At 53.3% G+C, this 70,445-nt stretch overlaps 3 protein-coding genes across 5 annotated transcripts; all 3 read right to left on the bottom strand.

The window, feature by feature from the left end:
* Positions 1-7,793: 7,793 nt before the first annotated feature.
* On the bottom strand, positions 7,794-17,399 carry C5AR1 (complement C5a receptor 1). The gene is made up of 2 exons (XM_056136821.1): positions 17,341-17,399; positions 7,794-10,562 (listed from the first exon to the last, which is right to left on the bottom strand). Exons 1-2 carry the CDS (start codon positions 17,341-17,343, stop codon positions 9,507-9,509), a joined length of 1,059 nt encoding a protein of 352 aa, XP_055992796.1. The 5' UTR covers positions 17,344-17,399; the 3' UTR covers positions 7,794-9,506.
* A 26,470-nt stretch (positions 17,400-43,869) lies between these two features.
* INAFM1 (InaF motif containing 1) lies at positions 43,870-44,719 on the bottom strand. Its single transcript, XM_056136668.1, has one exon. The coding sequence runs from the start codon at positions 44,575-44,577 to the stop codon at positions 44,185-44,187; it is 393 nt and encodes a 130-aa protein (XP_055992643.1). The 5' UTR covers positions 44,578-44,719; the 3' UTR covers positions 43,870-44,184.
* Positions 44,720-45,334: 615 nt separating this feature from the next.
* Positions 45,335-56,011, bottom strand: CCDC9 (coiled-coil domain containing 9). Of its 3 annotated transcripts, XM_056136666.1 has the most exons (15): positions 55,896-56,011; positions 54,562-54,636; positions 54,298-54,402; positions 52,394-52,495; positions 52,067-52,315; positions 50,098-50,181; positions 49,808-49,981; positions 49,467-49,648; positions 48,206-48,252; positions 47,994-48,126; positions 47,619-47,709; positions 47,103-47,538; positions 46,681-46,773; positions 45,949-45,998; positions 45,335-45,531 (listed from the first exon to the last, which is right to left on the bottom strand). In XM_056136666.1, the coding sequence occupies exons 2-15, from the start codon at positions 54,562-54,564 to the stop codon at positions 45,514-45,516; spliced, it is 1,767 nt and encodes a 588-aa protein (XP_055992641.1). In that variant the 5' UTR covers positions 54,565-54,636; positions 55,896-56,011; the 3' UTR covers positions 45,335-45,513. The 3 variants fall into 3 exon arrangements, with proteins under 3 accessions (XP_055992641.1, XP_055992640.1, XP_055992642.1); XM_056136665.1 differs by lacking the exon at positions 45,335-45,531 and having other exon boundaries at positions 45,540-45,998; XM_056136667.1 differs by lacking the exons at positions 45,335-45,531; positions 45,949-45,998; positions 46,681-46,773 and having other exon boundaries at positions 46,964-47,538.
* Between the last annotated feature and the right edge of the window lie 14,434 nt (positions 56,012-70,445).

Raw genomic sequence — 70,445 nt, forward strand, 5'->3', positions numbered from 1 at the left:
GATCCTCTGCCTGCTTCCCCCAGTCTCTGGCGACCCAGGGGTCACATCCATAAGCCACTTCCTACATCATAAGACACTTCCTGCCCATTTTCTATGATTACCACACTGTTTGATGGAGTTCAGACAGTAGGCAACAGATCATTTTTTTTTTTCCCTCCCGTTGATCATCGATTTGCTCGAGCGGGCCCAGTAACGTCTCCATTGGAGACTTTGTTGTTACTGTGTTTGGCATATCGAATACATCACGGGTGGCTTGCCAGGCTCTGCCGTGGGGGCGAGATACTCTCGGTAGCTTGCCGGGCTCTCCGAGAGGGGCGCAGGAATCGAACTCGGGTCAGCCATGTTGGCTACGTGCAAGGCAAACGCCCTACCGCCATGCTATCGCTCCAGCCCATATATATATATATATATATATATATATATATATATATATATATGTATATGGAGCGATAGCACAGCGGGTAGGGCGTTCGCCTTACAAGCGGCCAACATGGCCGACCCGAGTTCGATTCCTCCGCCCCTCTCGGAGAGCCCAGCAAACTACCGAGAGTATTCGATATGCCAGACACAGTAACAACAAAGTCTCCAATGGAGACGTTACTGGGCCCGCTTGAGCAAATCGACGATCAACGGGAGGGCTATATATATATATATATATATGCCTCGGAGAGCCCGGCAAGCTACTGAGAGTATCCTGCCTGCACGGGCAGACCCTGGCAAACTCCCTGTGGTGGATTCGATATGCCAAAACCAGTAACTATAAAAGGTGTCATTCCCCTTACCCTGAAAGAGCCTCCAATTGTTGGGAAAGACAAGTAAGGAGAGGCTGTGAAAATCTCAGGGCTGGGACGAATAGAAATGTTACTGGCGTCCGCTCAAGCAAATATACAACAGGATGACAGTGATACAGTGACAGTGGGGGGATAGGGTGCTTGTCACTTCCCAGATGGACTCAGGATGCCCAGGGGCCATTCCCAGCGGTTCTCAGCCAACCCGGCTCCCGAGGAGGCAGTGCAGCTTGGGCCCTGCAGTGCTGGAGATCCTCCCAGGGCCTCCAGAGCTGCCCCCAGCAATGCTCAGGGCACTACATGGAGCTGGGAATCAACCCAGGATCCGGTGCCTCAGACCACCCTTTCCCTCACTGTCCCAGTTCCATTATGCTTCTTAACCAACTGTGGACATTTAATGGTAACTGTTAGCAGCATTGGTTTTGTTTGTTTGTTTGGTTGGTTGGTTTGATTTTGGTTTTGGTTGTTTTTTGTTTTTATCAAGCATATTTCCTCTCAGAGAGTTTATTCATGACACTACTTCATTTCCCTCCTAAAACAGATTGTTCCATCAGTCTAACGCAACCCAGGATTTCTGTCTTCATAATAAAAGATGAAGCTTAGAACTGGATCACTTGTCCCTTTCTTTTTACTGCCTCCTAGTTCAAAATGCTTGCATCTCTTAGTGGCCAGCATTCTCTTAGGTCTGTGGTTGGGCTGGACACATTCAAGTCTCAGCACAATCTTCTTTGTTGTTTTAGCCTTTTTGCTGGAAAATAGGCTTAGTCTGACCTCCGTAACCACTCTGCTTCCTGTCATAATGACACTTTCCCTGGGCATACAGAGAATTCTTGCCCTTCTTGTACTGTGACTTTGTGGGATGTTTGCCACATTTCTTACAAAAAGTCCAGCGGATTTTCGGTACGTCCACCATGCTTGTGGCAGCAGTATCCGCGAGGAAAGGCAGAACTTGGCCAGCATTGTTATTTTTTGGTTACTCATTTGGACAATAATCACTGTATCACTGTCATCCTGTTGTTCATCAATTTCCTTGAGCAGGCACCAGTAACATCTCCTTCGTCCTAGCCTTGAGATTTTAGAAAGTGACATATTCAAGGCTCTTTCAGGGTCAAGAGAATGAGACCCATCATTGTTACTGGTTTTTGGCATATTAAATACTCCATGGGGAGTTTGCCAGACTCTGCCGTGCGGGCAGGATACTTCTCGGTAGTCTGCCAGATTCTCCAGAGTAAGAACCAGATAATAAAATGAGTATCTTATTATCTAGTTGGGTTTTATAGTCTCTGGGTCTTGGCCGTTGATGGGATTACACAGTGCCGGGGGCAGTTGGTGGGTGTAACGCCTACATGCTGGAAGATGGGGGATCTGGGTGGAGGAGGCCCTGTTCTGATCGGAGCAGGCTTGGAGCAGCCCCCGGTCCCGCACACCTGGGTTCCTCTGCCGGTTCCTTCATGCGTGAGGCTCGTCCAAACATGTGGAGAATGGTCTTAAGCCTGGCTGTGGCTGGAACCGGAGGTCTTCAGCTGCCGGGGCTCTGCTTGGGGTAAAGGTAAAGGTAAAGGCCCTCCCGTTGATCATCGATTTGCTCGAGCGGGCCCAGTAACGTCTCCATTGGAGACTTTGTTGTTACTGTGTCTGGCATATCGAATACTCTCGGTAGCTTGCCGGGCTCTCCGAGAGGGGCGGAGGAATCGAACGCGGGTCGGCCATGTTGGCTGCGTGCAAGGCAGACGCCCTACCCGCTGTGCTATGGCTCCAGCTTGGGGTGGAGAGGGAAACTCAACCCACCCTCATCCAAGGAGCCTCAGTGAGGACAGCCAGGAGCAGAGGCAGGAGACTCTGCGCTGTTCTCTTCCGGGAACTGGGTTTTATAGTCTCTGGGTCTTGGCCATTGATGGGATTACACAACTCAGAGGGACCCTTTAGGATGCCAGGGGTTGAACCCGGGTCAGTTGCATGCAAGGCAAGTTTCTGACCCACTGTACCATCTCCTGGAATAGTACACGGCATCTCTTTCCCCCCAATCGACTCCCCAACTCTGAAAGGTACTGGTTCAGGGGGCCAGTCACATTTCCTTTCCTTCCTATCCTTTCTCCTCACTGTCTCCTGCAGGGGGTTCCCAACTGGTTGGAGTCTCCCTGGAAGCAGCATCAGGGTCCACAGCTAGGATCCAGAGGTCTGGAAGTTGCTGCCATTGGCCCAGACCCCAGGGGCTGCAGCCTTCACGGCCACCTCCCCAGCCTTGGGGAGAGACCCCGGCAGTCCTGGTGTGTTCCCCAGGGAACATTTCTCCTGCATCTCTCTCATGACTCACACCCCTGATTCCTGTGGGGCAGGGGCTGGGTCATGCACGGGCTTTGCCGCCAGTTTCCTGAAGTACAGCCTGTATGTGGGGGTTGTGACGAGGACTGGCTCTCTCCAGGGCCATGTGAGGCCCTCCTAGCCAAATATCGCTACCTGAAACGCAACCCCCACCCCTACATATGAACACACCTCCCACCCCCTCTACACTGGGGGCCCCTCCGTGGGCAAACACCAGCAGAACTCAAAGCTCCTCAGTTTTCCATCTTGAACTTGGGAAAATGGGAGCCTAGAAAATGATTCAACTGACTGAGTGTGGGTCTTCATGCTGGAGTCCCAGGTTCAATCCTTAGCACTGTAAAATCCTCTGAGCACTGCCGGGAAGTCAGCTCTGAGCACCAAGTCATAAGCAGCTCTAGTGCCACTGGGTGTGGGCCCAATCCAGAAAAAGAGAGAGAAGGAAGGAAGAGAAAAGAAAGAGGAAGGAGGGAAAGAAAAAAATGAAGGGAAAGAGGGTGGGAGGGAGAGAGAAAGACAGAAAAGAGAGAGAAAAAGGTAGAAATAAAGGAAGAATGTGGGGAGGGAGGATAAAATGAGAAGATGTGGGCCAGAGTGATAGTACAGCAAATAGGTTTGGTCTCAGGTATCCCGTAGGATCCTCTGAACCCACCAGGCATGATCCCTGATTTCAAGGCCAGGAGTAAGCCCTGAGCACTGTCAGGTGTGACCCCCAAATAAAAATGAACCAAATAAAATTAAGTAAAATTAAAAAAATTGAAATGCAGAGACAAGGTGGGGCTAGAGACATCTTTACAGCGCCCCTGGGATCTGCCGAGTGAAGGACATGAAACATAGAATGAGAACAGTCTAGAGGGGCCAGAGTGACAGCACAGCGGGGAAGGCAACGACCTTGCACACGGCTGACCTGAGTTGGATCCCTGGTGTCCCATAGGGTCCCTCGAGCCTGCTGGAGTTACTCCTGGCATAGCTGAGTGTGGCTCAAAGAGATGAGAGAAAGATGTGAGAGGAGAAAGGGAGAGAGAACGAGCCATCTAGAAGTTTTTTTTTGTTGGATTTTGTGGAGTTGTAGAGACAAACAGTAGATCCGGAGTTCTAGGAACTGGGCATAGAGGACAGGAACAGAAAATAGGTCGTTAGTAGTTGTGGTCCCCACTTTCCTGGGGCTGTGTGTGATAAAATTGTTCTAGAACTACAGAATGCTGAGGATCTGCGCATGTTGCTCTTTGGTGAATGGATTAAACTGTCTCAAACTTTCTGATCTTTTTTACAGGGAAAGAGGAACAGACTGGCAGTGCTAGGGCCTACTCTTGGCTCTGCATTCAGAAATTAGTCCTTGGGCTGGAGAGATAGTACGGCAGAGAGGGTGCTGTCCTTGCAAGCAGCTGACCCAGGTTCCATCCTGGCATTCAATATGATCACCAACCTGGGAGTGATAACTGAATGCAAAGCCAGGAGTAACCCCTGAGCATCATTGGGTGTGATTCCCCCCCCCCGCCGCCCCCCCCCCCCCACATATACACAAAATGTCATGCAGACTAATACCAGCTAGCAGGACCTGCCAGGGGACAGCTAGTTTGGGACATGACCTAACCATGGAACACATTCGGGATGTCTTTGGATTTGTCTTGTTTCGTTTTGTGTTTGTATTTTGGGCCACACCTGGTGATAATTAAGGGCTACTCCTAAGTCTACTCCCAGGGATCATTCCTGGTGGCACTCAGGGAACCACATGGTCTGCCTGGGATCGAAGCAGGGTTGCTCGTATGCAAGTGTCCTTCTGGCTGGCCACTCTCTCCAGTCTTGGGCGGGTCACAGTTTGGCTTTGCACCTTTGGTGAGCTGGGGATGTCCTCCGAATGAGCGCAAGTTCTTGAGTTGGTCTCTTTTTTTTTTCTTTTTGGGTCATACCCGGCGATGCACAGGGTTTACTCCTGGCTCTGCACTCAGGAATTACTCCTGATGGTGCTCTGGGGACCATATGGGATGCCGGGAATCAAACCCGGGTCGGCCGCATACAAGGCAAATGCCATACCCGCTGTGCTATCACTCCAGCCCCTTGAGTTGGTCTTTGCTGAAGAATTTCTGCTTCTGTCCTCACCCGCCAGCTGCCTACAGATGTCCCAATTCCCACCAGATATTCTAGAAAAGAGATAACCTCACCTTTGTTCGGAGCCCAGCAGCGGGGTCCGCCTAAGGACTAAAACAGTGTTTCCCCACTTCTCAGGGTCAGAGTGTAGGATTGCATGTCAGGAGCAGTGAGCGGGTGCTGGACACTGGGCGTGGAGGAACACAGCCAACTCAGCCACCCCGTGGTCACCCACTTCCCTTCCCCACCACTTCCTCTCTGGGACATGGTGACCAGGCAGATTCCCCAAATTTGACTATTGCCTGACCCTACCGCCCACTTCCCTCCTGGGCAGGGCAGCTTGAACACCACCAGGTGGATGTCACCTCTGAGAAGTCACCCAGGCCCCCTTGCTAGCCTCTGAGAGGTTTTCTAGACCTCAAGAATTTTGTGGGGTGAAATCCATGTTTCTCCTACCTCAGGGAGCAGGAGAGAGTTTCAAACTCACTTCCCAGGCCAGGAAGGCAAGAGACTGGCTGGCTGAGCACAGGAAAGGAGGATGGGCAAGAGCAGAGGGTGGAGGGAAAAGTCAAAGGGGACTTCCTGGAGGAGGCTTCACCCTGAAGGAAAGTAGATTAGAGCCAAGGATGGTCTCGCAGAAGAAGCTCCCAAGAGGTGCTCAGGGGCTTGGGGGCACCGTCTCCAGTGAATCTCGACCAACCAAGCTAGAAGTTCAATACAAGGGCCTATGTAATGATGCTGTTCAGGCCCAATAAGATTGCCAGCACTCAGGGCCCCCCAGGGCTGCACTCAGGAAAGCTCAGGGACCTCGTGGAGCCAGGGTCAGCCACAGAAGATATGAACCTTCACCCCTCTACTGTTTCTCTGACCCAAAGATGGGTTTTTTGATTGTTTATTTTGGTCACACCCATCGATGCTCAGGAGTTCCTCCTGTCTCTGTATTCAGGGATCACTCCTGGCAGGGCTCAGAGGACCCTATGGGATACTAAGGATGGAACCCAGGTCGGCCATGTGCAAGGCAAACACCTTCCCTGTTGTACTATCACTCCAGTCCCAAGATGGTCTTTTACAAAAGGTCTGTAGCACTGTAGCACTGTCCTCCCGTCGTTCATCGATTTGCTCGAGGGGGCACCAGTAACATCTCCATTGTGAGATTTGTTGTTACTATTTTTGGCATATCGAATACAACACAGGGAGCTTGCCAGGCTCTGCCGTGCAGGCGGGATACTCACGGTAGCTTGCCGGGCTCTCCGAGAGGGATGGAGGAATCGAACCCGGGTCGGTTGCATGCAAGGCAAATGCCCTACCCACTGTGCGATCACTCCTAAAATTAATTAAAAACTGGCTGGATGGGGCTGGAGAGATAGCACAGTGGGTGGGGCGTTTGCTTAGCACACGGCCAACCCGGGTTCTATTCCCAGCATCCCATATGGCCATATGATCCCTTGAGCACTGCCAGGAGTAGCTCCTGAGTTCAGAGCCAGGAGTAACCCCTGTGCATCGCCAGGTGTGACCCAAAAAGAAAAAAAAACTGGCTGGAGCCATAGTACAGCAGGAGAGGGAGTTTGTCTTGTACAGGGTCGACCCAGGTTCTATCCCCAGTATCCCATATGGTCCCCCACAAACGGCCAGGAGTAATTCCTGAGCACAGAGCCCAGAGTTAGCCCTGAGCACCTCCAGGTGTGGCACAAAAACAAAACTAATCAAAAAAATATATAAAATACATGTGGTTCATTAAAATAAGTAATCTATCAATCTTACTGTTGCAAATATCACTAGAACAGTGTCACATTACACCAGTACATATATTGCTTTTATTTCATGTTTCTCTTTCATTTATTAATGATGGGGGTGACGCCAGCAGTGTTTGGTGGCTCAGAGCTGGGAGCCCTCCTGGGAATTATTGGGGAATCCTAAGGTGTCAGGAATTACTGGGGTTTGCACATGAAAAACTATTGCTCCAGAACTTTGAGCTGCCCCCCTGACCCCTCTTTAATTTTTTTGCAGCATCCATACCTGGTGGTGCTTTGGGATTACCCAACCTACACCCAGAGTTGCTCTGAGGGTCATGCGGTGGAGGGGACGAGAGCAGGATCTCTCACATGCTCCACGCTCGCTCCCTCACGCTGGGTCACATCCGTGCTTCTCTTGAGATCTTTTGACTCTCTTTCCTTCTTTTTCTTTGCTTGTTTTGCTTTTGGGGCCACATCCAGCAGTGCTCAGGGCTGTTTCCTCGCTCTGTGCTCAGGGATCACTCCTGGCGGGGCTCAGCTTCTAGGGATGAGATCTGGAGGGGCTTCGTGCAAATGCCTTAAGCCCTGCGCTGTCTCTCCAGCCCCGGTTTCATTTTGGAACGTGGCTCCTAATGAATGTCCACTACATCAGCTTCTAAATGGTTCCAGTTTTGCTGGTTCTCACCTGGCTTCCAGAGCCCCACACCCCAACTCAGCCTCTCTACCCCAGCTAAAATGTGCCCACACAGACACACGGCCTGGCATGGCGCAGAAATGTTTGGAAGTCGAGATCACATTTCCATCTTGATGAGATTTTATTTCCAGGACCCAACACGTGCACTGCATTGATTTCCTTAATTTTACAAAGTCAAAAGGTGAACCCACCATGCTCCCCATCGCCTCCCCCCATTCCTTTTCCATCTGCACCCTGCAAATCTCCCCCACCCTGAACATTCTAGAAAAAACAAGATTGCATGAATGGGTGAGGGAGCAGGCTGGGAAGGCGGAGGGGGGTGCAGGGAGGGAGGGAGTGCCATGGGCCGTCTGATGGTGACAGGCAGGGTTGCCCTATCTCTCTGCTCACTGATACCAACATCCAGAGCCCAGAGCTCAATGTCATTTCACAACAGGGACCCAGAGGGACAGTCCAGCGGGGAGGACACTTGCTTTGCATGCAATCAACTTGAGTCTAATCCCCGGGACCATATGGTCCCTCAAGCACCACCAGGAGTAATTCCTTAGTATAGAACCAGGAGTAAGTCCTGAGTATTACTGGGTGTGACCCCAAAACCCAAAAACAGCCACAACAAAAAGAGGTGGTCATGAAGGGGACTCGGGGTGGGCACAGGGATGCCATAAAAGATATTCTTACTTGTTTGTTTATAAACTTCAAAGAGGGGCTGGAGTGATAGCACAGCGGGTAGGGCGTTTGCCTTGCACATAGCTGACCAGGGTTTGATTCCCAGCATCCCATATGGTTCCCTGAGCACTGCCAGGAGTAATTCCTGAGTGAAGAGCCAGGAGTAACCCCTGAGTGTGACCCAAAAACCAAAAAAAAATTTTTTTTTCAAAGAAATTGGGAGGACAGTGATAGTACAGTGGGTAGGGCATTTGCCTTGCAGGCAACCAACCTGGGTTCAATCCCTCATGACATATAGCCCTGGAGTCCTACCAGGAATGATTCCTGAGCACAGAGCTCTGAGAACTGCTAGGTGTGGCAAAATATATATGCTGGAGTGATAGCACAGTGGGTAGGGCATTTGCCTTGCACAAAGCTGACCAGGCCAACCTGAGTTCAAGTCCTCCAACCCTCTCGGAGAGCCCAGCAAGCTGCCGAGAGTATCTCGCCCACACAGCAAAGCCTGGCAAGCTACCGTGACATATTTGATATGCCAAACACAGTTACAACAAGTCTCACAATGGAGATGTTTCTGGGCCTGCTTGAGCAAATTGATGAACAATGGGAGGACAGTGCTATATATACATATATACATATATATTTAATGAAGAAAGTTTTTAATGCAGAAAGTTTAAGTGCCCCATACCCCTTTCCCTGTAGGATTCAGCATGCCCCCTTCAGCCTAATTTCCTAAAGGATGGAACACAGGTCCAATTCCCCTCCCTCCCAACTCTTCTTGAGCACTGCACCGGGAGTTGCCCCTGAGTACCACTAGGTTCCCCCCCCCCAAAGAAAAACAAAAATGAAAAAGAAAGAAGCTGTCTCGTGCTGGAGGATCTGAGATATGCACCTCCTCATCTTCCTGAACCAAACTATTTTGAACAAAAAGAAGCCAGGGGCTGAAGCAATCATTCAGCAGCAAGGGCATTGGCCTTGCATGCAGCTGACCTGGACTCAATCCCCGGCATCCTATAGGGTCCCCTGAGCACCACCAGGGGTAATCCCTGAGTACAGAGCCAGGGGTAACCCCTGAGCATCTCTGGGCGTGGCCCCCAAACAAGAAACAAAACAAAACAAAAAAAAAAGGAAGAAGAAAAAGAAGAAGTCAGTGGCCAAACTGTCCCAGGCAGAAGCTGAGCATGAGGAGAGGTGAACTCTGGGGGCTGGGGAGCGGGGGACTCACACTGCCTGGCTCTTCTGGGCCAGGGTATCCATTGTGGAGAGCGAGTGGGTCTTGCTTTCCCTGCCCCCAGACTCATCTGTCAGCAGCTGGTGGAGCCGGGAGGGCAGGGACTTCAAGACCCGCGTGTGGAGGCCCCGGGCAGCCACCACATAGATGATGGGGTTGATGCAACAGTTGATATAAGCCACGGCCACACATAGGCCATCTACAGCCTTGGCGGCATTGTAGGGGGTTGAATCCTTGGGGTACAAGACCAGAATCATGCCCGACACCTGGTAAGGTAGCCAGAGAATAAAAAAGCTGGCGACCACGGCCACCACCACTTTGAGGGTCTTGGTGGAGCGCGTAGCCGGGCGGCTCCAGGTCCGGTACAGAAGGAAGGAATAACAGATGCTCAGCGTGGCCAGTGGCCCCAGGAAGCCCAAGACCAGCCGCATGAGGGTCACGTAATATGCCACCGTGTCACGCCCTTTGCCATAGTCCACCCCGCAGGAGGCCTTGTCGGAGAAGGAGTCCTTGTACAAGGAGCGGAACATGAAGGAGGGGACAGAGAGTCCCAGTGCCAGCCCCCAGGCCACGGCACAGGCCATCCACGCCAGCCAGGCCACTCGGTAATTCTGGCACCAGATGGGGTAGAAGACAATGAGGAAGCGGTCCGCGCTGATGGTCGCCAGGAGCAGGATGCTGGCGTAGAGGTTGAAGAGGATGAGAGAGGGCAGGACACGGCAGAGCAGGTCACTGAAGGGCCAGTGGCCATGCATGGCGGTGGACGTGACCAGGATGGGTAGCGCCAGGCAGGAGAGAAGGTCAGCCACCGCCAGATTGAGGAACCAGATGGCGTTGATGGCGCGCCTGGCCTCTGAGCTGGTCACCCACAGCACCAGCGCGTTGCCTGGGATGCCCACCAGGAAAACCACAGTGAAGACCACCAGAGCCAGCACTTCAGGAACCTTCAGCCTGGGCAGGGGGCGCGGGCCATCCACCGGCTCATCCAAGTCTAAGTTGTCGTAGTGTGAGTAGTCTGGCATCAGCGAGTTGTTGTGTGTGAGGTTCTGGGGGTGATCAGAAAGATACAGAGAATGAGGCTGCAGGTCAAAGTTGGGGTCTGGACAGGCCCAGAACTTCAGGGCACTGTGGCCCATGGAAACTCCGGGGTTCTCCCAAGAAATGAGAATGCTGAAGGGCAGAGGCAGCAGGGGCATCATGCCACTCAAAATTATTGAACACGGAACTGGAGCAATAGCACAGTGGGTAGGACATTTGCCTTGCATGTGGGCGACTCAGGTTCAATTCCCAGCTTACCATATGGTCCCCCGAGCTCCACCAGGAGTAATTCCTGTGCGTCACTGGGTGTGACCCAAAAAACAAAACAACAACAACAAAAAAGTTATTGAACACCCCAGATCCAAGTGCTGGAGAGATAGTACAGTGGGAAGGGTGCTGGCCTTGTACATGACTGACCAGGTTGATCCTCAGACACCTCAGAGAGTCCTTCCAGCCTGCCAGGAGTGATCCCTGAGTGCAGATCCAGGAGTAAACCCTGAGCACCGCTGGGTGTGGAGCAAATATCATAAAAAGAAAATCTAAGACTTTCTGTGGGAGGAATGAACGGAAGAGACAGAGTCGGGGTTCAGGAACAAAGGGTGGGGGTTGGACAACAGTAAAGTGGGTAAGGCGTTTGCCTTGCACATGGCAGACCTGGGTTCAATCCCCAGCACCCAATATGGTCCCCTGAGCACTGCCACCAGCACTTCCTGAGCCGATTCTTCTCTGTGACAGGAAATAGGCCCATAAACCAACCCTCATGGGAAGGAATTTTGGGGGTGTTCCACATCCAGCTCAAGACCTACTCCTAGCTTTTCAGTCAGGGATCACTCCTGCTAGGCTCAGCGGGACCCTATGGGGTGTCAGGGATTGAACACAAGTCAGCCATGTGCAAGGCAAATGCCCTCCTCGCTGTGCTATCGCTCTAGCCCCAAGAAATTTCTTTTATTAAAGCAATTTTTGTTGTTTTGTTTTGCCCCACATCTGGTGATGCCCAGAGGTCACTCCTGCCTCTGGGGTCATCTCCAGAGGGCTCAGGGAATCATATGGGGTGCCAGGGATAGAGCCCAGGTTGGCCGCATGCAAGGTAAACGCCCTCCCCACTGGACTATCGTTCTGGCCCCTAAGCAGGAGAAATTTCAAACCAGAAAGTTAAAGTGATTGAAATGTTTCCTTTGGTCAACACCACCCCTACCTGTTCCCCACTCCCCGTCCCCAGCACCCCACCCTCCACTTTCTCTGGGACCTTCCCCTGCTCCAGTTACTCAATGGTTAATGCCAGGCACAGCAGGAGACCCCAGACTTGAAGATTCTGCCTGTATCTTTGGCATCCTTGTCTGTTCTGTTCCTGTCCTTGACAGGGTGATTCAGAACTGGGCAAAAGGGAAATGCCTCAGCTTCCCTTTGCTAAAACTCAGCATTCTTTTACTTCCCTAATCAGCTGACCTGGAGCCCTTCCTGCCATGAGCTCACTGAGCCCTGTCCCTTGACTGACATCACCCAGCAGAACAGAACACAGAATTCAACACTGTGGTTTCTAGATCTGGCATAGCTTTGATGATAGAAAGGACCACAGATGCAGCCAGATGGGACTGGCTAAATTCACTGTGGGGCTTATTGATGGGGAACATTATGCAACCATGAAAAGGAAGAAGGAAGTTGTAGTGTACTGATGTGGAAAGAGTTTTGAAGTCAGAGCCAGAGTGCTAGTACAGTGGTTACGGCACTGGCCTTACATGCAGCCAACCCAGGTTTGGTCCCTGGAACCCCCATGGCCCCAAAGTCCAGGCAGGAGGAGGTCTCTGACATTGGTGATGGGATTGATGTTGGAAAATTGTACTCATGGAATTTGATCATGAATGATTGTAAATTTTAGTGCTAATTGATAACTTTGTAAGTTACAGTACCTTAATAAAAAATGTTTTTTAAAAAAGAGTTTTGAGGTCTAGTGAAATACAAGGAGACATTACTGGTGCCCGGTCGAGCAAATCAATGAACAACGGGAGGACAGTGCTACATTGTAGTGAGTGAAATACAAAAGGCAAGGACGGGAAGGATGACACCTGTGAAGGTGGAAACCCCCCCGCCCCTGCATTAACTGTGCCTGTGTGCCTGTGCACACAGACCCCTGTTTACACACACAGACCAAGTGACCTGCTTACACACAAAGACCATGTGGTTCAGTGGCAAGGCCACCTCGCCTTGTATGTCTGAGACCTGGGGTTCCATTCCTGTCTCTCCAACCCCATCAATCTCATCTCTTCAATCCCCTGGGAGGACACCAACCCCTGCCTCCACCCCACCCTGCAACCATCACAATAAAAAAGGATTTGTAGTTCTACAATCCTAGTATTCTGGAATGAACCCCTGCACTATCCTGTTGGATACTGGGGATAGAACCTGGGTTGACCATGTGCACGACAAATGCCCTCCCTGCTATGCTATTATTGCTCAGGTCCCCAAATTAAGGAACTTTTCTGGGGGGATGGGGGTAAAGCCACACCCAGCTGTGCTCAGGCTTACTCCTGGCTTTGCATTCAGGGATCACTACTTCTAGATTCAGAAGGACCGTATGGGATGCCAGGGATTGAACCCAGGTCAGCCATGTATAAAGCAAACCCCTCTCTGCTGCGCTAGCACTTGGCTCATTTGAACTTCTTACATTCTATTCTTTTCAACATGACAAACAACCTGGCACCTGAGTTGCGCAGGAGGAAGAGAGTGGTGTGGAACGGATTCAAGAGCGTCAAAGAAATAGCGAAGAGGACAAAAACCTCTGGCTCCAGGCACATCTCTTCGACTTCACTGTTCTTCCTGCATTAACATATGCCTCAGAGACCTGGGCCCTACGAAAACAGGATGAGAACACTATTTGGGTCTCCCAAAGAGGAATCGGAAGAGCTATGCTTGGAGTATCACGCTTCACTCAAGTGAGAGGAGGAATCCAGAGTTCCGACCTCCATCGACGATCAAGAAGCAGGGATGCTGTCTTGTTTGCCAAGTCATCGAAAATCAGATGGACTGGACACGTAATGTGATTTGGAGACAACCACTGGACTAGAGCCGTTACCGACTGGATCCCACGGGATGTCAAAAGATCACGTGGCCGCCCACCTATGAGATGGTCAGACTTCTTCGTCAAGACCCTGAACAAGGGCTGGAGTGATAGCACAGCGGGTAGGGCATTTGCTTTGCACACAGCTGACCTGGGTTTGATTCCCTGAGCACCACCAGGAGTAATTCCTGAGTGCAGACCCAGGAGTAACCCCTGAGCATCGCCAGGTATGACCCAAAAAGAAAAAAAAAAAAGACCCTGAATGAACAGTTTGAGGCTCTTTTGTTCCTGGAGCGAGCAGACGCCACTGGGCTACACTAGCAGGCGACAGGGATGAATGGAGACGTTACTGGCGCCCGCTTGAGCAAATCTATGAGTAATGGGATGTGATCAAGTGATTCTTTTAATTTGGGGCAGAGGGAGGTCCCAAGCGGTGCTCAGATGATGTGGGGCCCCATCTGCAATTCTTGGTCAAGCAGGAAGTAGGTTTGGGACAAAGGCCCATGGACGAGATGCTGGTACCAGGCCAGGGCATCCCAGGCCACTGCAGTGGTGCTGGGGGCATCCAGGGCTGCACCTGGCAATACTTGGGGATGCATGCGGTGCTGGGGTAGGCACCCAGGCTGTCACGTGTCTAACCTCTGCACTGTGTCCCGGGTCCTGCCCTTTCAATCCATGGCAGAAGCGTGCCTTGCATGCACGAGATTATTGGCATCACCAAAAAAGTCCAAAGCTGGGAATGAGCGATAGTACAACAGGAAGGGTGTTTGCCTTTCACGCAGGCAACCCTGGTTCCACCAGGAGCGATTTCTGAGTGCAAAGCCAGGAGTAAGCCTGGGCAGCACCTGGTGTGGCCCAAAAAAAACAAAACTAAAACCGAACAAACAAACAAAAAGAAAAAGTACAAAGCTCACGGCAACGATCTGGGCAGCAAAGACTGGGTACCACTAAGCGATTCTTTTAGTGTATAAGCAAATGGGGCTGGAAGGTTAATAATAGTATTTATGTCACAGCAGCTGGAGGGTAACTAATTCCTCTTTCTTCCAAATGCACACATTCTCTGTGGCTGAGAGAAAGGAGAGATTGGGAGAGGAACTGCCCAGGAACCAGACCCAAAGGCTGCCCGGGGTGACAACGAAGGAGCGCAGGGGACCAGGGTGGCAGGGGTGTGAGAACTGGGGTATGAGAACAGTCACTCACATGTGGCTTCTCTCTGCTCTGCACCTTTCCCTGGATTCTCTGCTTTCAGCCTCCTAAGCATTTGAGGAAGTGTTCGTTTCACAGATGAGAAAACTAAGGCAACACAGAGGTTGGGTCCTTTGCAAAGGGTTGGAGAGATGCTTCAAAGGGGCGAGCCATGATTAGTATGCAGGATGGCCTGCTTTGGTCCTGGCACCCCGCTTCAACTCCTTGGAACAAGCCACCCCCTCCTAGTACTACTGATGGTGGCCCCAAAACAAAACAGAACAAAAATGATAATACAGAATAGTACAGCGGGTAAGAGGGCTCTTGCCTTATGCAGGTAAGACCTGGGTCTGATCTTCAAAATACAGAGCCAGAAGTGAGCCTTGAGCACAGCTGGGTGGCACCTCCCCCAAAAATAATAATAACAAAATAATAATGATAAAGGGATAGAGAGATTGTGCAGCAGGGAAGGTGTTTGCCTCGTACCTAGCTGGCCTCGGTTCAGTCCCCAGTGCTCCAGGCACTGCCAGGGGTGACCCCTGAGAACAGAGCCAGGAGTCAGCTCTGACAACAGCCAGGTGTGGCCCCAAAACAAAAATAAACAAAGAGAATAAAATAATGAAATGACAGTGGCCCTGCCTGGACTCAGCTATAACGTTCCTGGAAGCCCAGACATGGTTCAAAGTGGGTGAAACAAGGGCTATTGATTGGAATTGGGGTTTCTGCAATTTGAGTGACTTGGTTTCCATTTTAGTGAGGTCCAAGTCCAGGACAGGAAGGGGATGAGGTTCCAGAGATCAAATCCAGGGCCTCACATACAAAATATGTTCTAGCACTCGAGTCACTTCCCAACCCTGAAGTTTGGATTTGAAAAACCACATATTGGGATGCCCAGGAGAGAGTTCAGGGACTGCAATGCAGACTTTGATTATTGGAGGCCAGGTTTGATCCCCATGACCCCACAGAGTTGCCTGAGCACTATTAGGACTGATCCCTGAACACCACCAATTATCACCCAAAAACGGGGAGTTGTAATAAAAATAAAAGAAAGGGAAATACATAGCACTGATCCTCATCCATCCATAGCGCACAGACAGAAATCACTCGGAGGGCCAGAGAGATGGTCCAGGGGAAGGCGCTTGCCTTGTGCAGCTAACCCTGGTTCAAAGCCCTGAGTCTCAGATGGGCCCCTGAGAACTGCTAAGAGTGACCCCTGAGCAGAGAGCCAGGAATAAGCCCTGAGCATTGGCCAGTATAGCCCCCCAAACCAAACCAATCAACCAGAAAAAGTGACCAATAGGGGCTCGTTCATCAGATCATGTTATTCATGAGAAAAGGGAGGGGAAAAAAAAAGGAGAAAAGGGGGCTGGAGCAATAGTATAACAGGTAGGGCATTTGTCTTGTACACAGCCAAGTCAAGATAGATCCCCGGCATCCCAGATGGTCCCCCAAGCACAGCCAGGAATGATTTCTGAGCGCAGAGCCAGGAGTAACCCCTGAGTACCGCGGGGTGTGGCCCCAAACCCAAAACAAAACAAAAACAAAGAGCAAGATCTAGGGTAAAATGCAAACACGCTTTGTCTGGGGAAGGGAGAAATCAAGAGTGGGCAGGGCAAGTGCAGTGAGCACCAACTGCAAACTCCCCCCGACCCCATGGGGCCCTGTCCTGCTCTGATTCTGTGGGGTTGGACCATATCTTACAGATAAAGAGGGGACAGAAAAAGAGGGGCAGGGAGGGGCCCCGCGAGAACAGAGTCCCCGGGCATTACACAGGAGGCAGAAATGGAGCAGGAACCTCAAACTTGACCCCCAGGTCAGACTTCTCATTCTTTGGTTCCTTGGGACCCTGTTTCTAGAAGGATCCATCAACACTATCTGGAGCCCACAACCGCCTCTGCGGGCAGAGACCGGAGGTCAGAAGTTCTGGTGACTGGGGCTGCCTTAGGGAAACAGTGAAATCAAAGTCAGCTGTGACCACACACATCCCGCAGAGTCTCACAGCAGGGAGAGGCAGAAACGGGACCCCCTTCCTACCCCCGCTCCAGTCCCATTTCCTTTCACAGGTGAAGCAGGTTCCACTCTCCGGACAAGGGGTCCCAGCACCACACCACAGCTAAGAAACTTTTCTCTCTCCTTTTTTCTCCCATTTTAGCAAAGCTCAGGATTAACTCCTGCCTCTGCACTCAGGAATTACTCCTGGCAGTGCTGGGGGGACCCTATGGGATGCTGGGGATCGAACCCGGGTCAGCCACATGTAAGGCAAGCATCCTCACCGCAGCCCTATCGCTCGCCCAGCCTTTGGGCTTTTCCGAAGACTCATTTCAGTCTCATCTCAGCAGACCCAATGGCCGGGTTTGCTGAGAAGATGTCAAGACTCCCCACAAAAATCTGAGATCAGTCAGGGCAACAGGGCTGGAGAGTGGATACAACTGAAGCCAGGTGGAAGGCGGATAGAAGGGAAAGGAGGGTCTGGGGAGGGGGGAGTGGGGAAGGAAAAAGGGCCCAGGAATGAGAGGGCTGCCTCATGCACTCCCCTCTAGACTCACCATCCTCGGCCTCCCTGGTCTCTGGGTCTCCTCTCAGTCTCCGCCAAGTCTGAAGGTCCCTTTGCCTGCGGGCTGCGGTTTTTAAAGCTCCACAGGAGGGAGCAGTTGGCTGACAGGAAATGACCAGGCTTTCCTTTCGGCCATTCTAATTGGTCTGTGCCCACAGTGCCCGGGGCCCTCCAGGGTTCCTTCTGTGGGTACACCCTGCACACCCTCTGCACCACCTCCCTGGAGGAGGCTGGAAATCCTGTGGGCCTGTCCCCTCCCCTGGGTTGGTCTTGATTTTCTCATTTAAACCTGTTTTCTCTCTCCTCTCTCTCCTTCCCCTCTTGGGCAGCCACAGCAGAAAAGTTCAGGGGTCCAACTCTCCTTTGAGGCCCTGGGGTCTGGCAAGAGCCTAGCCTTGGACCAGCATATCTTTGAGGCCCAGAGAGGCCCAGTGAGTACACACAGGTGGTCCAGCACACATGGGGGGCTTTCAACTTCCACTGGAATTAAAGGGGGAGGTGATGGGTGCCAAAGCGATAGGACAGGGGGGAGGGTGTTTGCCTTGCACGCAGCCCACCCAGGTGTTGGTGCCCAACCAAAACTGTTAGGATGAGCCTGTGGAGATGGACCCGCAAGCGGGCAGGAACACAGGCCCCATGACACTGGGCGAGCCATGACTCGTGTGTCCAGACTGGTCTGGACAGGGTTAACGTCTCTTCCCTTGGCTGCCTTTTAGCTCTTAGTATCACAAAGAAGCAATCTTCCCTTTCTCACAGATCCCTAACCCAGCTCAGCTTTGGAATGCAGACATTCTCTCACATCCCCTTATCGCTCCAGGTGCAAGGGCCTGTAGCTCATGGTGCCAGATTGCTTGGCCTTGGATTCCTCTCTGGAGGCTGCGACCAACCACTGGGCTAGCAGACGTGACAGAACAATGTAGCCTCGATGTCTTGATGTCCCTCCTGTAACCCCTATTCCCTGTTAATGCTTTCTTTGTGCTGAGTGCATTAGATGGGCTGGAGCGATAGCACAGCGGGTAGGACATTTGCCTTGCAAGCAGCCAACATGGCCGACCCGAGTTCGATTCCTCTGACCCTCTCGGAGAGCCTGGCAAGCTACCGAGAGTATCTCGCCCACACAGCAAAGCCTGGCAAGCTACCCGTGATATATTCGATGTGCCAAACACAGTAACAATTGTCACAGTGGAGACGTTACTGGGCCCGCTCGAGCAAATCGATGAACAATGGGAGAATGGTGACAGTGACAGTGACAGTGAGTGCATTAGATGCATGTACATAGGATAGTAACATTGGAAAGGACATCTTATTGTCTCCTTATTACTTTGGAGAACCCAGCAGGCTACCGAAAGTATCCTGCCTGCACGGCAGAGTCTGGCAAACTTTCCACGTTGTACTCAATATGCCAAATACCAGTGACAATGATAGGTCTCATTCTCCTAGCCCTGAAAGAGCATTGAATATGGCTCTTTTAAAATCTCAGGGCTAGGAAGAAGGAGACATTACTGGTGCTTGCTCGAGGCAATTGACGAACAACAGGATGATCGTGATTGTGATCGAGATGTAGGATAGTGAATAAAAGAGGTCATGGGATGTTTCCTCAATGCTGGTCTGCCAGAGCAAGCTAGCAGCCCTCCAGCCATTAAAATTCTCGCAGTTCTATCTCTGTGCCCCTGATGGAAAGAATATTCACGCAACACCCGGGTTCGATCCCTGACATCCCATAGAGTCCCTCAAACACTTCGAGGCATAATTCCTGAGTGTAGGGCCAGGAGTAATGCCTGAGCATCGCTGGGGGGACCCCAAAAGAAAAGATGGGGAGCACTGATGACTACATGGGGCCACCCTCCTGCCTCTTCGTAGCATCTGCCAGAGACTGGGGTGAGGATGGACCCTATGTGCCCTTCCTTCCCACAGCACTGGCCATGTCCATCACCCACTGAGCATCCAGACACCCCGATGTTTCCCTCCCAGGCAGAGGTGGGAATCAGGGGACCAGCAGGGATGCCTCCTGGTGAACACTGAGTCTGGCCATTTCTGGCACCTTGGGACCCCCTTGGGACCCCCTCTCCCATCTCTTGTTCTTCCCCTCCACCCTCCATCATATGTAAACTGGCTCTGATTGACATCCTGAGCTTAATCCCGGCTAATCTCTATGTCAGGCTCTTTATCTGCCCAGACCCTTGGCGGTTTGTGAGGCTGGAGTGCGAGGGAGTATGTGGCCGCTGACACCCACAGCCAGTCACTGGCGCATGGACATCACCATGCAGCCAGAGCTAGGCCTTGTTCCCCCCAACCCCCCACCCCTGCTAACATGAGGTTTAGTTTAGGGTGACTGTAGGTGGGAAAGATGGAGCATTTGCTTTGTTGCAAAGGGAATCCCCATGCAGAGGAAAGCATTTCCACAACCTAAAAGAAAAAACTGGGCTGGAGCGATAGCACAGTGGTAAGGCGTTCGCCTTACAAGCGGCCAACATGGCCGACCCGAGTTCGATTCCTCTGCCCCTCTCGGAGAGCCCAGCAAGCTACCGAGAGTATTCGATATGCCAAACACAGTAACAACAAAGTCTCCAATGGAGACGTTACTGGGCCCACTTGAGCAAATCGAGCAAAAGAAAAAAACATTGAAACTCCCCCAAACCCACCTTAAGCCACCCTTCTGAAACACCTACTAGCACTTTTGGGGATGCTCACTCTGGCTTTTTTTTGGGGGGGGACCTTTTTGGGTCATATTCAGTGATGCTCAGGGGTTACTTCTGGCTCTGCACTCAGGAATTACTCCTGGCAGTGTTTGGGGGACCCCATGGGATGCCGGGGATCAAACCCAGATCAGCCACGTGCAAGGCAAACGCCCTCCCCAGTGTCCTGTTGCTCCAGCCCCTCAATCCTGACCTTCATGGATGTTTTTCAGGTGAAATACAATGCACCTCTAAGCCAACACCCAGGAGGAAGGGCTGGAGAGAGTAAACGGGATGAAAAGACTGGCTGTGCATGTGGGAGATCCTGGTTTGATCCCTGGCACTGCATACAGTTCCCCAAGGGGTCATTCCTAAGCACAGAGCAGGAGCAGTCCCTGAGCACTGTAGGGTGTGAGCAGTAGCACACTTGGATCTCTCCACTGAACCAACTTCCGAGTTGGCTGATAATGGCTGGGAAAAGCCCCAAAGTTTCCTTAGCACCCTGGGAAGCCCCCAGAATAAATAAGTAAAACTTGTGTGATAGGGGCTGGAGCAATAGTACAGCGGGGAGGGTGTTTGCCTTGCATGTGGCCGACCTGGGTTCAATCCCCGGCATCCCATAGGCTCCCCCAAGCACTTCCAGGACTAATTCCTGAGTGCAGAGCCAGGAGAAACCCCTGAGCATCGCTGGGTATTACACAAAAAGAAAAAAAAAATTGTGAATATATACATTGTTAGTCTGAAATCTGTTTATTCCATCAGTTCCACATTGGAAAAAAGAGGAACGAGGAACGTTAAGCAAATTCTAAGACACAATGCTTCTTTTCTTTGGGTGAAAGGGTGAGGCCACTTAGCATTGTCTGGAGGCTGCTCCCAACTCTGTTTGAAGCTGCACCTGGCATCCGGGGGCCATGTGGTGCTGAGGTCAGTACCTTAGTCTCTTGATCAGCTCTTCCGGAAAGAGACTGCAGGGGCTGGAGAGACAATGTGACTCGGATTCCATTCCTGGCATCCCACAGGGCCTCCCGAGCACTGCCAGTAGTGAACCCTGAGTGCAGAGCCAAGAGCAACCCCTGAGCATCGCTGGGTGTGGCCCCCAAACTAAACCAAACCCAAAAGAAAACAGGACTTCATACTGAAATGATAACTACAGAATAAGGAGGATGGATGGGGGAAGAGAGAAGGAAAAGAAAACCAAACAATTGAAACAAGCAACATAAAGTAAATGTGTGATGTGCCTAAGCGGGCAGGTTGGGCTTGGGTGGCAAACTGGGAACATTGGTGGAGGGAAGGTCACACTGGTGGTGTTGAAACACCAAATGCCTGAAACAACTGTAAAGTGAACAACTTTGTAAATCATGGTGTTTTACTTTAAAAAAGAAAGAAAGAGGGGCTGGAGCAATAGCACAGCAGGTAGGGCGTTTGCCTTGCATGCAGCCAACATGACCGACCCGGGTTTGATTCCCAGCATCACATATGGTCCCCCGAGCACTGCCAGGAGTAATTCCTGAGTGCATGAGTCAGGAGTAACCCCTGAGCATTGCCGGGTGTGACCCAAAAAGCAAAAAATAAATAAATAAATAAATAAATAAATTAAATAAAAGAAAGTGAAACAAATGCTACTAATAGGTACAAGATGGGGCCAGAAAGAGCCCAGCAAGCTGGGGTTCAGATTTGCATGCTGGGAGGCCTGGCCTTGGTCCCCAGTACTCCATATAGTCCCCTGAGACTAAGCCAGGAGAAAACCCTGAGCACTACCCGGCATGGCAAAATAATAATGATGAATAATTTTTTTCTTTTTTTGGCTTTTTGGGTCACACCAGGCAATGCTCATGGTTTACTTCTGGCTCTGCTCTGAGGAATTATTCCTGGCAGTGCTCAGGGGATCATATGAGATGACAAGAATTGAACCTGAGGGGCTGGAGCGATAGTACAGCAGATAGGGCATTTGCCTTGCCAACGGCTGACCCGGGTTTGATTCCCAGCATCCCATATGGTCCCCTGAGCACCACCAGGAGTAATTCCTGAGTAACCCCTGCACATCATCGGGTCACAATCACAATCATCCTGTTGTTCGTTGATTTCCTCAAGCAGGCACCAGTAACATCTCCTTCTTCCTAGCCCTGAGATTTTAAAAGAGCCATTTCAATGCTCTTTCAGGATTAGGAGAATGAGACCCATCATTGTTACTGGTATTTGGCATACTGAATATGACACGGGAAGTTTGCCAGACTCTGCCATGCGGGCAGGATACTTTTGGTAGCTTGCCAGGTTCTCCAAAGGAAAATAAGATAATAAGATGTCACGCAGCTGCAAATGCGGCCGCGCACTTCCAGGAGCTGGGTTTTATAGTCTCTGTGTCTTGGCCATTGATGGGACCAACCTGGCGCTGGCAGCAGCTGGTGGGTGTGACATCTACCTACTGGAAGATGGAGCGTCTAGGTGGAAAAGACCCAGTCCCAATCCAAGTAGGCTTGGAGACCTCAGCCCCGGGACACGCATGCCTGGGTTCCTCTGCCAGTTCTTTCATGCATGAGACCTGTCCGGATGTGTGGAAAGTGGTCCCAGCATGGCCGTGGCTGGTTCCAGAGGTTTTCAGCTGTGGGGCTCGGCCACCTTTATGTCACCGCCTTACATCATCGGGTGTGACCCAAAAAGAAAAAAAAAGAATTGAACTCAAGTCAGCCACATAAAAGGCAAACTCCCTCCCCCATACCATCACTCTGGCACCAATAAATAAAATTGTAAAATACTGAAGAACTAGGGAACATTGGGGCCAGACTGATAGTACAGCAGGGACGGCATTTGCTTTGCACGTGGCAAACCTGAGATTAATCCCCAGCATCCTGAACGGTCCCCAGAGTGTGGCAGGAGTGATTCCTGAATGCAGAGCCAGGAGTGGGCCCTGAACACCTTTGAATGTGCCCCCCAAATTTTAATTAATTAACAAAATTTTTAAATGGGGAAATTCACCAACCTTTCCAGAAAATTAGAAAAAAAAAAACTGATTCTCTTCAAGGCCAGTCAGAGGGAAAATTATAAGGAAGTGACAGGCTCTTGTGACCAGCTAATGGTCTGAATGGGGACAGAGGCCCCTTATCTGCAGCTGACTGCACTGAAAACACTTCCATACATGGAGAGGCATGCATACCACGAAAGGTGAAAAAAACCTAGGACTGACAGGCCAGACGTGCTCAGGAGACTGGTGCCCTGAGTGGCACCCAGGCCCCACCTGAACCCCAACCTGCATCAGAAGTAGCCCCAAAACCTAAACAAGGAAACCTAATAACCATAATAAACAACCCAAGGGGTCGGAGCAATAGTACGCAGGATAGCAGTTGCCTTGCACCCAGCTGACTCAAGTTTGATCCCATATGATCCCCCACCAAGGCCAGGATTGATTCCAGAGTGCAGAAGAGGAGAAAGCCCTGAGCATTGACAGGTGTTACCCAGAAAGCCAAAAAAAAAAAATATATATATATATGTGTGTGTGTGTGTGTGTGTGTGTGTGTGTGTGTGTGTGTATGGGGGCCAAAATGATAGCACAGCAGGGAGGGCGCTTGGCACTTGCCTGGGGTTTACCCAGGTTCGATCCCAGAAGCCCATAGGGTCCCTCCAGCACCAGCACCAGCAGGAGTGATCGCTGAGTGCAGAGCCAGGAGTAGCTCCTGAGCATTGCCCCGGGTTTGGCCAGAAAAGTCAAAACCAAACAAATAAACAGCAGTAAGCCCTGAGCACCACTGTGCTTAGGGCTTAGCAAGAAATACATCTTTGAATCAACTATTAAATGTTCTGAGTCTATCATATAAAAAAATCATAAAATAATTTTCACCTATCCCAGGAAGGAAGGGAGTACTGGGATCATTTCTAGAAATTTTGATGGGAAAAGCATCGAGATATGCCTTGCTGGGCAAGCTGATAAGGTAGAGTACTCCGGCCAGTCTAGGAAGTGGGGGCGGATGGGGCAGTGGTGTGGCTTCCAGGGCCTCTGGGCACAGATGATTATCTCAGTCTTCAGCCTCAGATGGCAACTAAGCTGGGGATCTTTCTTGGGCTTTCCCCAGACCACTCCCGAAAGCCCCCTCTGATCTCACTGAGAGTTGTTTACTTTTTTTGTTTTGTTTTGTTTTCTTTTGGCTATACCTGGCAGTGCTCAGGGCTTCCTCCTGGCTCTGTACTCAGAAGTCATTCCTCGCAGCACTCAGGGGATCCTCTGGGATGCCAGGGATGGAACCTGGATCGGCCGCATTCAACTAAATGCTCTCCCACTGTGTTATTGCTCCGATCCTTGTTTCTTTGTTTGGGCTGGGGGGCTACCTCTGGTGCAGGTTGGGGGACCAGGCAGGGCAGGGATGCAACCCAGGGCCCCAGTCTCCTGAGCACCCCTGGCCTTTTGGTCCTAGGTTCTTCCACTTTTCCACTTCTCGGGGTGGTATGTGTTCATCCCTGTATGAAAGTGTCTTCAGAGCAGTCAGTTACAGATAAAGGGCCTCTGCTCGGGTTCAGATCATTAGCAAGTCACAAGAGCCTGTCCCTTCTTTATCACTTTCCATCTAGAGTTGCCTTGAAGAGAACCAGATATTTTCTTTTTTTTTTTAATTTGTTTATTGAATCACCGTGAGAAGAGTTACAAAGCTTCTGTGTTTGAGCCTCAGTCATACAATGATCAAATACCCATTCCTTCACCAGTGCACATTTCCCACCACCAACAACCCCAACATATCTCCCCTCCCACCCCTACCCCTGCCTATGTGGCAAGTAATTTGTTACTCTCTCTCTCTACTTAGATTACATTCAATATTTCAACACCAGTCCCAACATTATTATTTGGAATTGTCCTCCAACATTCAGATCTGCCAAAAAAGGCAATATTAGACAATTTGTTTTCTACTGCTGGTTATGAATAGCATACGATGTTTTTGGCTGTGCGATCTCGGAATTAGGTTTGGAGAGGTCGAGGTAGGGCTGGAGCAATAGCACAGTGGTAGGGTGTTTGCCTTGCACACGGCTGGCCCAGCCGACCAGGTTTGATTCCTCTGCCCCTCTCGGAGAGCCCGGCAAGCTACCAAGACTATCTCGCCTGCACGGCAAAGCCTGGCAAGCTACCCATGACGTATTCGATATGCCAAACACAGAAACAAGAAGTCTCACAATGGAGACGTTACTAGGCCCGCTTGATCAAATCGAAGAACAACGGGAGGACAGTGCTACAGTGCTACTGGTTTGGAGAAATTTCTACCAAGATCCACTCAGTTCCGAGACTCATTTGTGTGTCTCTGGATTCATGGCCAATAAGGAGCTTAATAAGTAGCTGGGAGGGCCATTCGGCAGCATCTCAGGGTCTCGTCGGGGTGGGGTGACTATATTTTCTAGCTTTATGGAAACATTGGTGAATTTCACTATTTAAAGAATTTGTTAACTAGGGGGCCGGAGTGACAGCACAGCAGGTAGGGTGTTTGCCTTGCACGCGGCCGACCTGGGTTCAATCCCCAGCATCCCATATGGTCCCCCAGGCATGGCCAGGAGTAATTTCTGAGTGCAGAGCCAGGAGTAACCCCTGAGTATTGCTGGATGTGACCCAAAAAGAAAAAAAATTGTTTACTCAACTTTTTTTTTGGTTTTGGGGTCACACCCAGAGGTGCTCAGGGCTCACTCCTGGCTTTGCACTCAGGAATCACTCCTGCCACACTCTGGGGACCATTCAGGGGGCTGGGGATTAATCCCAGGTTTGCCATGTGCAAGGCAAGTCCCGTCCCTGCTGTACTATCATTCTGGCCCCAAGTTTCTCTACTTCTACAATATTTTACAATTTTATTCACTGGGACCAGAGCAATAGTACAGCAGGGAGGGTATTTGTGTTGCACATGGCCGACCCAGGATCAATCCCCAGCAACCCATATATTCCCCTGAGCACCACCAGGAGTAACTCCAGAGTGCAGAGCCAGGAGTAAACCATGAGCATTGCTGGGTGTGACCAAAAAGCCAAAAAGAGAAAGAAAGAAATCAAGAAAAAAAGGGAAAAAAAAAAGATACAAACTTACTTTGCCTCCTTCTGACTCAGGTTCAAGTCCCAGTTCATCTGATTCCCTGAGCACTGCCAGGGATCACTCCTGAGCACAGTGCTAGGATACGCCCCTGAACACTTCTGGGTGTGGGCCTTCTCCCCTCATCTCTCAGAAAATAGGTGACTTAAAGCTTCTTTTTTTTTCCTTTTTGGGTCATACCCAGTGATGCTCAGGGGTGACTCCTGGCTCTGCACACATGAATCACTCCTGGTGGTGCTAGGGGGACCATATGGAATGCTGGGAGTCGAACCTGGGTTGGTCGTGTGCAAGGCAAACGCCCTCCCCACTGTGCTATCAGTCTAGCCCCCTGACTTGAAGCTTCTGAGGATAGTTTTACTTGGGGGGAGACACCCAGAGGTACTTAGGGACTCTTCTCAGAGTTGAAGTGCCAGAAAGGTGCTCTGTCACTTGAGCCCATTCCCAGACCCTAAATGATTCTTTTTTTCTTTTGCGGAGGCACATCTGTCTTTTCTCTTGGCTTACTCCTCAATCTGTACTTAGGGGACACTCCTGGTGGTATGGTCATATGGGGTGCCAGGGATCCAATTCAGGCTGGCTGTGTGCAAGGAAAACTCCTTACCCACTGTGTCACTGCTCCAGTCCAACATTTGCTGTTCCTGTTCTCAGTGCAAAGCAGGAGACAGGGACACAATTTGGGGTGAAAAACCAATTCTATAAGAAATATCCTATGCCAACCACACTTTAAAAATAAGGAATATGCCACAGAGATGCCTCCGAACCCCACGCCAGACTGTTTACACAGGGGCAAACCGGAACGGGGCCGCAGGGGGGCGGCAGGGGATGTGAATCCCACCACCCGCACCAACAAGCCCGGGCAGCTGAAAACTTTCAGAACTCAACTGCTGCCATGCTCACGGCCGATCTCCACAGGCTCAGATGAGCCTCATCCATTAGCGTATCTGCTGGAAAACCCAGGTATGTGGCACTTGTGACTGAAATCTTCAGGTTGGCTCGGTTTCTGGAATGGGTAACCTCCTCCATCGCCTTTGCTTCCAGCAGCCAGGCAGTCACACCCACGAACCGCCTCTGGAGCATGTAAGCTCATTAATAGCCACTAACCAGAGACTGACAAATAAACCCAGAAGAGGAAGAGAGTAACACACCACAGAAATGCCTCTGGACCCCAAAGCCAGCATCCTGTTAAAAAGTTAATTTTAGCTGTATAATCCTCCACTACCTCCACTACCCAGCCGCTGCCATGCTCCAGGACGCTTTCCGGATGCTCTGGCCGAGACTCATGCACGACTGAAGCCCCACAGAACAAGATAAGCGGAACTCTGAGACCTTGGACTCCAGGCTCAACGGACCCAGGCACAGAGATTCTCTGCTTGCTCCCACCAACCACAGGTGATGAAGGATTAAAATCAGGAGCCCCACCCTACCCTGCCCTGTCTGCTTCCACCAACCACCAGAGACCCAGGGATTGGATTGCGCACAGAAGACCCACCCTACCCCTACTGGTACCAGATAAATACCTCACCGGCAGACCTCCCCTACCTCCCCTACCTCCACTACCCAGTCGCCGCCACGCTCCAGGACGCTTTCCGGATGCTCCGGCCGAGACTCACGCATGACTGAAGCCACGCGACATATTATAAGACACTAAATACCCATCTTCCAGAATTGCCGTACCATATTTGATCGGTCACGGTCCTCCCGTTGTTCATCGATTTGCTCGAGCGGGCCCAGTAACGTCTCCATCATGAGACTTGTTACTGTGTTTGGCATATGGAATACGTCACGAGTAGCTTGCCAGGCTCTGCCGTGCGAGCAAGATACTCTGGGTAGCTTGCCGGGCTCTCCAAGAGCAGGGTCCCAACCATATTTGATGGGGTTCAAATATGGTTTGAACCATGGTAACACCTACATGGGCGATTAGAGGCCGCCCCAAAAGCCTCTATCCCTCTCGGAAAGCCTGGCAAGCTACCGAGAGTATTCTGCTCACACAGCAGAGCCTCGCAAGCTATCTGTTGTGTATTCGATATGCCAAAACCAGTAATTACAACGGGTCTCATTCCCCTGACCCTGAAGGTGTCACCAATATGGCAGCATTGAGAAGGATGAGAAAGGAGAGGCCGATAAAATCTCAAGGCCGAACTAGGCTGCCACAACAAAGGAAAACAAAAATGATCGTCTGTACTTTCAATGCACATATGCTAGCATCAGATGCATCCATCGAGGACCTGATGGTACAAGCGCGAAAGATCAAGTACGACATCATTGGTCTAACTGAGACAAGAAGGCACCAATCTCATCACGCAGTTTTTGACACTGGAGAAGAACTGTTCCTCGGAACATGCGATAAAAGAGGTGTCGGAGGTGTCGGTGTCCTTGTCAACACGAACTTGGCCATGAGCATTGATTCATTCGAATGCCTAACAACCCGAATCAGACGTTTACATTTGAATAGATGTGGCTCACTGCCGGCAGTTTCTATCTTCGTTGTCTACGCACCAACATCCAGTTATGATGAAGGAGAAATTGAGAAGTTCTACATGGAGCTGGAGAAGTTCTATAAAGAAGACCACACCTTTTACAAGATCATTGTGGGTGATTTTAATGCCAATATAGGACCGAGAAGATCAGCTGAAGAACTTCACATCGGGACCCATGGCCTAGAATGGAATGAACAGGGTGAAAGACTGTCTGAGTTCATCATGTCGACCAAGACCATCCATGGTAACTCAAGATTCCAGAAGGCCGAATCTAATCGTTGGACATGGGAGTCTCCTGGTGGACAATTTCACAACGAAGTAGACCACATCATATTCAATCTATGGTTTTGCCTGACCGATGTCGCTGTTGTCCCAAAATTCCAAACGGGATCGGACCACCGTCTCCCTCGTGCAAAATTCTACTTCACAGAGCGGGGAGAAAGGGCTGCAAAGTTTAAGAAGAAGAGAACTCCCAGAATAACCACCAACTGGGAGCTCTTTGGCACTATTGAGGCAACATGGGAAGATGCCATTGTTGACAACATTGACGAGGAATACGATCGACTGGTTCAGCACCTCCATGATTGTGCGAGGAATGCCAAGAGAGAGATAGCCACAAAAAAACGCCTATCTTCGAAAACTCTTGACCTTATTCACCAACGTGGTTTGGCACATGCCTCAGGCAACCACAAGTGAATGTCCGAGCTTGCAAAGCAGTACAGAGATGCAATCAAGGAAGACCTCAAAGAGAGAAGAGCAGAAGTGCTGGTAGATGCGGCAGAAGCCAGGAAAAGTATTTGTAACGCCCGCCTGTCCTTCGCCAACTACAAGACCAAGATGACTGCCCTCCGATGTCCTGATGGATCTATCACATCTTCCAGAAGGGCAATGGAGAAGATTATCCATGACTTCTACTCAAATCTCTTCGATAGCCATGTCCACCTGCCGACATACCAAATTCCACAGGATGGATATGTCGTCCCCAATGTTCTCCCTTCCAAAATCCGACACGCCATTTCATCAGTAAAGAAATGAACAGCACCTGGCCCAGACAAGGTCAGACCTGAACTCTTGAAGAACCTGCTGTCAGTACTCATCAATACCCTGGCTCGGTTCTTCACACGCTACCTGTCTGAATGCAAGGTTCCGTCCCAATGGAAAACCAGCAGGACTGTACTACTGTACAAAAAGGGAGACATCCATGACATTGGCAACTATCGCCCAATCTGCCTATTATCTGTCATCTACAAGTTGTTCACTCGAGTCATCCTGAATAGGATTGGCAGAACACTAGATGAAGGACAACCATGCGAGCAAGCCGGGTTCCGCAAAGGATTCAGCACCATCAACCATATTCACACGATAACCAAGCTCATTGAGGTTTCTCGGGAGTTCAAGATGCCAATCTGTCTAACGTTCATTGATTTAAAGAAGGCCTTTGATTCTGTTGAGATGGAAGCGGTCATTGAAGCCCTAGCCAATCAGGGCATTCAAACTCAATACATCAGGATCCTCCGTGAACTGTATTATGGATTCACTACCAGGATTTCACCATTCTACAAAGAAACTATCATTGATGTCAAGAGAGGGGTTCGGCAGGGTGATACCATTTCACCAAAACTCTTCAGTGCCACCCTCAAGAACATCATGCAACGACTGGAATGGGAAGGAATAGGAGTGAAGATAGATGGTCAGCAACTACACCACCTCCGCTTTGCTGATCACATTGTTTTAATAACACCAAACATTAGCCAAGCAGCACAAATGCTGACAGACTTCGACCGTGAGTGTGGAAAGGTAGGACTACAGCTGAATCTTATGAAGACAATGTTCATGAGAAAAAGCCTCGTTCCTGACGCCCCATTCACTCTCAACAAAATGACCATCTCCGAACGCAACAGTTATGTGTACCTAGGTCGAGAAGTCAACATGACAAATGACCTGGCACCCGAGCTGCACAGAAGGACGAGAGCGGCTTGGAACGCCTTCTAGAGCGTCGAAGAAATAGCTAAGAGGACGAAGAACCTCCGGCTCTGGGCACATCTCTTTGATTCCACTGTTCTTCCTGCATTAACATACGCCTCAGAGACCTGGGCCCTACGAAAACAGGATGAGAACGCTATTCGGGTCTCCCAAAGAGGAATTGAAAGAGCTATGCTTGGAATATCACGTTTCACTCAAATGAGAGAAAGAATCCGGAGCTCTGACCTCCATCGATGATTAAGAATCAGGGATGCTGTCTCATTTGCCAAGGCGTCAAAAATCAGATGGGCTGGTCACGTAATGAGATTTAGAGACGACTGCTGGACTAGAGCTTTTACCGACTGGATTCCACGGGATGTCAAAAGACCGCATGACCGCCCACCTACCAGATGGTCAGACTTCTTCATCAAGATCATGAACGATCAGTTTGAGGCTCTTCGTGTTCCTAGAACGAACAGACGTCATTGGGCTACACTAGCACGCGACAGGGACAAATGGAGACGTTACTGGCGCTCGCTCGAGCAAATCGACGATTAACGGGAAGTCAAGTGATCAAGTGATTATCCTATTTAAAATCTTAGAAATTCTGGACTATGCACAGGACATCTCATACTCTATACAAGGGCTTAATGGATCCAGGATGATACAACAATTTTCACACATTTTCCTCTGAGAAAAGGTGTCTCAATCATCTTTAGTGAATTATTCATGGCAGGCAAAACAAAATAAATTATTTAGATCCCGTTTTGGGGGCAGTGTTGGGGAATTGGGGAGGAATACTTAGGAATATGGTGGTGGGAAGGTGTAATGGTAGTGGGATTGGTGTTGGAATATTGAATATAATCCGTTATTATGAACAATTATATAATAAATAAGTAAATGGAATAAGAAATTAGATAAGTACAGCGGGTAGGGCGTTCGCCTTACACGTGGCCAACATGGCCGACCTGAGTTCGATTCCTCCGCCCCTCTCGGAGAGCCCGGCAAGCTACCGAGAGTATTCGATATGCCAGACACAGTAACAACAAAGTCTCCAATGGAGATGTTACTGGGCCCGCTCGAGATAAGTAACTAAATAAATAAAATAAAATATTTAAGCAACTATAAAAAAGAGAAACATAAGGCCGGAGTGATAGTACAGTGGGTAGGAGGTTTGAATTGCCAACCCGGGTTCAGTCCCCAGAGTCCAAATGATCCCACGAGCAAGGCCAGGAGTAATTCCTAAATACAGAGTCAGGAAGAAAGCCTTGAGCATCTCCAGGTGTGACCCAAAAAGGAAAAAATAAAAGGGAAAAAATTTCAAAAAATTTCAAGGGGCCAGAGTGATAGCACAGCAGGGAGGGCACTTGCCTGAGGTTTACCTGGGCTTGATCCAGCACCCCATAGGGTCTCTCCAGCACCAGCAGGTGTGATCCCTGAGTGCAGAGCCAGGAATAACTCCTAAGCATTGCCCCGAGTGTAGCCTGAAAAGCAAAAATAAAAACAAAACAAACAAACAGGAATAAGTCCTGAGTACCAATGTGTGTGGCCAATAAGAAATACATCTTTGAGGGCTAGAGCAACAGCACAGCGGGTAGGGTGTTTGCCTTGCATGCGGCCAACCCGGGTTCGATTCCCAGCATCCCATATGGTCCCCTGAGCACCACCAGGAGTGATTCCTGAGTGCAGAGCCAAGAGTAACCCCTGTGCATCACCAGGTGTGACCCAAAAAGCAAAAAAAAAGAAATACATCTTTGAATCAACTATTAAATGTTCTGAGCCAATCATATAAAAAATCATAAAATAATTTTCACCTATCCCAGGAAGGGAGTACTGGGATCATTTCTAGAAATGTTGATGGCAAAAGCATCAAGGTATGCCTTGCTGGGCAAGTTGATAAGGCAAAGTGCTTGGGCCAGTCTAGCAAGTGGGGGCGGATGCAGCACTGGTGTGGCTTTCAGGGCCTCTGGACACAGATGATCATCTCAGTCTTCAGCCTCAGATGGTGACTAAACTGGGGATCACTCTCAGGGCTTTCCCCAGACCACTCCCTACAGCCCTCTCTGATCTCACTGCGAATTGTTCACTTTTTTATTTATTTTTTGCCATTTTGGAGTTCCCCGGGCAGTGCTCAGTGGTTACATATGCAAGAACCCAGGTCAGCCACATGCAAGGCAAACACCTTACCTGCCCCATATTTCTTATTTTTAAAGTGTGATTGGCATAGGATATTTCATATAGAATTTACTTTCCCCCCAAATTGCATCCCTGTCTTCTGCTTCGCACTGTGAAAGGGAAAAGCAAATGTTAGGCTAGTGCGATGGCACAGTGGGTAGGGAGTTTACCTTGCACACAGCCAGCCCAAATTGAATCCCTGGTACCCCATATGACCATACCACTAGGAGTGACCCCTAAGTGCAGATTGAGGAGTAAGCCGAGAGAAAAGCCAGGTGTGACTCTGCAAAAAAAAAAAAAATCTCATTTAGGGTCTGGGAATGGGCTCAAGTGACAGAGCACTTTTCTGGCACTTCAACTCTGGCAATAGTTCCTAAATACCTCTGGGTGTCTCCTCTCAAATAAAACAATCCTTAGAAGCTTCAAGTCACCTAGTTTCTGAGAGATAAAGGGAGAAGGCCCACACCTAGTGTAGGATAACATTGGTATGCCCATTCTCCTCTGCCACAGGGAGCTTAGGTTTTTAGGGTGATAACCATCACAGTGGGCTGGAGCGATAGCACAGTGGGTAGGGCGTTTGCCTTGCACACAGCCGACATGGCCGACCCGAGTTTGATTCCTCCGCCCCTCTCGGAGAGCCCGGCAAGCTACCGAGAGTATCTTGCCCTATCGGCAAAGCCTGGCAAGATACCCGTGACGTATTCGATATTCCAAACACAGTAACAAGTCTCACAATGTTACTGGGTTACTGGGCCCGCTTGAGCAAATTGATGAACAACGGGAGGACAGTGACAGTGACCCATCACAGTGCTCCTGAAGCACCTCCATTCCTCTGTGTTTATTGGAATGTAGTTCTAAAATTTTAGAATGATATTGGTATGTCCTGTTTCCCTTGACACAAGGAGCTCAGGTGTATCACAGCTCTCCTGAGGCACTTCCATTCCATTGTGTTTATCTGTAAACTCTTCCCTATGCTCTCCTCCCCAACCAGCTACTCAGTTTTTTCCCCTAATCAGACTCTGTTAACTTGTAAGGTCAGATTCCTCAGAAATCTATGATTTTTATATGTATGAGTGAAATACTGCCTTTCCTCCCCTCCTTATGTCTTTTGAATAGTTTAGTTTAAAGAAATGCCCTTTTTGTAGAGACACAGAGAGACAGTTAATATCATGCTTTTGTAACTTGGGATTTAATTGGCTTTGAATATTATTCACTCCCGAGCATCTGCTTTCTCAACTTAACCCTCAGTTGCCCTTAGTTCCTAGCACCCCAAAAGCAGGGTCCCAATGAGGGACTGAATGGACTCAGGACAAGCTTGAGCTACCCTGGCATTGAAATGGGCCAGGACAAATTGCTACGATACTCAAGTATAAATTGAGAGCTTTGTCATGGACAAATTCTGTCATGATCCAAAAAGTAACAGACGAGATTAAGACCCTGATAGGGATAGGAAAGACTAATCTGGCCTGAGCACTGTAGTCTGAGAACAAGATGGCCCCAGGAGAGCAATTCTGTAAGCTGCTGGAGATAGCACAGCGGGTAGGGCACTTGCCTTGCATGCAGTCGACCCGGGCCAACCCTGGTTTGATTTCTCCGCCCCTCTCAGAGAGCCTGGCATGCTACCAAGAGTATCTCGCCTGCATGGCAAAGCCTGGCAAGCTCCCCGTGGTGTATATGATATGCCAAACACAGTAACAACAAGTCTCACAATTTCTTGTGAGACATTAATGGTGCCCACTCAAGCAAATCAATGAACAACGGGAGGACAGTGCTAATATATCTTACTGCGTCCATACAAAATGATCAATATTATGAATGTTTATGTGTTTTGGACGAAGGAGAGGAGAAACACACCCATATTTGCCTTTAGGCCAGTCCTCTTGCTGAATAAGAATCTGTCCTGGAAGTAGCTTCCCCTTAGGGAAGGACCTACATCTGCTGATTGTATGATGATACCTATGTGTAACTGTTACCCCAGCCCCTCATGCTGGAGGATTTAACTAGACTGTAAGAGTGGACTGAGGGATCCAGATTCCAGAGCCAGAAGAATGAAAAGAGATCGAGGAGGAGAATGAAGTAGCATGGGGGAGGAAGAAGCAGGAGGAGAATCAGAGGAGAATGGAGAGGAGAGTGAAGTAAACAAGCAACTGACACCAACGAACTTGGCCCTCATTCCTTCCTTTGCCTGCCCATCGCCATCAACCTTCCGGGGGTGGGGAAAGTGGCCCAAGACTACCAAACACAGGCAGCCGGGAGAAACAGAACACCTCCGCTCCCCTTTTGTGTTTACATAACCTAGAAGTGCTCAGGGGCATATCCTAGCCCTGTGCTCAGGAGTGATCCCTGGCAGTGCTCAGGGAATCAGATGAACTGGGATTTGAACCTGAGTCAGAAGGAGGCAAAGCAAGTTTGTATCTTCGTTTCTCTCTCTCTCTCTCTCTCTCTCTCTCTCTCTCTCTCTCTCTCTCTCTCTTTTCCTGATTTCTTTCTTTCTTTCTCTTTTTGGCTTTTTGGTCACACCCAGCAATGCTCATGGTTTACTCCTGGCTCTGCACTCTGGAGTTACTCCTGGTGGTGCTCAGGGGAATATATGGGGTGCTGGGGATTGAACCTGGGTCGGCCATGTGCAATACAAATACCCTCCCTGCTCTGGTACTATTGCTCTGGTCCCAGTGAATAAAATTGTAAAATATTGTAGAATTAGAGAAACTTGGGGCCAGAATGATAGTACAGCAGGGACGGGACTTGCCTTGCACATGGCAAACCTGGGATTAATCCCCAGCCCCCTGAATGGTCCCCAGAGTGTGGCAGGAGTGATTCCTGAGTGCAAAGCCAGGAGTGAGCCCTGAACACCTCTGGGTGTGACCCCAAAACCAAAAAAAATTAAGTTAACAAATGTTTTAAATAGCTAAATTCACCAATGTTTTCAGAAAGTTAGAAAATATCTCATTCTCTTCAAAGCCACTCTAGATAGAAAATGATAAGGAAGTGACAGTATCTTGTGACTGGCTGATGGTCTGAACCGGAACAGAGGCCCCTTATCTGCAGCAGATTGCACTGAGAACTCTTCCATCCACACACAGACCAGTGCCACCCTGAGAGGTAGAAGAACCTAGGACCAAAAGGCCAGGGGTGCTCAGAAGATTGGGACCCTGGGTTGCACCCCTGACCTGCCTGGTCCCCCAGCCTGCACCAGAGGTAGCCCCCAAACCCAAACAAAGAAACAAGGATCGGAGCAATAACACAGTGGGAGAGCATTTGGTTGAATGCGGCCGATCCAGATTCCATCCCTGGCATCCCAGAGGATCCCCTGAGTGCTGCGAGGAATGACTTCTGAGTACAGAGCCAGGAGGAAGCCCTGAGCACTGCCAGGTGTAGCCGAAAGAAAACAAAAAAATAAATAAAAAAGTAAACAATTCTCAGTGAGATCAGAGGGGGCTTTAGGGAGTGGTCTGGGGAAAGCCCAAGAAAGATCCCCAGCTTAGTTGCCATCTGAGGCTGAAGACTGAGATGATTATCTGTGTCCAGATGCCCTGGAAGCCACACCACTGCCCCATCCGCCCCCACTTCCTAGACTGGCCGGAGTACTCTGCCTTATCAGCTTGCCCAGCAAGGCATACCTCGATGCTTTTCCCGTCAAAATTTCTAGAAATGATCCCAGTACTCCCTTCCTTCCTGGGATAGGTGAAAATTATTTTATGATTTTTTTATATGATAGGCTCAGAACATTTAATAGTTGATTCAAAGATGTATTTCTTGCTAAGTCCTAAGCACAGGGTGGTGCTCAGGGCTTACTCCTGTTTGTTTGTTTGGTTTTGGCTTTTCTGGCCAAACCTGGGGCAATGCTCAGGAGTTACTCCTTCAGGGATCACTCCTGCTGGTGCTGGAGGGACCTTATGGGGTTCTGGGATCGAACCTGGGTAAACCCCAGGCAAGTGCCCTTCCTGCTATGCTATCACTCTGATATATATATATATATATATATTGGACTTTTTGGGTTATACCTGGCGATGCTCAGGGCTTTCTCTTGGTTCTCAGGAATCAATCCTGGCCTTGCTTGGGGGACCATATGGATGCTGGGGATTGAACCTGGGTTAGCTGCCTGCAAGTCAAATGCCCTACACACTGGGCCCCTAACTCTTTCTATTTGAGCCCCACCAGACAGTGCTCATAGGCTACTCCCAGGTGTGTGCTCATGGGTCTCTTCCATTAGGAAAAACTGGACCTCGTGCCAGGTGAATGGCTGGACCACTGGACTGCCTCTCCTGTCTCTTTCCTCATCTGTTCCGTCTTCCGTGAGACAAGGTTCTGGGACAATGTGCGCCCTTGGGCAACCCAGGCACCCAGATTTCAAGATGTCAGACGTTCCTTTCCTTTCAGGCTGAGAAATTTTCCACTGCAGAGAGACGCCCGCACATTCTCTTTCCTCACCCTAAAAACCCGTGGCTGTTTCCCTAAGCTTCAGAGACAGATCAAAGACCCAGCCAGGATTTCCCACCCTGTCTTCCTGGGGTCCCTGTGGCCTGGCTTAGACTCCGAAGCTCTGAGGTAGGGATGAGACTCTGAGGTTTAATTGAGATGAGTTGAATTACTGGTACCACGTGAACCAAAAATAACGCCAATTATGGGACTGGAAGGGAGGGCGCTTGCCTTGCGGACCCAGGTTCAATCCCAAGCATCCCCTATGGTTCCTTGAGCCCACCAGGAGTGATCCCTGAGTGCAGAGCCAGGAGGAAAGCTGAGCACTACCAGCTGTGGCCCAAAAGCAAATAAACAAAAGCCCAGGAGAGCTAATACAGTGGGTAATGTGCTTGCCTGGTATGCAACTGATACCCTTCATCTCCTGGCCAGGAATGACCCCCGAGCACAGAGCCAGTAGTAAGCCATGAACACAGCCAGGTGTGCCCCCAAAACACACAGTTCCATGGTCAGAGATGGCTCAAAGGACTAGAGCACATGGTGAGTTAATCTGTAGCCCTCCATGGTCTCCTGAACCAAAAGTAACCCCTAAGCACCATAGCGTGTGGCACACACACACCAAAAGAAACTCCAAGATAACATGACCATGATCTGATCTTGGTCATCTCAGGCTCGCTGTGTGATAGGACTCTCCTCCCTTCTCCAAAACTGCCAAGCAATAGCACAGATGGAGCAATGGCACAGCGGGTAGGGCATTTGCCTTGCACATGGCCAACCTGGGTTCAATTCCCAGCATCCCAATGATCCTCCAAGCACCAGCACCACCAGGAGTAATTTCTGAGTGCATGAGCCAGGAATAACCCCTGTGCATCGCCAGGTGTGACCCAAAAAGCAAAACAAACAACAAACAAACAAACAAAAACCTGAGCCAGGCAGGAAGGGCCCTGGGGAGGAGTTTATGGATCTTCCTTCTTGACTCTGCTTGTGTCCAGTGTAAGGGAGGAAAGAGAATGAAGGGAACTCTTCATTGGTAGAACAGTGAGGAGAGTGTTTGCCATACAGGTGACAGACCCCAGTTCGATCCCTGCCACCCCAAATGATTCTCCTGAGCCCACCAGGAGTGATCCCTGAGCAGAAAGCTAGAAGTAAGCTGTGAGCATGATTAGCCCAAAAACCAAATAAATCAACAGGAACCTGGATAGTACAGGGGGCCGGGTGCTTACCTTACAAGCAGCTGACCAGGATCTGATCCCTGACACCCCATACAATCCCCCAACCCCCACCAAGAGTGATCCCTGTGGGACTGGAATGATCATGTGGAGGACATTTGCCTTGCATGCCACCGATCAGGATGTGATCTTCAGCATCCCTTATGGTCCCCCGACCACCGTCAGAAGTAATTCCTGTGTGAAGACCCAGGAGTAACCCCCTAAATATCACCGGATGTGACCCAAAAAGCCAAAACAAAAAGTGATCCGAGTGCAGAGCCAGGAGTAACCCCTGTGCAACACTGCCGCCACCTCTAGTAGACAGATGTGGTATTGCTTGACAGCACACAATTTCTCGAAAATTTCTTAGAAGCTACAGAAGTCTCAGAGGCCTAACAGAGAACAGCCTATTCATTTTGTATTTTCTGTTTTGTGCTCACACCTGGAGATGCCCAGGGGATACTCCTCCAGGTACTGCAGGGTGGAGGGAAGGGTTATATGTGGTTGCAGGGATGGTACCAGGATCAGTGCAAGCACCTTACCTCCTGTACTATCCAGCCTCTCAACCTTATTTTATTTTTCTTTTCTCTTAATATTTTGGGGGGTGGGCCACACCCACTGGTGCACCGGGATCTCACCCTAACTTTTTCTATCTCCCTGGTCCCATCAATTTATTTGCTTAAAAAAAAACAAACACTATTCGCTTTTAACACTGCCCCATGCCTTCTCTCTCTGTCTCTGTCTGTCTGTCTCTCTCACTCTCTCTTTCTCTCTCTCTCTCTCTCTCTCTCTCTTACTCTCTTTGGCTTTTTGGGTCACACTTTTTGTGTCACACCTGGCAATGCTCAGGGGTTACTCCTGGCTATGCACTCAGGATTGGGGGACATACGAGATGCCAGGGATTGAACCTGGGTCAGCCACGTGCAAGACAAATGCTTTACCCACTGTACTATCGTTCTGACCCCTTGCCTTCTCACATGCATGTATGCACACACACACACACACATACAAGCGCACTAGAGCACAACTTACACACACACACACACACACACACACACACACTTCTTTAATTTTAAAATACTGTCATGGGGCCAGAGAGATAGTATAAGAATTAAGACATTTGTTTTGTACAGCACTGCATAGGGTCCTCCGAGCCCCAGCCAGTAGTCATTCCTGAGCACAGAGCCAGGAGTCAACTCTGGACACTGCCAGGTGTGACCCAAAACCCAAAAAGAAAAAGGGGGGGCTTGAAGACTGTCATAAACATGGGTTTATTCCCAAAGTCATTAAATAAGCACTGAATAAATAATTAAAATGGATGTTCAGTGACAACACCCAATTACCAGTTGAAGTCTGTGGAAAGAGACACCCTTCAGAGCTCAGAACTCTCTCAATTTTATAAAGGTAATTCTGGGCCGGTGCAACAGCACACCGGGTAGGGCGTTGGCCTTGCATGTGGCCGACCTGGGTTCAATCCTCAGCATCCCATAGGGTCCCCGAGCACTGCTAGGAGTGATTCCTGAGTGCAGAGCCAGGAGCAATCCCTGAGCATCACTGGGTATGGCCCCACAAGGAAAAAAAAAATTATCTTCCTATTTTTTGCAGGGGGAGGTGTTTTTTGGATCACACCGACTAGGATCAGGGGTTGCTCCTGGTTTTGCACTCAGGAATCACTCCTGAAAATGCTTGGGGGACCATATGGGATGGTCCCATATGACCTATGGATCGAACTCGGGTCAGCTACTGGCAAGCCAACGCCCTACCCGCTGTGTTATTGCTCTGGCCTTAGAAAGATAATTCTGAGCGCAGGGCAAATATTAGGGAACACAGGAGTAGCTTCTCCCCGACCAAACTCTTTAAAACATGTGCAAGAAAGGGGCGAAACATCTCATGAAAAGAGTGTAAATAACCTATTAGTGCACCTGCCACCACGGCCGCCTGAGCCAAAATTATGCCCCACCCCTGAATCAAATATATTTTTATTGTCAACACTTTTTCAAATTCTGGATTGCGGACAGGGGCTGTGAGAACCTATTAGTGTCCCACTTGTTATGTACATATTATCCATAATAGATACAGATATGGGCTGGAACGATAGCACAGCGGATAGAGCTTTTGCCTTGCAAGCAGCCAACATGGCCAACCTGAGTTCGATTCCTCTGCCCGTCTCAGAGAACCCAGCAAGCTACAGAGAGTATCTCGCCTGCACAGCAAAGCCTGGCAAGCTACCTGTGACGTATTCGATATGCCAAACACAGTAACAGTTGTCACAATGGAGACGTTACTGGGCCGGCTCGAGCAAATCGATGAACAACGGGAGGACAGTGACAGTAACAGTGACAGATAGAGATATAGGTATCACTGTTAACCCCTTTGTTCATCAATTTGCTTGAGCAGGTACCAGTAACATCTCCATTCATCCCTGTCATGTGCTAGTGTAGCTTGATGGCATATTGGGGGCTCTTTCAGGGTCAGGGGAATGAGAACCATCATTGTTACTGTTTTTGGCATACCGATTATACCACGGGTAGTTTGCCAGGCTTTGCCGTGCGGGTGGGATACTCTCGGTAGCTTGCCAGGCTCTACGAGAGGGATGGAGGCTTTTGGGGCAGCCTCTAATCACTTTTACAGGTATATTATATGTATACACCACTACGCTGTTGGACTCTTCCTTTGGGGAGTGCTTGTAGTCTTGGGAAGACCGGACCCTACCGGACTGCGAATCTCTGGCACCCCCTCTAGGCAGCGCCTGATCTTGCAGTCTTCGGTTCCTTTGCATTCTGTGATTGGTCCTGATGAATCTAACTGGGCCAAAGCAGTAGACCAATGGTACTGCACTTGGCCTGGTTCCAACCCCCACACCATGTCTGCCAGGAGTAATCCTCGAGCAGAGGGCCAGGAGTAGTCCCTGACCACTACTGGGTTTGCGGCCACCTCCCACACCCGCAAAAAAGAAAAGAAAAGAAAGAAACAAAAATCTTCATAGTCATACCATTTCCATTAGCTAGGGAGTAGTAGTTTAGGCGTCCGAGCTGGAACCAACCGAACCAAGCATGTCACGTGACCCAAGTTAAAAAGGTAAAGGTAAAGGCCCTCCCGTTGATCGTCGATTTGCTCGAGCGGGCCCAGTAACGTCTCCATTGGAGACTTTGTTGTTACTGTGTCTGGCATATCGAATACTCTCGGTAGCTTGCCGGGCTCTCCGAGAGGGGCGGAGGAATCGAACTCGGGTCGGCCATGTTGGCCGCTTGTAAGGCGAACGCCCTACCCGCTGTGCTATCGCTCCAGCCCCCCAAGTTAACCCATTGGATTGAAGCAAGCCCTGGCCAGATGTCCTTCCCCGAGGGCAGGGTTTGCACCAGAAATGAGGGTTTATGGGCACCAGTGACATAACCTGGGAATGAGGCCAAACCGAGAAACAGCCGAGACCCCTAAGATGCCTATGGAATGGTTCCTTTCTGATCGCCTTGAAGAGATCCTGTTATTGAGAGCACAGACCCTCTGCCCTGGGTCCAAGACTAAGCTTCCCTTGGATCGTATGGCCATGTGACCTGGGATTCTGTTGGACATACACACAGATATACACCCCATTTTGGTCACTCACATCTCCCCATTTCCCAGGACCACCACTGTAGTGCAGACACCATCTGCCCTCAGTGATGGCATTCTCAGCACCTTCCACCAGTACCCTCTTACAGTCCACTCTCCACTCCATAGTCTAGTGAACACCAGACTCTACTCATATATCTACTGGACTCAGCAGTTCCCCACACAACCTGAAAGTTGAGGCTGGTGCATAATAAGTGCTCAATAAACGGTAAAATGAAAAAAGTATAGCTAGCAAAAGAGAGACAGAAGGAAGGAGAGGTAGCACAGGAGTTAAGGTGTTTGCACGTGGCTGACCCCAGGTCAGTCTTTAACACCACATATGGTCCCTGAGGAACTAGAAGTTTCTGGGACAGAGGGTACCAGAGATAGTGAGATAAATCAGAGACAGTGAGAGGTACAGTTGAAGAGACAATATTGAGAGATTTCAGAGGGAGACATTGAAATAAATATCAAGAGACAGAGGCTGGAGAGATAGCACAGTGGGTAAGGTACTTGCTTTGCACGCAGCTCACCTGGATTAGATCCCCAGCACCATATAAGGTCCCCTGAGCACTGCCAGGAGTAAGTCCTAAGCACCACCTGGTGTGGCTCAAAAACCAGAAAAGGGAGCAGGTGGCAGAATCTGGAGTGACAGTTCAAGAGCTAAGGCACTTGCCTTGACACAGCTGGGCTTGGCTCCATCTGTTGTCCCACATATGGTCACCAGCACTGGTACAGAACCAGGAACATCTCAAATCCAGACAGCAATCAAGAAAGAGCTGGGTTGGGGCTGGAGCAATAGCACAGCGGGTAGGGCGTTTGCCTTGCACGCGGCTGACCCGGGTTCGATTCCCAGCATCCCATATGGTCCCCCGAGCACCACCAGGAGTGATTCCTGAGTGCAAAGCCAGGAGTAACCCCTGAGCATTGGTGGGTGTGACCCAAAAAGAAAAAAAAAAAAGAAAGAGCTGGGTTGCTCCCCAGACATTCTGAGCTTCAAAATCTGTGCCTCTTGGGACTATGCAAACCGGGGCAGGTGCCCACTTAGGTCTGAATATACCTCTTGGAAAAGGGTGGGAGAAGGGAAAGGAAAGAGATAAGGGAAGAAACTGACCCACTTAACCAGGTCCAGACCCACAGTTGACCCAGCAGGAGGTTCGGCTGATGCTCTGGAAGCCTGCAGTTCCAGGGAGGGTGCTGGACAGGAAAACTGCTTCACACATCTTGCCTGGTGTCTAGCCTCATTCTTCCCGGGGAGGGGGGGGGGGTGTTAGGGGTGGTAGGGGGGGTGGACACGGACTCATCTCTCTATGCAAGATCCACACCTGCGTTTCTGTCCCTTCGTTTACCAGCAGCCTCACAGCCACAGAGGTTGTTGGAACATTCCCAGATAGAACAGTGCTCCCTACCCCCGCCACTACTAATCCAGACACCGTCCTAAACAACCCAGGCGTCTTTACCGACTACCCCTCTCGCGAGCGCCCCCTACAGTTCATCCCTCACTCCACACTCCGAGTCCCGCGCAGCCGAGAATCCCCCGCCCCACTTGGCCATTCTCCTCTCAGGCTCCCAGCTGCGTGGTGACAGCTCAGCGTGACAGCCCGCCCCCCACATTATAGCTGTGCCAAGTACGATCGACGCAGAACCCGATTCTTGCTGGGATCAGTGAACCCCCTCCTCCCTTCTCCGGCAGGGATAGGAAGGCAATTCACCCTGGACATGCAGATTACCATCAAGTCCTTCGCGCCATCTGACCTTCAAGTGCCCGGGTGCGCACACGCTTCTCCTCCCTATCCCAAGCCCCAGTCTACGACGAAAAAAGAAACGAGTGCGCTTTGGGACAAAAACCCGCTCAGCCTACCAGGGAAGGAGAAACACAGGTCAGACGCTGTCAAGGCTTTCCGCCCAAAACTGGGCCAACACCACCAGCCCCCAACTCCCCACTACAGACAAAACAAACAACAGCACGAGGGTTGTTGGAGCTGGAGTTTACTGCAGGGGGACGGAGAGACACGGAGATTCGGGAAGGAGGGCGGCGGGCTCCGAGCTAGATGCTCCAGCGGGAGGCTCAGGAGGGGCAGACCAGGACGGGGGCGGCCAGACGGTGGAGGACCCGCCTGCATTGGAGACGCTGCGACAGGCGAGGCCCCGGGCCGGCCCCTCGTCGCCTCCGGTACTTCATGGTGCCGGCTCCAGGGACGCTAAGCGACGTCACGAAGGGGAGTCCGGGCGCAGCGCGATGGGGGCGCCGGCGACCAGCTCCGGGTGTATGGAGGGGGACCGCGTCCTCAGCCCGCCGCGGCCTCCGGCGTCGCCCCGGGCATCAGGCGGCGGCGGCGGCGGCTGCGCGGCAGCTCGAGCTGGGGTCGCGGCCCGCTGGGGGCTCCCAGGATGCAGGAGACCGAGGCGGCGGCTGCAGGCGCCGGGGCGGGCGGCGCGCCCGGGCGGGCGGCGCACGGAGGCGGGGGAGCGCTAGGTGGCGGGCCGGCGGGGCCCGCGGGGGGCCTCGTGGGCACCCAGATGAGCCCGTAGTAGACGGCGAGCAGCACGGCGGCCAAAGAGACGCAGAGAAAGTAGGCGCAGACCGGGGCCAGTCGCAGCCAGCGGCCGCGCGGCCCCTCGCTCAGCCCGGCGCTTCCCGGGCTCTCCCCGCCGCCGCCCACGCAGCTCGTGCCCCGCATCCCCGCTGCCCACTCGGCCCCGCGCTGCGGCCCGCCAGGCCCCGCCCCCTCGGAGGCGGCCCCCGCGCCCCGGGCCCCCGCACCCAAGCCCGCCCCCTCCGACACGGACACGCCCCTGCGTGGGCGGGCCTCCCCCGCGCCCTGAGCCCGCCCCTCCGCAGCCTCCAGCCAACCTAAGGCCCTGGTCCCGCCCATACCTGGCCCTGGCCCCGCCCCCCGCGAGTTACAACCCTCCCAGGCAGGTCTCCCGCAGACATCTGCTAGACTCGCATCACACCGAACCGGCCTCAGATGCCCAGCCGGCCCCAGCACTTTTTCTAGCATCCAATTTTTGTTGGCCACACCCGACGGTGTTCAGGGTTTACCTCTGCTCTGCACTCAGGTATCACTCACTCCTGGACGGCTCGGGGGAGGGTACAGGGTAGTACCCTCCCCTTTATAAGCCCTTAGTGAAGCTAAGACTTCAGGGGCCGGAGCGATAGTCCAGCTGGGAGGGCGCTTGCCTTGCAAGGCAGCTGAACCGTGTTCAATCTCCAGCATCCCACAGGTTCCCCGAGTACTGCCAGGAGTAGGCCCTGAGCATCGCCACTCCAAGGCTGAAAGCCTCCCCCCTCCGAACTGGACTCTCCCCGACCTCTGACCTCACGTTTCTCTAACCCGCCTCCCTCTCCCCCTGGGGACGCGTACCCCCTCACCACGACCAAGATCTCCCCCTCTAAACCGGCTTTCGCGGCCTCACCCCACTCCGAACTCTGCCCCTCCCTAAAGCTGGCTCCGCCCAGGCGCTCTAACCACGCCCCTCGCGGGCCCAGGTGTCCAGGCAGGCCGCGAAGCTCCAGCCTCACGCCCCTCCCAGAGCCCCGGCCGGGGATCCAGACTAACTCCCACCCCCTCCCGTCCAGGCGGGGAAGCTTCAGTCCCCTCCCGACAGCGTCTTCAAGAATTCGGGGTGGCCTGCGGGAAGGCGGGGAGGAAGAAGAATTATAGGTGCGGAGGAAGACCCCCCCCCTTCCTCCCGCCGGCCGAGCCCGCCAAGCCCGCCAAGCAATGCAGCGGAGGTCAGCGGAAGCACAGCGTTTAATCGAGACGCCGAGTCTGGCCACGAGTGTCCGGCGCGGCCGGACACCGGCACCCACTCTCCCGGGCCCGCGCCTTCTCAGCGTCCGGCCGCCACGGCGCTCCCGGCAGGCAGCCCGGGTGACAGCCCAGGGCCAGCCCCGCTCCCCGGCTCTAGCCCTCTCGTTCAACCCCCTCCTGGCCGCGGGGTGGCGGAAGCGGGCGGTTAGTGCAGCGCAGAGGCCCCCTGCGGCGGGGCGGTCAGCGGGCGGCCCCCGGGGGCGGGGCGGCCGCCACCACCTTGCAGAAACGCACCCTCTGGAAGTCGGTGATCTCTGCGGTCTCCCGGCCCTCAGGGCCTGCCTCTGAGGAGAGAAGGGGCCGTAAGCATCTGTACCCTGACCCCCAGAATCCTGTCCCTCCTCTGAGGCTGGCTGCAGGCCCAACTCCCCTCACCTGGAGCCCACCATGGAGCAAAGACTCCCCACCACCACCACCACCAAGTACAGCTTTGCTGCAAAGGGGAAAACTTAACTTCTGTGAATGGGCTCCAGGTCAGGGGGCCCAGTACCCATCCCACTAGCTCAAGGTCCACCTGTGCCCCCTCCTTCTTGGCTCTGCCCCCAAATCTTAGGGGATCAAAAGTCCTGGTTTGCAAGCCGCCTTCTCAGGGAGGCCAAGGAGCTGTTGGCTCCCCACTGGGCCCAATATTCTAAGGCGGCCCAGCAGTTCTGACCTGAGCACCTGATTTGCCACTTCTGCCTCCAAACTAACTCTGGCCCTGGGCTGGGGCTGGAGTTAAGGAGACCCCTGGAATCCAGCCCCGCCGAACTCACCCACCACCAAATGCTTTCCACTGCCCTTGCCCGTTTCCCCCTAAACTAAACTCAGACCCTGGCAGTTCCTCCTGGATGCATTCCACCCCCACGGCAGACTCCCCTCTCCCCAGCCCCCTCCATCCCAGCACCCCCCCACAACCTGAGCAGAAGGCCCCCAGATCTTACCCCTGCTCCCCCATTCCCCTTCCACCACCCCAGCACACCCCACCTGGAGCAGCCTCAGACCCCTCCTCTTCGGCTTTTGGGGTTCCTGGGTGGCTCTGCCTGCTCTCCAGGGAGGCAGGGGCTGGCTGGTCTCCTCCTGGGGAAGGGGGAGGCCCAGTCAAGACCCCCACCTCCCCAAAATAGCCTCCTCAAGACAGAAGGCCCCAGGAGCAGGGCTGGGGAGTGTCAAGGACACACATGGGGGTTGTGGTGGAAACTATGAATTCTTTATTGGGGAAGGGTCTGCCCAGAGTGGGGCAGGATCTGGGGATAAGCCCAAAGAAATGGGCAGGGATGTCGCCCAACCCCGGCCCCAGGAGGGGGGACCACACAGGGCCGCAGGACCCAGCCCCCACGCTCCCACTGTGCCCCCGTCAGCACGCACATGCAGCCAGCCTCATGCACTCTCAAACGGCCAGGCCTCACCCTGGGAGGAGGCGCCCGGCGGGCGGGTGCTCCGCGGAGAATTCAGCTCCATTTCTTCACCCCAGTCGGACACGGGCTGGTGGCCCCCAGGGGGTGAGAAGGGTCTAGAGGGTGAGGCTGGGGTTTGGGGTGACGCCAGGAGGGGTGCTGGCTCCGGAGGTGTGGCAGGCTCCCTGTCAGCCTGCTCACTGCCTGGGGTCCCAGGGGGCTCAGCCTCTTGGGGGGGGTGGTCTCCGGCAGCCTCTCCCTCCTCCTCCTCCTCAGCTTCTTCCTCTTCTTCTTCTTCTTCTTCCTCCTCCTCCTCCTCCTCTTCCTCGGCATCCTCTTCCTCATCACTCACATCCTCCCAATCCTCATCCTCGTCTCCCTCCTCGCCCACCTCCTCCTCCCCATCATCCTCAGGAGGCCGATGGGCAGGGCTGGGGGTCTCAGAGGGCTGTGGGGAACACAAGGCAGGTCAGCAGGGAGCATGGCCTGGGTACCCCACCCCACCCGGAAGCGGACAGCCTGTCCTACCTGCGCAGTTGTCTCTGTGGGGGGCGCAGGCTGCAGGGTCTTGGGGGTTGGGGACGCAGTCTCCCTCATCTCCCACCGGTCATCATGGTCACTGCAGGGGACCAAAGTTGGGGTTGAGACCAGGCACCCACCATCCCCAGCCTCAGCCTGAAAGGTTCCATAATTCAATTTGGGGGGAGGCAAGAGCTTGGAGTTCCTGGGGGGGCGGGCCCAGGGATGGGGGTGCTGGGGTGGGGTGGAAGGGGTCGCCTGAGGGACTGAGCGCTTGACCTAAAGAGAAGCATCCTGGACCCACCGACACACAGACACAGGCAGGAGAAAGCGGCAGTGCCTGCGGGGGAGGGGTGAGCATGCCAGGAGAAGGGGCGCCCCCACCTGTAGGCACGGGGGGCCGCCTTGGCGGGGGGCCGACCGGCCCTCCTCCTCCTGCGGCTGACCTCAGCTTTGTGCTGGGACAGGAACTCCCCGAAAGTGGGAGGCTTGGGAGGCCGAGTCCAGGCGTGGTCATCTGCAACAGAAGCCACCGAGAGTTGGGGCGCGGGGGTGGAGGCCTGGCTGACATTCCCCACCCTGAGTCACCCACTCACCAAACCGGTGGGAAGGTTCGAGGGTCGCAACAGGGCCGTCCTTGAACCTGAGGACAGAGACAGCAGAGTGGGCACCTGTGAGCCCCCGGGGAAAAAGACAACAAGGTGGCCGCAAGCCAGCACTGGGCCAGACAAGACAGCTCAGGGCAGGGCCCCTCCCTCATCCCTGGCACCCCGCCTCACCCCAACACCCACAGTGCAGACCCTCAAAACCTCACCAGAGGCCACAGGGGCAGGAGGAGAGCTCAAAGGCAGCTTTGCCCACAGGAGGCCGGGCCCCTGCCCAGAGCAACAGGGCCCTGAGCACTGCCGGGAACAACTCATCCCAAGTGGCCCCTGAGTTTGCCTCCCACCAAATAAAAGGGAAACAGGGTCCCAGACAAGAGGCATATTTCACATCACAGCAACAAGCAGGAAAACGTTTAACCCCCGCAAAGAACACAGATCCCCAGCTTCCTGCTGGGGCGCTCTGAGCTCGGAGCACCCCAGTCACTGTGCCCTGTGTCCGCTGTGCCCCCGGCCCGGGGCAGGGCCTTGCCCCCTGCAGCTCTGGCCTCAGTGCTTTCTCTGGTGGGGTTTGATGGGGGCAGGGGTCACTCACAGTGGCACTAAGTGTTGGGGTATTGGGGATGGATCCAGGATGAGCACTTTAACTCAGCCTCCCGGCACTGTCTCAGGCCTCCTGCACTGGCAGCTCTTTGGACAGCCCCAGATCCTCCCTGGGTGTACCCCACCGGCTTCAGATCTCAGCTCAGAGGCCTTCTAACCCTGCACACAGCCCGCTGGGAATCCAAAACTTTCCCCTCCGCCAAAAATGGTGGTTCTAGAACCTTCTCCATCTTTCCATCTTTGGTATAGAAGCTGGTTCTGCAGTCAATGGCATGAAAGCTTCACTTTCAGCCTCACTGGGACAGAACCAGGATACCCAGGACAGTGGGGGGACAGGCCAGGATGGCAGAGGTCTGCACCTGCCTTTCCCGAGCCTTCCCTTCCTGAGAACTGACATGCAAGCTCCTGGGCCTGTGGCCACTGCACCCCCACCGGAGGGGGCTGAGGCTCAGTGTCCCCAGGCACTGTCAGTGAACCCCTGGCTGCCTCAATGGGGACCTGGAGCCATTCCTTCTGCCCACGCCCTTAGGACAGAATTGAGGCACCCCCTCACCCTGGCTGGCCCAGAAAGGCTGGAGGAAGAGGCAGGCTCTCCGGTGCCCCCCCCACCCTGTGGGGTGCCGCAGCCTGGCGGGGTCCCCGGGGGACTCACATCCCCTCGGTCTTCTCTGCGTCCCACTCCCGCCGCCACTGGCCCGTGGGCTTGCGGTGCCGCTGCAGCCGCTCCTGGTCGATTTTCTCACGCTCCTGCTTCCAGCGCAAGTACTCAGAGCGCTCGCGGCCCGTCATGGACAGCGTCATGTCCCCGGACCCGCTCTGGCCAGCACGGCGGCCCTGCGCGAGCACAGGACAGGCGGACGAGCAGCCCGTGAGGGAAGCCACGCCCCGCGTCCCCCGGATCACCCCACGTGACCCCACTCCCACCCACCCCCAACCCCAGCCTCTTCCATGGGGCCCTTCCTTCCCCCACTGCGGGGGGCTGCCGGCGCCCACCTGCCGCTCCTGCTCCAGGCCCGAGCGCACCCGCTCGAAGTCGGGGCCGCCCCAGTTGCGCCCATGCCGCCGGCTGCCCTCCCGCCGGTCCCGCTCTGGCTCCTCCAGGGGCCCACCGCGCCGCCGAGGGTCGTCCAGGAAGTTCCGCACGGGGTTGGGCTCCAGCACTCCTTCCTGCCGGCATAGGGCAGGGCGTTGGGGACCACGGGGGCGCATGGGCAGCCCCCCCCCCCCCCCCCCCCCCCCCCCCCCCGCCCCTCTCCTCCGCTGTCTGGGCACTAGGCACTGACCCGCTGGTTGCGCTCATACTCGGCGATCTTCTCCATCTCCTCGTTCATCTTCTCAATGTTCTGCCGGCGCCGCTCCTCCCACTCCTGGTGAGAGAGGGACCCGCTTCGTACCCTGTCTGGGTGTGCCCGCAGCAGAGGGGCCTAGGCCACCCGGGCCCCAGGCCCTGCCCACCTGGACAGAGGGACCCCTGGGCTCTGCCACCCAGAGACACCTCGTGCCCCCACTGCAGTCCTAGACACTGGCAGCCCCAGGGTCCTGCCCACCTGGACACTGAGACCCCTGGGGTCCTAGATACCTGGACATTGGGAGCCCCAGGGTCCTGCCCACCTTAACACTGAGACCCCCTGGGCCCTGTGCCAGACCCTAGGGGCACCTATCTCCCCACCTCCCTTCCCACTCCTCAGCTCATCCAGCCAGCAGTGATTCCTTCTCTCTCTGGAGTTTTGTTTTTTGTTTTGTTTTGTTTTTTGCTTTTCGGGTCACACCCGGAGATGCACAGGGATTACTTCTGACTCATGCACTCAGGAATTACTCCTGGCGATGTTCAGGGGACCATATGGGATGCTGGGAATCAACCCGGGTCAGCCACATGCAAGGCAAACGCCCTACCCGCTGTGCTATCGCTCCAGTCCCCTAGAATGAGTCTTTTTATCTTTATTTTTTTAGTGTTTGGGCCATGTGTGGTGATGCTTGTTCAGGGGTTACTGGCTCTGTGCTCAGGAATCACTTCTGGCAGTATATAGGGGCCATACAGAGAGAGTGTCAGGGATAGAACCAAGGTAGGCTGCACACAAGGCAAGCGCCCTATCTGCTGTACTACTGCTGTACCCGCTGGGGTGAGTCTTAGCTGTGAATCTTTCTGGCAAAAAGCATCAGACCAGAGAGTGAGTCTGGGAGCTCAACACTGGCATGGCAGTGGGAAGGTCCCTGAGCTCAGACGGACCACATGAGGTGCCAGAGGTTGAACCCAGGTTGGCTGTGTTGGCTGTGTACAAGGCCAGCACCAACCCTACTGTGTCAACACACTGGCCTCTGTGGTTACTGGATTTCACACCTGCATGTAACCAAGCTGCTGAGGGCGTATCTTCAATCCCAAGACAGAAAGTGGCACTTGGTGGCATGGGTAAAGTGTGGCTGAGAGCAGCCAGCCTGGGCCCCTCTCGAGGGCTCCCACGGCTCTCGATGCCCTCCAGAAGCCCGACTCACATGGTCCCTTGAAGAGCATGAACCCCAACATTCCCAGAGACGCCAGCTCCCAAGGACAGGGAATTCCAACACCAGCGTGGCCAACACATGCTCAGCCCCCCGCAGGAGTCGGGCAATGGCACCCTCCCCCTGTGTGAGGTGAGGGTGCACAGTCGGTGGGTGCACACATGGGTGGGTGCCACTGCCCAACCCTCCCCACCAATGCCAGGGGTGGAGCCAGAGGCTGAGAAAGTGGGGCTGGAGCCTGGAGCCATGTACACCGGGAGGGCACTTGCCTTGCGTGCAGCCAACCCAGGTTCAATTCCCACCATGCTAAATGGTCCCCCAAGCTCGCCAGGCGCCAGGGGTAAGTCGTGAGCCCCACTAGGTGTGGCCCAGATTTTTTTTCAACACCGAAAACACCAGAGGGTACACAAACACGAATCACCGAATCACTGAGTTGCGACCAACTCTGTCCTCCAGAGCAAGGTAGACAGAGAGACAGACAGCACCCGGGGAGAAAAGAGCCCAAGACAGACAGCAGTGGGGCATTACATTTCAGAAAGACCACAAAAAGCGGGGAGTTGGGGGAGGGTAGTTGGCTCCAAGGGGGCACAGCAGAGCGAGCGCCTCTCCGGCACAGCAGGCTGGCCCAAGCTCCTCCAGGGGTGATCCTGAGAACCCCAGGTGTAGCCCAAACTCGAGACAGACGGGAGAGCACCAGACAGGGGAGCAAGGCCACTGGCCGGAGGTGACCGACATTGGTTCACCTTCCATCCCTACCTTGGATTTGCGGTCGAAGCTAGAAGTGTCTCCGGTTCCCGAGAGATGTGGGGCGCCCCGGCCTCGACCCCTCCGGCCACGACCTCCAGTCCCCCGAGCATGTTCCCTGGAACTGTCCTCCCAGCCACGGGGGGCACGGCCCGCGCCTGCTCGGCCGCCCTGCTGCTGAGGCGGGGGCCGGCCTCCCTTGGGGGTCCCCGGGGCCCGAGAGGTGCCAGGAGTCCTCCGGGTGGGGCCCAGGTTCTTCTCCTGGAAGGAAAGGAAGAGCGGTCACGAAGTGGGGACGGCCTGGAGCAAGCAGGAAGGTGCTGGGTCCCGGCAGCTCACCAGCTCCACCTCGACATTCTCCTTCTCCAGGGACCGGCCCTTGCGGGGCGCTGTCACAGCCACCCCCTCGAGCTCAGCCTTCTTTCGGTCCTCCTCAATTTCCTGGGGAGAGGGAGAGGGAGGGTCAGAGCACCCAGCCACAGCTCAGCAGCTGCTCCCCCATCTGATTACACCCCCGCCCTTCTCCTGAGCTCAAGACAAGCCAACCCATCACTTCACGCTGCTCAAAACACACCCGAAGGGCACCTGCTCTGGCGGGAGGCCAAGGCTTTCAGGATCCGGACTCAGGAGCACCCTGCCCTGCTTCCTGCCAACTCCCCCTACAACATTCCGGACTAGGGCCTGCCGCAGGGCCCTTGCACCTGCGGTCCCTTCTAGCCCCTGTGTGCATCTCCTCACTAGTCCCCCCTGAACCCCCCAACCCCACTCTCATCCACTTCCCTGGAGACCATCTGGCTTTACCGCCTGTGCTGTCTGTCTGGGTCTACCTGCCCCGCCCTGGCTGGTACCCACCCTGGGCCGAGAGCTGCCAGGAACAGGAGCTACGGCACACGCTCATTTGTTCAGGATGAATGAATGCATGAAGAATGAACCCAGGGCATCCACTCACCTGCCCGGATCCCATCTCTGAGCCACACCACCACTAACTTATCACCTTTGATAGGAGCGGGGGCCTCGTCCTGGACCCTCCTTCCTTGCCCTCCCCCCGTCCTCCCCCCAGCCCAGCTCTAATCCTGCTGGCCCCCCCAGGTCCAATCTCCAGGATCACCCCTCCTGGCGCCAGCACACAGCAGCTGGAGGGGCCTTCCCGGAAAGCAATTCTGGGGCTGGGGAGTGAGTTCAAATGGCACACACGAAAGGCCTGAGTCAAGTCCCTGGCACCACACGGTCCCACACGCACTATCAGGGGCCACCCCTGAGCACCAAGTCAGGAGCAGCCCCCGAGCATCACCAAGTATGATGATTCCTCAAAAGAGGAAACGCCCAGTGCCAGAGCTATAGTATAGCAGGGAGGGCATTTGCCTAGCACACGGTCAACCCAGGTTCGATCCCTCACATCCCATATGGTCCCCAAGTACCGCCAGGAGTAATTCCTGAGTAAGTAAAGTAAAGTAAAGGCCCTCCCGTTGATCATCGATTTGCTCGAACGGGCCCAGTAACATCTCCATTGGAGACTTTGTTGTTACTGTGTCTGGCATATCGAATACTTCACGGGGAGCTTGCCAGGCTCTGCCGCGCGGGCGAGATACTCTCGGCAGCTTGCCGGGCTCTCCGAGAGGGGTGGAGGAATCGAACTCGGGTCGGCCATGTTGGCTGCGTGCAAGGCAAACGCCCTACCCGCTGTGCTATCGCTCCAGCCCAATTCCTGAGTAACCTCTGAGTATCACTAGGTGTGACCCAAAAAGCCAAAAAAGACAAAAAAAAAAAAAAGGTTACTTAAGCCTGGTTCCACCTGAGCTCAAACAAAGCCTTGCTCAAGCACCACGAAAGGCAGTGGAGGCTGGCAGCCAGTGTCAACCCACTGGCCCCTACTCTGGGTTTCTGCACGAACTGTCCCTCTCATCCGACACAGGTCTTGAGTAGCCAATATCCACACTCCCTAGGGCCGCAGGCAGAGTCCTGGCCGAGCACACAAACCGGGTGAGAAGCTCTCTCTGGGTACCCACAGAGCCCTGCATCCTTCCCCTGAGCTGGGCTCGCTGAGGTCTGGAAGGGCCTGGGCCAGTGAACACCCCGGGATTTGTGAGTGGGATGGAATGACAGCATGGAGGAGTCAGCCAGGCAGCAGCCCTCGGCTTTGCACCTGAGTGTGATGGGAGACATGGGAAGGTTTGTGGGAGGGGGGAGGGAGAAACTCACAGGGAGGAGAGGGGGTGGGGTCTCCCAGGGCGGGGCTAGGGCACCTGGTAGCGCCGGATGAGGGCCTCATTCTTCCTCCGCAGAGCCTCAATCCTCTTGTCCAACTCAGCATCCTTCTCCTCCTTGGACTTCAGATCCAGCGTGGCTGCCTGGGGGGAGGAGAAGGGGTGGAGTGGGGCACAGTAAGGAGAACATCTCCCCACCCACCCCCAGTGTAACTCCACCCAGGGTCTCCGCATCTCCCGCAACCTGCCCCTAGCTCGAGATGCCCCCACACCTGATTCCTAAGTCCTCATTTTGCATCTTACCATGCTGCTGGCAGGATGGGGCCGGGGCCCCAGCACTGCTCGCCTGCAGAATCAGATCGAAGCACTGGGAGTTTCCTAAATACGGAGGAAAGGGAAGGATGAAGGCCAAAGGGTTTCCCAACCGGCTTCCCCCTCTCCCACGCGGGAGGCGCCCCACGCACACACAGTAACCCCTTCACCCAAGAAAATTCTGCTCCCCGGTCTTCTCGGAGTGTTTGGGCCCTCTTCCTGGGTCTCCTCCCGTGCCCTGCCCACTGCCACACGGAAGGGACCGGTCCAGCCTCCACAGCCCCAGCTGGGCCTTCACCCGTGCCATGTCGGGAGAGCGTCAGCGACGTCTCCTCCCTGCCACTCATGGCACAGGAAAGTCTGGGTCCACTTTCAATGCCAACTCTGAGGCCTCTTCCCAGGAAAGTTTCAGAAACATCCCCTAAGACTGTACTGACTGCCCCACCACCCTCAGAAAACATGCTAAGCCCGCAGATCCTCAGAGCAGCCCCTGGGCCACCTCCCGCTGCAGAAAAAAAGGACCCCCGCCTACGCATCCCCGCCCCCCCCCCCAGCAAGGATACCCAAAGTTGGCCCGAGGGCGGCAGGGAACGCCTCCAGGTCCTGGAGACTCACCACACCAGCCCGGGCGTGGACAAGCCTCCCAACCCGCCACTTCCCAGAACAGGGAGAGAATGCCCGCCCAGGCCACAGGGACAAACTTGGCGGCCCCGCCTTTCCCGCCAGACCCCGGCCCCGCCCACACGCGCGTCACTAGTCGGGTCCGCCGCCCGGTGAACCCGCCCGCCCCTCGCCCTGTCAATCGGGCCCCGCCCCGGATGACCCAGCCAAGCTTTGGCCCCGCCCCACGGCCAAGTGCCGCCTCCTGCGCAGACCCCGCCCCCACCCCGCCTCAGCTTCAGGCCCCGCCCTTCGATTGGCCAGCTCCTTAGCCCCGCCCCACCACAAGTCAGACGCTAGATACGCCCACTTGCAGCGGCGGCAAAACTTTACGGCCCCGCCCCCAAGCCTTTCAGCAAGTGTCCGGGCCGGGCCCTGAGCTCGCCCCACCACGACATGGCTCCGCCTCCAGCCACAGCCCAACTTTTAGGCCACGCCCACACCGTCCCGGCCCCGCCCGCCCAGGCCCTGCCCACCCGAGCACGTCCCGCCCCGCCGGCGCCCCCACACTAGCCCATGTGGGCGTCCTGTCCCCGCCCCCTGCCGAGCGCTGACCCCGCCCCCGCGGCCCGCACGCCCCTGCCCGCGCCCGCGCCCTCGCTCCGCACGTGGGGCTCCAGGCCCCGCCCTCTCCGGGCGCGCTCCCGGCCCCCTTCCCCGGTCACCTGTCGCCGAGACCCCGCGGTGTCCGCGACTCCCGCTCCGTCGGGCTCCGAGTCCGCAGCTCCCGGGCGCCGTGCGTCACTTCCCGCCCGCACCACGTGAAGAAGGGAAATAGAGAGGGTCACTTCCGGTTTTGCCGGGCCGCTTCCGGGAGCCTTAAAGGGGCCGAGCCCCCACGGGTGAGGGGCAAACGTGGGTGCGGCGGGCCCACCGAAGTGTCCCAGAAGCTTGGTCAGCTTCCTTCTCCCTGGATTATACCGCCTTCCAGGGAAAGGAGACATCTCTCTCTGTCTCTCTTCCCCTCCTCCTCCCCGCTAAATTACATGCACATATCTCAGAAGTGTAGACGTTTACATTTTCCAATTTGCAGGCTCGTTCCTTCCTTTCTAAATCGACATTGAGTTACCAGGCTCGATGCTTGAGGTATGGGGAGGAGACGTGAGGAGCCACAGTCACCCACCCTTGACCTCATGCAGGAAGACACCAGTGACTGTGATGGACCAAATGTCTCGTATTGAAGGGTAGGAGGTGAAGCTCGCATACAAGGGACTGTCTGTCCAGGCAGAAGAACCTCATCCTGTTCCCCACTCCCACCCCCTAAAACAAAGATAATCGAAATGCCTGCTTCTCCTTTGCCAGGGCACTATAGAGCCTTAACAGCCTTTCAGGAATTTTGAACTTTTTTTTTTAATTGAATGACGGTGAGATACAGTTATAAAGCTTTCACGTTCCTTCGAGATTCACCCTTACAATGATGGAACACCCATTTCTCCACCAGTGCGTACTCCCCACCACCAATGTCCCAGTACATCCCTCCTCCCCATCCTAGTCCTCACCCAACCTCCATGGCAGGCAAATTCCCCAGTACTCTCTACTTTTGGGCATTATGTTTTTCCCGAAATTTCCCATCACCATCCAAGCCTGCCTTCCAGGGGCAGATGCTAGATCATTTATTGTCCGTTGCTCATTTTAAATATCATGGGTGCTGTGGCCGTGTGCTTCTGGAATCCTAGATTATAAATGATTGGGTTCCAAAGACATTCTGTGGGGCACTAATCCATTTTGGGATTTAATTGGGCCTGTGGACCAGGGCTCTTGGTGCGCGTAGATGGTGCCTGGAGGCACATTGTGGGTTTGACAGCCAGGCTGATGAGCAGGTGGGGAGCTGGGGAGGGACAGCCCAGCACCTATGGCACCATGCGGCCTGGAGATTTAGTCCTGGAACACGCATACCTGGGCCTTGCTTGTGGAAGCTCTTGGTCACTACGACTCCATCTGGAGTGGGCGGGGGAACTGCACCTGCTCCATCTGGGGTGCCCCGGTGAAATTGGCTCAGTATGGGGCCCAGAGAGATCTCCAACTCTGTGGTGTCTTCCAGGACTGGCTGCTGTGTCTCTCTGGCTTTTGATCTCTTTCAAGATTTATTTATGGGTCTCTGAAGCAAGGCCAGTAATAGAGTTTACAGGGTTGTGCTAGAATTGGTTCTGGGGGTGACTGCCAGTGTTTCCATGTGTATTGGGAAGTGGGGGGAGGTACTCCACCCCAACTCCGTGAAAGCCTGGAGATTTCAGTCACAAAACCCACATACCCGATTTTTCAGCAGATTATATCTTGGTGAGGTCTGTCCTGAGATCGTGGAGTCAGGCCGAGGGTATGGCAATGATTTCGGATTGTGGAAGCAAGTGGCTGCTGGGGGCTCTGCTTAGGCAGGCACAGGCCAATCTGCCCCCCTCCGCTTTACCCCCATCTGTACAGCCATCCGCAGGTCCAAGATTAACTGTGGCTTGTGATCTCTTTCAAGATTTATCTATGGGTCTCTGAAATAAGGTCAATAAATGAGCTTGTGTTTTGCTGAGCCGGAGATGGATTGTGGACATGGCTCCCACATACCTAACTTTTGGAGATTTAATTTCTTAGTAAATTTGGTCCCAAGTTGTTGGGGTGCAACCAAAGGTACTGAGGCAATTTGGGGGTATCAGGAAGCCTGAAGGCACCATCACTGCTGCTGATGTACTCTCCCTGAAGGTACAGGTTGACCTATTGGTGGCACCATAGCCCCGAGATTTTGAGCATCTTAAACTTCCTAATTTCTCAAACACCTGCTTGCTTGAGCTCCTAATCCAGACGAAATAGGAGCCGTCCTTGAAACCTGTTTAGGTTTTTTTTTGTTGTTTTGTTTTCTTATTTGGCCACACCCAGCTTACTCCTGGCTGTGTGCTCAGAAATTATTCCTGGCAGTGCTCAGAACATATGGGATGCCAGGGATGGAACCCGAGTTCGCCACATGAAAGGCCTGCTACACTATCACTCTGGCCCGAAACCACCTGTTTGAAAATGATCAAGTCATGGAAGTGGAGCGATAGGACAGCAGGTAGGAGCTTGCCTTGCACACAGCCTCCGAGTTCCATCCCAGGCATCCCCAGAGCATCCCCAGAAGTAATTCCTGAACACAGAGCCAGGAGTAACCCCTGAGCATCGCTGGGTGTGCACCCCCCACCCCCCAAAAAGAAAAATACCAAGTCTGAAGCTTTACACATGCCCACCCTGGTTCCATCCCTGACATCACATGTGATCCATTGAGCACTGTCAGAGATCCATCCTGAGCACAGAGCCAAGAGTAAGCTGTAAGGCCTAATAACAGCCATGTGAGACCTAAAAACCCAAGAAGAAAATAAAGGGGGCCAGAAAGAGTACAGTGCAGAGGGCACTTGCCTTGCACACAACCAACCCCAATTCAATCCCTGGTATTCCATGCGGTTCCCCAAGCACCTCCAAGAGTGATCTCTAAGAACAGAGCCAGGAGTAACCCCTGAGCATCATCATGTGTAGCCCCAAAGCAAACGAAAAAAAAGAAGGAAAAAAGGGAAGAAAAAACAGAAAGAGAGAGAAGAAAAGAAAGAAAGAAAGGCGACAGACAGAAAAAAAGAAAGAAAGAGATAAATGAAGGAAGGAAAAGAGAAAGAAAGAAAGAAAGAAAGGAAGGAAGGAAGGAAGGAAGGAAGGAAGGAAGGTGTGTTCAGGGCTAGCTAAAAGCATTGAAACAGAAGTCGTAAGTTTTGGGGATCAATGTCTGACCTCTAGCTTTGCACGATCCTCAAACATCACAGGGAATGACCCCCCAGCACCATTGGGTGGGATGTGACCCAAAAGCCAAGACAGTTAAAAAATAATAATAATAAAACTTAAAATTTTAATTTGTTTGTCTTGGGTCCATACCCACCAAATGCTCAGGGCTTACTCCTGGCTCTGTACTCAGGAATCACTCCTGGTGGGCTCAAGCTTGGAGACCATATTGTGTGCTGGAAACTGAACCTGAGTCAGCTGTTTGCAAGGCCTTCCCTGCCTTCCCTAAGCCCCACCCCCAAATTGTAAAGGTCAAGGGGCATGGTGCCAGGCTGAGAATTTTTCTTTTTTCCTTTTTGGGTCACACCAGCGATGCTCAGGGGTTACTCCTGGCTTATGCACTCAGGAATTACTCCTGGCGGTACTCAGGGGACCATATGGGATGCTGGGAATCAAACCCAGGTCAGCTGCATGCAAGGAAAATGTCCTACCCACTGTGCTATCGCTCCAGCCCCCTGTGGCCAAGAGTTTCAGTGGAGCAGACAACAGAACCCCAATCCAAACCCTAGCCCTGGGTTCAGCCCTGAAGGCCCGGAGCACCAGCCAGGGGCACCCTGCAGTCACTGGCATTACAGGGATCAGCACTGACCCGTTAGCACGCTGAGAGTCTCTACAAGCTGCCCTGAGACTCCAGGAGCATCCAGAGTTCCCCCAAAGTGGGGTTCCTGGTTTGGGGAGAAGCTCACGGGGCTAGAGCACAGACTTCCTATGAGAGGCCCAGGTTCAATTCGTGGCATTACATGGTCCCTGAAGCACCTCCAGGAGCTTCCTGGAGCACAGAAGTAGAAGTAGCCGCAAGCACCGACCAAAGCACAGTCATAAGTCACAGGTAGGTTTGAATTCAGAGAATTTGGATCCTCATCCATGGAATAAAGTCCACACCCTTTTCAGGGCTGGGTGAGTTGGATGCTCCAAGTTGCTGAGCGCTTGCTCTGTGTGCGGGAGGACCAGGTTCCATCCCTAGAGCACAGAGTGGAGAGTAGCCACCAAGCCATGCCCTCAAAACACTACCCCTCTGAGCGGCCAGGGAGATAGGATGGTGGGGAGGGTGTTGCCTTGCATGCGGCCAATCTGGGTTCAATCCCGGGCATCCCATGTAGTCCCCCAAACTCCACCAGAAATGATTACTGAGTGCAAAGCCAGGAGTAAAACCTGAGCATCACCAGATATGGCCCCAACCAAAAGCAACAACAATAACAAAAAAAAACACCCCTTTGGGAAAAGGCAGCTCAGATAGAGAAGGGAGCACCAAGTAAAGGATGTTGGGAGGATCCTCCCAGGATAGGAGATGCATACTGTAAGTAGACTATAAACAGAACATGATTCCCACTCAATGCCTCTTGCAAACCACAGAACCCAAAAGGAGAGAGAAAACAAAAGGGAATGCCCTGCCACAGAAGTGGGGTGGGGTGGGGGAATGGGAGGGTGCGAGTGATACTGGGATCTTTGGTGGTGGAGAATGGGCACTGGTGGAGGGATGGGTACTTGATCATTGTATAATTGAAACCGAAGCACAAAAATTTGTAAGTCTACAACTGTACCTCGTGGTGTTTCACTAATAAAAATTAAAAAAAAAAACACCCCTTTGGGCTGGAGCGATAGCACAGCAGGTAGGGCATTTGCCTTGCACGCAGCTGATCCGGGTTCGATTCCCAGCATCCCATATGGTCCTCTGAGCACTGCCAGGAGAATTCCTGAGTGCAGAGCCAGGAGTAACCCCTGTGCATCACCGGGTGTGACTCAAAAAGCAAAAAACAAAACAAAAACAGAAACTAAAAACACCCCTTTGAGATTTGGCTGTGCCCTTGGCTTTGTGCTGAGGGATCACTCCTGGCAGGACCCCAGGGGCTTATGTAATGCTGGGAGGTCAGCTGCTGACAGACAAAAGCCTTTCCCTCATCCAATCACTCCAGACCCTTTTTTTTTCTGCTTTTTGCATCACACCTGGCAATGACAGGGGTTACTCCCTGCTCTGCACTCAGGAATTACTCCTGGCAGTGCTTAGAGGACCATATGGGATGCTGGGAATCGAACCCGGGTCAGCCGCGTGCAAGGCAAATGCCCTACCCACTATGCTATCACTTCAGCCCTCTCCAGACCCATTTGGAATAGAGACAGAATGTCTGTGTATTTGTATCTTTGTCTGTGTTTCTGTGTGTGTCTATGTGTGCCCGTGTCTTTGTCTATATGTGTGTATGTGTGTGCACAAGCGCACATACACGTGTAATTCAACATCCTCAACCATCGCCCAGTATCTGTGATTTCAGGATTCAAGGTTTCCTTTACCACGTCTCCCATCAAAGGTACCTTCAAACTATTATACACAGAAGGAGCCAGTGAGCTACATAACTGGCACAGACCTGACTCGGGTTCGAGTCAGCAGCACCACAATAGGTCAGCTGAACACTGCCAGGGGACAGGCCTGAGCTCAGAGCTAGAAACAACTCCTGCACACCCCTGGGTGTGGTCCCAAACCCCAAAGAATAAAACAATAAGTACATGTAAGACACAGGAGCGAGATCAAGGGCTGAGCACAGATTTTGCAAGAGAAGGCCCAGGGGCTCCACCCACGGAACTCCGGGATCTCCCAACCATACTGGGGACGAGCAACAATCAGCAAGGAGTCACTGCCCCGGAGTACTGCCAGAAGTGGCCCCACTCCCCAAAAAGTCAGTCACGAAAAAGCTCCTAGACAAGCACGTGTTCTGAGTGGCACAGCTGGAGAGGAGCACGGCCCAGAGAGCATTCGGACCACCCCCGGCTGTGTGTGACGCCCTCTCCATGCAACATCAAGGGAAGGGGATTCCGCATGAACTGCAGGGGGCCACGGTGGGGGGCTCAGCAAGAGAACGTGTCACTCTGCCTGGGAGAGCTCCTGGGAGCATCAACCAAAGTGAACCAGCACAGGGTGATCACGTGAGACAGAGTCAAGTCACAGCATCACTACATCACTTCTTTTTTTTTTTTTTGGTTTTCTTTTTCATTTTGAGACCACCCGGCAGTGCACAGTGCTTCCCTGTGACTCTGTGCTCAGGGATCACTGCTGACGGGTTCTAGGGATCCCGTGATGTTCCAGGGATCAAGCCTGGACCAGCCCCATGCGGGGCAACTGTCTTACTATACCATTTCTCTGGCCTTATAGTTCTTATTGTTATATTTGCTTTGGTTTTGGGCCACACCTGGCAGTGCTCAGAGCTTACTTCTGGCTCTGTGCTCAGGGATCACTCCTGAGGGGACTTGGGGGAACCATATGAGGTGCCAGGGATTGAACACAGGTTGGCAGGGTGCAAGGCAAGCGCCCTAACTGTTGGATCATCTCTCAGGCCCCTATAATTCTGTTGTTCTGCTTTTGGGGCCATACTGGTAGTTCTGGGGGCCACTCCAGACTTAATACTAGAGGTCACTCCCTGTGTGCTCAGGTAGCAAACCCGAACTTCCTGCATGCAAAGGATGTGCTTCAGCCCACTAAGATATCTCTCGCCCCAACTCTATAGTTCTTTTTTTTTTTTTTTACTTTTTGGGCCACACCTGGCAATGCACAAGGGTTACTCCTGTCTCTACACTCAGGAATTACTCCTGGCAGTGCTCAGGGGACCATATGGGATGCTGGGAATCGAACCCAGGTCGGCTGCGTGCAAGGAAAACATCCTGCCCGCTGTACTATCGCTCCAGCCCCCCAACAGCCCTATAACTCTTAATAATTAGTACAAAATTGGGATCGGAGCAGTAGTACAACGGAAAAGGAGATTGCTTTGCACACAGTCCTGCCAGGTTGGATCCTTGACATCCCATAAGGTGACCCAAGCACTGCTGGAAGTAATTTCTTTCTTTTTAAAAAATTTTTGCCTTTTTTTGGTCATAGCCGGTGATCCTCAGGGATTATTCCTGGATATGCTTGGGGGACCCTATGGGATGCCAGGGATCGAACACTTTGGTTGGCCACATGCAAGCAAACCCCTACCCGCTGAAATATAGCTCCAGCCCCCAGAAGTAATTTCTGAGTACAGAATGAGGAGTAATTCCAGAGCACCACCGATGTGCCCCTATTTATATATATACAAATACATACATACATAAACGTATGTACACACACACACACACACATATATATATATATATATATATAAATAAAATCATATTCCCCCACGATCTAAGAAATGGGGCTACCAAGCTGCTGGGCGTTTGGGTACATGTTTCCCACGGGCCACAAGGGGGCGGTGTGGTGCGCCCACTGCCGCATTATTCCACACAATCCTTGAGACCTGGAAACGGCTCTACTGGCGCCCGCAAAGTGAAAGGCGCAGCTGTTTCTCCAATTGCTGCAGAAGTGGCTAAACCAAAGAATATGTATCGTAAATAACAGCGCCTAAGTAAAAACTGGCGAACAAGTCAGAAAAATAGTACAGGGGATTAAGGCACTTGTTTTGCAGGATAACCCTTGTTCAGTTTCCCAGCACAATAGACGGACTCGTGAGACGTTCTGAGAACCGAACAGAGAATAGCCCCTGAGCACTGCTGGAAGAGCACTGCCGGGAAGTACTGTTTGGTGAGCACTACTCAAATTCTCCACCCCCAAGATAATTTTTTTCTTTTTTTAAATTTTTTATTTTTTAATGAATCACCGTGAGGTACAGTTACAGGCTTACAAACTTTAGTGCTTACTTTTCAGTCATACAATGATTGAGTGTCTATCCCTCCACCAGTGCCCATTCTCCACCACCAATGTCCCCAGAATTCCTCCCACTCCCCCCCTTTCCCCTCGCCCCCCTTCTCCGTCTCTGTGGCAGGCACATTCCCTTTTACTCTCTCTCCTTTAGAGTGTTGTGGTCTGTAATGCAAGTATTGAACGGCCATCATGTTCAGTCTATAGTCTACTTTTAGACCACATCTTCCATCCCAAGCGGACCCTCTAAACACCCTTTACTTGGTGGTCCCTTCTATCTGAGCTGCCTTTTCCCCCAGCATGTGAGGCCAATTTCCAAGCTGTGGAGCAAACCTCCTGGTACTTACCTCTACTATCCTTGGGTGTTAGTCTCCAATTCTGTTCAAAATAATTTTTTTTCTTTTTGGGTCACACCCGGCGATGCTCTAGGGTTCCTCCTGGCTCTGCCCTCAGGAATTACTACTGGCGGTGCTTGGGGGGACCATACGGGATGCTGGGAATCGAACTCAGGTCAGCCGCGTACAAGGCAAATGCCCTACCCACTGTGCTATCGCTCCAGCCCCTCAAAACAATTTTTTTTAAAGAATACATAGGGCTGGAACTATAGTATAACCAGGAGGGCACTCACCTTGCATGCGGCCAAACCTGAGTTCCAACCCCGGCATACCATATGATCCCTGCCAAGCACTGCCAGGAGTAATTCCTGAGGGCAGAGCCAGGAGTAAGCCCTTAGTACAGCTGAGATTACTCCTGACTCTGTTCTGTCAAAAGGAAAAGAAAGAAAAGGGGGGGTGAAGGGAACCAAGGAAGATGCATATGCTGCCTGAGCCCATGTGCCGCTTGTGCCAACATGGCCAAGTACATGTGGCGCCCAAGTACATGTGTCCCCCGCATCTTCTCTCCTGAGATGTGAACTTGCATGCTTCCATATATAATGCTAGGGTTTGTGTAATGGCTCTCTGCCCTTGAAGAGTCTGTGTTCTCTCTTGAACACATCTCTCTCTCTCTCTCTCTCTCACCTTTCCTCCCTTCTCCCTCTCCAAAAACCTCCCAATAAAATCTGTTTTGCTTCAAAAAAAAAACCCCAAGGAAAAAGAATTCATAATGAGGGCCAGGTGTGGACCAAAAAATAAAAAAGAATATATAATGAATGCTGAGACAATCCCAGAAGACATCTCTGAGGAGGTGACATTGTAACATTTGAGTAGTATGTTGGGGCCAGGATGAGGCATATGGGGGGTGGGGGTGGGGATGTAGTGGCTTCACTGAAACTGGATGGATCCAACAGGAGACCAAGGCAAACACATTCTCTGACACGGGTAGCTCAGGTACTGACAAAATGAGTTTCTATGAGCACAGAAGAAACAGGGAAGCGATCAGTGAATCCTGCCTGGAGGAGGAGGTCCATACTTCAAAGGGGTTTTATAGAGCCCTCCCGGTGACTGAATCTGTTTTTATCATGAGTGATGAGGGGTTTCTGCCGTTTTTTACTTTTTGGTTTGTTTGTTTTTGGTCACACCTTGCGATGCACAGTCTATTCCTGTTTCTGTAGCTTGGGAGTCACTTGGGGGACCATGTGGTAACAGGGATCGAACCAGGGTCAGCCACATGCAAGATAAGCACCGTCTCCCATACTCACTTGGGCCCATAAGGAACATTTTCTGACCAGGAAGATGACTCCAGTGCAGTGGGAGAACCAGGTTCAAGGCCTGGCTCCACACCATTCCATGAGCACTGCTGGGGTGAACCCCAGAGCAAGGTGGGGGAGAAGCCCCAAGGACTGCCTCTGAATGTGACTCCAACAATAACAACAACAACAAAATTTTTTTTTGACACCACATGTTCCCGTTTCTACTGTGTGCCTCACCGACTCAGGCCAGGCCTCTGCCTTAAGTGACACAGCCTAGCACACGGGAGCCATGGGAGCCCCCAAGGGCAGGAGTTCATCCTCCCTCCCTCCCTTCCCCCTTCCTGCCTCCCTTTCTCCCTCCTTTATTCCTTCTTTCCTTCCTTCCTCCTTCCTTTCTTTCTTCATTCCTCCCTCCTTTTGTTCCTTCCTTCTATCCATTCATCTTTCCTTCCTTCCTCCCTTCTTTCCTTCCTTCATTCCTTCCTCCCTTCCTTCTTCCTTTTTTTTTTCTTTTTCTTTTGGGTCACACCCGGTGATGCACAGGGGTTACTCCTGGCTCATGCACTCAGAAATTACTCCTGGCGGTGCTCAGTGGACCATATGGGATGCTGGGATGCTGGGAATCGAACTCGGGTCGGCCGCGTGCAAGGCAAACACCCTAGCAGCTGTGCTATTGCTCCAGTCCCACCTTCTTCCCTTTTTCCTTATTTATTTATTTATTTATTTTTGCTTTTTGGGTCACACCAGCGATGCACAGAGGTTACTCCTGGCTCTGCACTCAGGAATTACTCCTGGCAGTGCTCAGAGGACCATATGGGATGCTGGGAATCGAACCCGGGTCGGCCGTGTGCAAGGAAAACGCCCTACCTGTTGTGCTATACCTGCGACCCACACATTCTTTTTTTCTTTTGATTGTGGTCCACACTCTGCAGTGCTCAGGTTTTCCTCCTGGCTCTGTGCACAGGTCTCTGCCCACAGCCTATTCCCCACTGGGCCGCCAGAGGGTGCCAGTGAGCAATGCCCTTCATTGGCACGGACCTCAAGGGTTCCTGCACCTACTCAGCTCAGAATAAACACAGATGTTCCCCCTCCGCTCTAACGCCAGCCCCGACACCCCCTCCCATTCTCTCTCCTTGCTACTCCCTTCCAGCCCGTCCAGCCTTGAAGAAGCGCCTCGCTCTCTGGGACACGCCCCGGCGAGTCTCGGGAACTTCGCACCTGCCCTTTTCCTGAGGGTCACCGCCTTAAGGCATTCAGTCAGTAATTCCTTTCTCAGAAAGATCTTCCCCGGTGACCCGAATGGATAAAGGCCCCCTTTCTCCGGCTCCCTCTCCTTTCTTTTCGCACTTTGAGATTTCACTTTTAGCCATCTCAAGGCAGACGCCCTACCCACTATGCTATCGCTCCAGCGCCCATCCCGGAATAATTCTTGAATGTGAAGCCAGGAGTAACCCCTGATCATCGCCGGGTGTGACCCAAAAAAACAAAATTAAAAAAGACAAATAGTCTCCAATGGGCGGGGGGGGGGGGGCGGTGAACTAGTGACCCGGGGCTGGCCCGGCGCCTGCACTCCCGCCGCAGGCCGCTGGGGGGCAGCCGGCGCCCGGGGATGAGCGCGCGGGCCGCGCCGGCCGAGCCGCGGGGCAGCCCCGGCGGGCGGAGGAAGCTGATGAAATCCCCGCCAACTCGCGGTGAGCTCATCCCGCCCGGGCGCCTCCGGAAGCGGCGGGGCCGCCCGGCCTCCGCCTGGCCCCCGCGATAAAGCTCGGGGCGCGGGGCAGGGCGGGAAGTCCCGCCCGCAGTCTGCCCCGCGCGGGGCCTGAGGCCGAGCCCCCCGCGGCCCTTTAGGAAACGCCAAGAATGTTGCGCGCAAAGGGGGCGAAGAGGCAGGGCTGGGGAGTCGGCGGCTGCCTGAGATAGGCCCCCGAGAGTCCGATGGAAGAAGCACGCTGGCGGAGGCAGACAGATGGGGGAGGCAGAGCAGGAGAGACCGAGACGGTTGGGACAGAGACGGATGCGGGGCGCGCGCGCGGCGCGGGGCGAGTCCGCGACGGGATGCAGGAGAGAAAAGAGAAAGCGGGGTAGAGACGCAGAGAGCAAGTGGGGCGCGGGACAGAGACGGAGTGGAGGGGTCGAGGGTGCCGGGACGGGGCTGCAGGAGCGGGCGGGGGACCCGGAGCCCGAGCTGGCGCGCTGGCGAGGGGCGGGCCCTGCGCGATCGGGGCGGGGCCCCGGTCCCCCCAACCCCGCGGCGGCTAGTCCCCGAGTTACCAAGTTACCGCAGGATCCGCCAGCCGCTCACTGGCGCGGCCTCCGCCAATCAGCGCGCGGCGCCGCTGTTCTCAGGCAGGAGCCGGCGCGCACCTTCCCGCACCCACAGGGCGGCGCGGGGACAGAGCGCGGGCCACGCGCGGTCCCCGGGAGCGCACACACGCAGCATCACTAAGACGATATCTCAGCCCCAGCCCCGCAGTCCACACGATCTGCGGGAACACACAAACATCCCGACATCCGGCGTGACCCAGACACACGGCTAGAGCAATGCCACTGGTGACCACAGAGGCACCTCGTAATCCCCCAGCCTGACACACTATCCCAGCGACATCAGGTCACAGCGGCTGCACCAGTCAGTCTCATGGCCATAGACACGGGTCCATGGGTGCACAGCACCGGAGCTGTCACCCCTTACAATGAATAAACCCCACCACACAGACACTCAGCACTGTAACCAGAGAAATAGTTTTTGGTTTTTGGTGTTTTTTTTTTTTTTTTTGAGGGAGGGAGTGTACACCGAGTGGTGCTAGTAGGGCTTTACTCTTGACTCTGTTCAGGGATCACTCTTGGAGGTGCTCTGGGAACTCTCTGTGGTGCTAGGGATGAAACCTGGGTCAGCAGGGTACAAGGCAAGGGCCTTACTTATTGCATCATGGGGCTGGAGGGACAGTACAGCGGGGTCTGGCACTCGCTAAGGTGCAGGCAGCTTACTTGGGTGGGCTCACTGTCTAGCACCACAGAGGGTCCCCGAGCACCAAAACCAAACAGAAACAGACTCTCAGCAACGCACAAACACACATCTCAGACACAACCGGTGGTACAAAGTCCCACTATGATTATACTGAAGTGTCCACCACAAACACAGCACACACAACGTGCACAATCCCAAAGACACACACGGTGGCACATTAGTCCCGTGGACACTCAGCAATGTGCACACACCAACTGCCAGAGCTTCCAGCATTGTGAAGGGGGCTGGGGAGGGGGGGCGGGATTGAACCCAGGTTTCAGATCCTTAAGGCAAAGTACCACTGAGCCACATCCTTGACCCTACACACACACACACACACACACACACACACACACACACACACTCATAGCAACACAGCCACATTGCCACAGAGCTTCACCCTGATGGCTACACCTCTCAACTACAACAGCACACAGCACATGGAGGACAGCAGTATCAGACCCTCTCCCAACGCCCCCACATAGATGCACACACTCCACCACCACACACTACAGAGAACAGCACAACTCCACAAACTACACAGTCACATAGCTGCAACATCCCCCTCCCAGACTTGACCCCCCCTCACCGGCCCCCAGCTCACGGATAAACACACAACAGCAGACACAATCACACTCAGCGCTCTCTCACAGCCCCCTGTGATGCCCACCCAGAACCAGCAACTGAGCTTGGGACCCACAGAGAACACACACAGACACACGCACACACAGCCCTGCCTTTGCCCCAGAAAGCCCTGCGCGCTGGGGCCCGGCCGGCCGCGCGCGTCTGTGCGGGGCGTGTGCGTGCGCTCCCCCTCCCGCGGCCGGCGCGGGGGGCGGGGCGCGCGGCGGGCGCTGTTACCGGGTAAGCTTCCCCGCCCCCCCCCCCGCGCGGCCATTAGTCACCCCCCCCGATGATGTCATCGCCTCATTCCGGAGGCTGAGTAATCTCCACCCCGCCCCCTCCAGGTAGCGGCTAGCGGTGGGCTGCACCTGGGCTAGCCGCGCTCCGGAATTGGGGGTTCAGCCGCCGCGGATTGGGGGGCGGGGGAACCTCAGGAATCTGAACCTCTGGGGCGGCGGAGGAGCACACAACAGGGTCCCCCGGAATCTGGGCTAATTTGGGGAGCTGGAAGATGTTCGGAGTCCAGAGTCCTGGCATGCCCCCAAGTACCACCTGGACCCAGATGTCTGGGGGCCGGCTTCCGGGACCCTCGGAATTTAGACTTTAGGGTCCTAGACAGTCCCCTTGTACCCGGCTCCTGGGGTGGGGGAATACAAGGGGACGCTGGGGGTACATGGGGAGCACCGGGGAAGGGCAGCGCCAGGATTTGGGGTTCAGAAGCCTCTGGTTCAAAGACCAGTCTCCCCGTTTCCAGCGGGGTGGGGCGCTCAGTGAGAACTTTCCCAGGATCTGGGGACACCCTCCACCCTAGTTTTTCTGGCGCTGGGAAATGAGCGCCCCCAGGGAGAAGGAGGTTCTCTCGGCCACAGAGTGGGGCATTCCAGGGTCATACGGGAGGGGCAGGAACACCCCTATTTTCATGGCTTCAGGACACACACGTGGAGCCTTTTCTGGGAGGAGGGTCCGGAACCGTTGCTTAAGAGCTAAGATGTCCGAACCTGGTGGGGCACTGACGGGAGCCCACCTGTCCCGGTCGTCTTGGGATGTTCAGGAGGGAAGTGCCTGGCTCCTGTTTTCACAAAGCCAAATCCAGCGCACCTTCGCGGGGCGACCACGGGGACGCAGCCTGGATGCCCCTCCCGGGCCGCCGGGCTCGGGGCGCAGGGATGTGGCGGGATGCGCGCGGGGAGGGGGCCCGGGGTGCAGTCTGAGCCTCAGCCAGCCGCCCGCCCGCTTGCAGGCCCGACGCTCGCGCGCTCGCTAGCTGGCTCGGCAGCTCCCCGGGGCCCGGCTCCCCGCCCCCCGCGCCGAGGGCTCCCCCAGATCCGGGCGCGCGGGCGCGGCGGCGGCCAATGAGCGCGCTCGCCGTCTCCGGGAGCTGGGCCGGCTCTGCCCGCCTGGCATTGGGCACGCGGTGGGCAGCGGCGGGCGGGGCCGGGGGGTCCTCGCGCCTGGTTGGGCCAGGCTTGTTGCTGGGTAACGGGGCGGCGAGTTCCCCCTGGCAACGG

The sequence above is a fragment of the Sorex fumeus genome, unplaced genomic scaffold, assembly GCF_029834395.1.
Source record: "Sorex fumeus unplaced genomic scaffold, SorFum_2.1 ptg000122l, whole genome shotgun sequence".
Lineage (NCBI taxonomy): Eukaryota > Metazoa > Chordata > Mammalia > Eulipotyphla > Soricidae > Sorex > Sorex fumeus.

Coding starts and splice junctions, on each gene's coding strand:
- INAFM1 (XM_056136668.1), bottom strand. CDS start 44,577: ATGCGGGGCACGAGCTGCGTGGGCGGCGGCGGGGAGAGCCCGGGAAGC.
- CCDC9 (XM_056136665.1), bottom strand. Junction 48,253..49,466: donor GCAGAGAAGACCGAGGGGAT/GTGAGTCCCCCG, acceptor CTCTGTCCTCAG/GTTCAAGGACGGCCCTGTTG. Junction 47,710..47,993: donor GCGGCCCCCCGTGCCTACAG/GTGGGGGCGCCC, acceptor GGTCCCCTGCAG/TGACCATGATGACCGGTGGG.